Source organism: Corylus avellana, chromosome ca9 (assembly GCF_901000735.1).
Source record: "Corylus avellana chromosome ca9, CavTom2PMs-1.0".
Lineage (NCBI taxonomy): Eukaryota > Viridiplantae > Streptophyta > Magnoliopsida > Fagales > Betulaceae > Corylus > Corylus avellana.
This window is the reverse complement of record NC_081549.1, coordinates 15,574,377-15,634,765: the sequence shown is the minus strand read 5'-3', so window position 1 is coordinate 15,634,765 and position 60,389 is coordinate 15,574,377. Positions and strand designations below refer to the sequence as shown.

Here is a 60,389-nt window from a genome sequence, read left to right as displayed (position 1 = left end):
TAATATTTTATTCAATAAGTTACATTATCATATACACTGCTGTATATATAAGCAGAACATACACGTTAGATACAGAGAAGTCTTAGTTGTCAAATACAATATTACATGCTGAATTGTAGTAGAGTTTCCTTGTATATATATATTATGATATGCCTATCCCTGATTATACTCATGAGCTAGTTGCAATCCTTTCCATCTTGGTGTAGGATATTTCCCTTAATGGTTTAGGAGTATCAGTCGTGATGTTGCCTTCTTAATCTTCCTGAGCTGTGGAGGATTTTCTATTAAGTTAGTGGGAGTTATGTGTCTTGTGTATATCGTGAGTATTTTTTGTGTTGCCATATATATTGTTTTGTGTGAATTTGTGTTAACTATGGCATTGATATTGTGACACGGGACATCGTGTGAGAGTTTCAATGAGACATTGTGTATTAGTCTCAGTAGGCTTCATTTGAAAATATTGTGATCACTATTTGTGTTATTTGTGTCTTACACTTGCATTATATTTTCATTACTCATGTGATTGTAAGTACTTGTTATATGTCATGCATCCTATCGGTGTATTCTTAACTTATTACTTGCAAACACATTTTGATCAAATTGTGTGTTTAGAATACTTATTTGCGTTTATCTTGTGATTAAATGCAATATGATGTCCAAGTGGGAAATTAATGTATTAATTCCTTTTGGGTGGACTAGCAAAATCATTTGTTTAGTTTTAGTCCTATAAATGGGATGAGCCAATTTTTTGGACACATTATGAAGTTACTTACTCTCATTCTATATATAAACGAAGTTGACTGATTAAACTTCATTTAAGTCATTATGTGAAACAGCTGCTAGTGTTTTTTCGGTCAAAAGTGCTTATCACATACAGAAGGAAAAGGATCTAGCGACAAGAGCAGAGGGCTCCTCTCGGGCTAGCATCAGTTCTATATGGCGGGATTTATGGAAACTAAATATTCCTGCTGCGGAAAATTTTTTTTTGTGGAAAGCTTGTAAGAACATTCTCCCAACTCGGTACAATCTATGTCACAGACAAATCATTTCTAATCCCACGTGCCCTTTTTGTGAAACTGAGGCTGAAACCACATTCCACATTCTGTGGCAATGTGGCTCGGCAAGGGATGTCTGGAGTGCCGAAAATGTTATTTTTCAGAAGAGCAGCTATCATGAACCAGACTTTCTGTTCGTGGTTGACGATATGTTTCGGAAATGTTCTATGGTGGAATTTCAACAATTTGTAGGAGTGCTCAGAAGAATCTGGTTGAGGCGTAATGCATTTATTTACGAGGGACCTTTCTTGCACCCCAGTTTGGTCTTTCAGCAGGCAAAACAGGGGATAGAGGCGTTCCAACATGCTCAGAATGTACAATCTCAAGAGAGCTCTTCTGCGGGTCCCATTGTAGTGCCAAAGTGGGTGCACCCCCCCACCCCTCCCAAGAATGGTATAAGGTGAATTGTGATGCATGGATTGATAAGGAAAATGGAAGGGTGGGTCTAGGGGCAGTTATAAGGGATCATATGGGGAACATGCGTACAGGTAAGAGCAAATTGAGACCGGGAAGGGTTGATCCTACATCTGCGGTAGCCTGGGCAGCATTAATGGCTATTGAACTAAGCAAAGAACTGGGTTTATTCATAGTGGTGTTGGAGAGTGATGCGAAAGCTTTGGTGGACGCGGTAAATTCTACTGAACCAGATGATAACTGGAGAGGGCAGCTTGTGGAAGATATTCGGCAGTCCTTGAGTTCTTTCCCGAGCTGGCAAATGCGTTATGTTCCACGACAGGTTAATAGGGCTGTCATGTTTTAGCCCAACAGGCATTACACGATTGTATGGACAATGTATGGGGGTGTGATCCTCCGTATTGTATCCAATTGATAATTGAGGCAGAACGTTCTATTCTGGTTCCTCAGAGCTGATTCAATAAAATATGATGGCAGTTCTTTCCTAAAAAAAACAAAAAAAAAAAAGTCATTACCTAAAAATTAGGGTTGAGAGTAATAGTCTTTCTACACACACAAAACACAGTTTTCTTTTATATGTTTAGGTATTTACAGGAGATTCAAGAGGCAGATATTGAAAGCTTCTCTCATAATTAATAGAGACATATGATTCTCATCCTTGGTCTATACATGCTACGGAGAAAGAACGGGTTTATTATTAAATTATTCTAACATTGATTAGTCGGTCTGACTTACAATTTGACAGAAATCACAATTTTAGTCCGTACCATGCCATTATATGAACCTTATACTTTAAACCATTTGATTTGAGGGTAATGTTGATTAAGTTCGATTTTCCCTGTATAAATAAAATTATGTATATAAAAGTTGAAATGTTGTAATCTAATTTCCATATATATTACTTTAATCCATGTATTTGGATAATTATTTGGACTTAAAGATCTTTAAGGGAATATTACATGGAATAATGATTTGAAATAGTTTTGTCCTACAAAATCTTCTACATGCGATTACTTGAAGCATTTGATTTTAAAAAAAAAAAAATCTGAAAATCTTAATTTTAGTTAGTACCATGCCATTATTCGTGTGGTAAAATGTAGGGAAATGCTATTCATGGTGTTTTAGTATTTTTCTGGTTCTAGATGGATATTATTTTCTAAAAATTAGGTTAGAGAAATAAGAGATTGGTGGGGCCAGTTTTTTTTTAGAAAATAATATCTACTTACGAGTCAAAATGAGGGCAAAAAATAATGGCTCGTATCCGTTATCTGCATATGTGGATGCGGATAATATATATATATATATATATATATATATATATATACACTAAAACTTTGTTGCTAGATTTGTAACGTTGTTGGATTTCACTACTACAAAACTTTTTTGATTCGTTTTAATTTAATTGTCTTATATGTTATTCGTTTGTTATTATTATTGTTTTTTCTTGCCGCCCACTATATAGATAGATGATGCATGAAGCTAAATAATATATGAGATGAAAATTTTATATGATTAGCAAGTGTGAAATAAACAATAGTATTCAATTATAGATAATGTCATTTTATATTTACTAAAAGCAAAAATTACAACTTCAAAGCCCAAAACGATCGTTACATGATATGCAAATAACGAATAATAACTGCATTTGTTAATCACAGTAACACATGAATGCAGATAGTAATTCTATAATGCAGATATGAATACAAAAAACCATTATTCTCATTTTACTCATACAAATTCGAATATTGCTAGTAATTACATTCTCATTCGCATTTTTTACCCCTACACTCAACTCAATTGGTAGGAAACTTTTGTCCTTACATGGAAAGAGATAAGAGTGGGATGTATATGGCGAGCGGGGATCTTAATCAACCTTTTTATTGAAGCTTATACTTGTAAAGAGATGTACCTCATCTTATCTTTAAAAGAAGAAAAAAAAGGTAATTTTCAAATGAAATCACATCCAATCACTTTTCTATCAACTGGGTCCACACCATTACTAAAATTCCTCGCTCCAATTACTTGACACTGATAACTCAGAAGTCTAGTAGTATAATATAAAAACATTATCCTTTAAAAAACGTGGTTTGACTTAATCTCACCGTGATTGGATTGTCCCATGGCTGTTTCCAGTTTCTATCTAGCTAGATTTAGCTGGTCTCCCCCAAATAGTAATTTAATTAGTTGGAGATTATACGTAGCAAAAGTTTTAAGAGTATTAGTATATTTAATTTTTGGGTAAAGCTTACTTAACTTCCTTAAACTATCACTTCAATGACAATTTACTCTCTAAATTATCAATTACGATAATTTACCCTCCAAACTATTAAAACAATGACAATATACCCCTAATGCTAGCAAAATGACGAAATTATCCCAACAAAATTTTCAATAAGACAAAAATATCCTTAAAATTTTGAAGAAAAAAAATTAAATTTTAGTATTTTTGTTTTTATTTTAGTAAGAGTAATTTTGTCATTTTTTAAATATTTGAGGTACATTGTCATTGTTTTGGTAGTTTGAAAGGTAAATTGTCGCAATTGATAATTTGAAGGATAGATTGTCATTGTGATGGTAGTTTGAGGGGGTTAAGTGGACTTTACCCTTAATTTTTTTATGCGAATTCATTAATTATAAAACTTACTTTATCTAGTTTGGCTAATAAATTTTGAAAGGCAAAATACATAGATTATCTATTCTTTCTCTATATCATTTAAAATATTATTTTTTTTACTCTTTTTTTTATCTTTCTTTATTTTATTTTTTTTCTAAGGATTGTATTTTTTCGGCCGTATTTTTTTCGAACGGGTTTTTTCTTTTTTTTAGGGTCAATTTTTTTAAATTGTCATATATTTTTCTAACGCAACAAACTCTCAATACAAACTATGGAGGGATGTGTATCTGCACACAAGTATATTAATCAATGACAAAAATCATTGCTTGAAAGAAGGAGAGAGAGAGGCCGGAAAGGCAGAAATTGTTGGAGTGAAAGAAGAAAATATTAAAGAGATAGAGAGAGAGAAATAGTAAATAAATTATATGGATGTGTGAACAATGCAAGCTACATGTAGCATGACACCATACACAAATGCATCTAAAATACAAATGGCTAATTTGATGTAGAAGCACTTTTATTTATTTGCTTAGCCATTTTGTATAAAAATGTAATATGGCTAATCCAATGTGAATACTCTTAATTAGGTAAGACATGTCAACAAAATAAATAAATAAATTTTGCTCGATTCCTTTCAAAAATAAAAAATAATACAATTTTGTTTCACGTTAGTGGTGAAAAGTATATTTCCTTTATTTTTATCTCGCCCATTAATTGATCCGCCCTTCAAATACATCAAAGAGAAACAATTGGATATCCGCAACAACTCTTCATAACATCATTACTCTAAGAATCCTTATATATATAAGAATCCTTATATATATATATATATATATATGAAAGAAGTTACTTAATAAAAACAAAATTAAAATATGCAAAATTAAAATAAAATTTTATATTCTTAATCTCTCTAATAATCGACTGCTCATTCTTAGAACCTGTTTGGAATTGCGTTTGAGAAATATAGCTTTTAAGTCAAAAAAAAAGTTTTTTAACAAAACTTCATTTTTAAGCTTTCGCCAAAAGTGTTTTCTTTTTTTTTGACAATTTTTAGGCTTTTTGGACCTTTAAAAGTGGTTTTAATTTTTTTACCAAATAAGTATTTTTTTTCTTCAAAATGACTTTTTTAGTGTTAAAATTACTTTTAGACCCCTCAAACACAATTCCATGTTTGGAATTGCGTTTCAGGGCATAAAAATGCTTTTAACACTTAAAAAATTCGTTTGAAAAAAAAAATACTCGTTTGGTAAAAAAAAAAAAAGAAAAAAAGCTCTTTTAAGGGTCCAAAAATCTAAAAATGGCCAAAACGTACTTTTGGTAAAAGCTTAAAAATGAAATTTTTGCCCAAAAGCTATTTTTGACTTAAAAACTTTATATTTCAAACGCAATCTCAAACATATTCTTAATCTTTAAGGACTTTGAACTCTTATGACTGAGCAACACCTGTGAATTTTCGACTTGGCCGAAAGCTTTCAAGGTTGGTCGGCTCCCAACTCGTGTCGGCTTGGTGTCAATAGGATAACATTAATGTTTTTGGAATTCCAACTTCAGGGTATAATACAAAAAATAAATAAAACAAGTGATAAATGTAGATTTTTTTTTTTTTTTTTTTTTAAAGAAAATCCTACCTCTTTTTTCATTTCTCTAAAAAAAAAAAAAAAAAAAAAAAACTTTCCAACTCTCATTCTCTCACATTCCTCTTGCTGCCGCTTCTGCCGATTTGCAGCCTTCGAATATTGAATACGAGCAATTTTCAACAGGTAAATTCCTTAGATATGCCTCTTGTTCATGACCATTCTAACCTTTCCCCATCATAGGCATTGGACCAATCTTTTCTCTATCACCTTTGCTTCTCTTCTTCGTCTTCTTTTTCTTCTTCTAACTCTTCACGTTGTTGGACCAAGCCTGCTATAGGTTGTGCCTCGTCATCATTTTCCTCATGCACCTTCGGTCCCTCTTTTTCTCTCTCTTCTTCATTTTTTTTAACCCATTTTACGTTTTGGCATCTAATATTCAAAAAGTTATATTAAACCTCCCAAAAGTAAAAAAGTTGTGAAAAGTCAGACTTTTCAACTACTTTTTCTGTCATTTTTAACACAAAGTCAGTATAATGCGTCACATGTAACTTTTTAAGACAAACTTCGCAGATAATGTTTTGGTGGTAATTCGCCACCCCACGTGCTCGCCAAATGAAGGTGGCCGAGACACTTTCAAAACTTTTTGAGAGTGGTTTTGTGGTTACCACTATTTGATTATTGGAAGTTCCTCGACCATTCCTTCCCCCTCCCCCTTTTGTTTTGTTTATGTTTTTATTTTTAATGACACTTAATTCAGATGGTATTTTAAGAAGTTCAAGTTGTTAAAAGTCAAGTGCGACGTATATTACTGAAATTCCGTTCAAAAAGACGAAAAACTTGACTCTTATCAAAAACAAATTTGACTCGTCATTCATACTTTAGCCTTTTTAAATAAAAAAAATCATGGTTCCGTCCTTACTTAGAAAGATTATGAAACACCACAATCATTTTCTCAAATCTCAATTGAGAAACATTGGAGGTAACCGGCAATGAAGGAATTCCAAGAACCTATCTTTCATACTCATAAGCTGTTCAAGTAACTTAGAACATTTTTAAAAGAATAGTCAAATCTTTAATAATAGTCAAATCTGACTATTATGAGTGTTTCATCTCTAGTAGAATAGGCAACTAAACAGTAAAGAAGTTGATTAGCTTATTTACTATTCACACTATAAATTTTGTTTATTATTTTTCTTACTTTTTTTCTTTTACTCCCTCGCACCTCCTCTTCCTTTTGCATTTTCTCACACACAAAATAATATTTAGCAAAAATAAAGAGTAGAATAGAGAATAATTTGTTGGAGCGTGTAGGAAAAAATGAATAGTTAAAGTAAAAATTTATACTTTTTCAGTACCTATTTTGCCTACTTCAACTAGAGATGCTCTTAGTAGCAGCATGTCTACATTCACACAACCAAACCTACAATACATGGTAATGATAGAATTGGCTAAGAGGCATCAAAGTCAAGTCCCATGCAAAGAAACCAATCCAAAAGTGCCACAAGCCTCAAACAGCACAGTCAAGGTAGGATAATTGATCTTCACTATTCCTTCCCTTCTCAAACCTAAAAACAATTCAAACCCCCATCTTTGAAATTCTCCATCTTCATATACCCATTAATCATTGCCGTCCAAGTTACTACAACATCTCTCTCGGGCATTATATCAAACATATTTCTTGCATCAACTATCCTTTCCTCTTTGCAGTACCCATCAACCATAGAGCTCCAAGAAACCACCATATCCTCAAAATCCAACCCGCCTCTTCCAATTATTTTTCAACAAGACAAAAATATTCCTATAAACTAAAAAAAAAAAATTAAAATTGAAATTACAATGAAAAAATACATATATCCCTTCAAACTAACACCAAATTTGCAATGTCCTCATAAACTAAAGATTGCATCAATGTCGCTCTCAAACTACTAAAAATTTGCAATATGCTCCATTTATTTCACAAAAATACAAAAAATAACCCTAAATGTTTTTGGTAAAACAAAAATACCCTTATAAATTTGAAAAGAAAAAACTACAAATAAAATAAATAAATTCAAAATTAATAACTAAAAAAAAAAAAAAAAACTGAAAGAGGGGTGGCTAAGCCGCTCTTTGACCAAATGAGACGGCTTAGATGCCCTTTTAGTCAAATAAAAAGTGGCTAAACCATCCATAAAGTTATGGGAGTGGTCGAAACTATCCTCAAATGACTAGAGTTGGTTTGTCCACCTCTTTGGTCATATTTAGAGTGGCTGAACCATCTGAGGTCCTCAAGATCATTAAGGATGGTTCGTAAATTCTCTCAAATTTTTTAATTTCATTTTGGCCATTTTTTAGTTGTTTAAAGAGAAAAGATAATTAAGCCTAAAAAATATATACCATGCAAAAAATAATAAAATTGGGGCAACTGGGCATCAAGTAATATGGCCAACATCTTATCCAGTGATGCCCAAAGCTGCAGATGTTCATCACTGTCTAATCAATCACCTTTGTAGATTTTTGATTGCTTCTGCCATTCCCTTTCACTCATGTTTCTACAGTACTTGTAATGTAGATTTGTCGTGGCCCCCACTCCTCCTCTTACTATGCTTCATCCTCCGCCACGTGTACACAAAACCAAATCTACCGCTATTCTTTTAAAGGCTAATAATAATATAGCAATTATAGTACGTTTGTTAGCAGGGGTTGGGCTGTTTAAGAGATTATAACTAGTAATTATTGGCTATAATCACTAACTACAACCGCTTATTTTTTTAATATCCGCAATTGCAATTGCCTAAGAGCATTCCCAATGGAAGAGCTATATTTTTATGTAAAATGGCTTTTTAAAATTCACTTTTATCTAGTTTAGCTAAGCCATTTTTAAGTGTCTCTACATCCGATTAGTTATATTTCTAAAAAAATGTGGGAAAAGATTTGAAAAAAAGATAAAGCAGGAAAGAGAAACACTAAAAAATAAAATGGCTCCCTTAAAAAGTGCTGCTACATTTAACTTTTTTTTTAGCTCTTCTAATCAAATATCTATTTTACATATATTTTTGGCTCATCCAATGTGGGAGGTTTTTTGAACATTTGAAGAGCTAGTTTAGATAAAAGTAACATTTGGCTCTTCCATTGGAAATGCTCTAAGTAATTAGTGATTAGCGGTTATTCAATTCAATAACTGAGAGTTTTATAATCACTTTTTTTATATGGGCTTTTAGACTTTTTAAGTATTTTGAACATTTAATTGACCTATTTTTTAAGTTTATTTTAAAAAATTTTAGTCAAAATTTTCTTTCAAAACTACACCGTTTTGGTGTTTAACTTCAAAATTACATCATCTTGAATGTTATATATATATATATATATATATATATAAATAAAGGTAGACAATTAGTAATTATTAATCATTTTTTCTTATTCTTAAAACTAGTAACTGCAACTAGCATAAGTGATTAAGAATTAGCGCAAGTTGAAGTTAGCATGGCGGTTATAACCGCTCGGTTTCAACACCCCTGTACACCTCCTACGCAGAGGAACAAGCTCACGGCAAAAAGGGGAAAAATAAATTCAAGTGTTATTTAGGATAAAATAAACTGCTTATTATAAAAGCGTTTATAATGCAATCATTCCTTTCCATATTTTCCTGTTTTAAGCAAGCTCTCTCTCTCTCTCCTCACTCCCAATCCTTTGATCGCCGGGACCCACCCTTCCCGATCAATTCGCCGGCATTCCGACTCGGATGACTCGCCATTCTGATCCAGTGAAGGTCAAAATCAAAATCTACGCCACAATAAGTTGCTCAGATCCATTCCCTCTTCATTTCGCACACGAAGATTAGGCGGAAGAAGCCTCGCCAATTGATTGGAAAGCAGTACATGAGAGGGCAATGATTGTGTGTATGCTGATTCATCGTTTCGCTCAATTAACGTTCAATCACGGCCTCGCTTCGATTTGATCCCTGCAGCTCAACCACTGGTCTTAGGGTTAGGGTTTGTTGCATCGGGGAAGGAATGTTGAAGAAGATCATAAAGGGAGGGCACCGAAAGCCCTCCAAGTCCGACCTGAACGACGGGTCGTTATATGGTTACGGTCCGCCCGGGACCCGCAACTCCGGGTCGGTCTCCACCGTCAATGTGGTCGTCAACCACGCGTCCCGTGCCGGCCCGGGCGCATCGGGCCCCAATACGGGCGCTCCCGCCACGATTTCGGCGATGGCCCCGCCGTCCGGAACCGTCGATCCTTTGCCGTTGTTCCGCGAGGTGCCCGTCTCGGAACGCCAGGGCATGTTCATCCGGAAGCTTCAGATTTGCTGCTTCCAGTTCGACTTCACAGACACGCTGAAATCGGCCCGAGAGAAGGAAATCAAGCGGCAAACGCTCTTGGAATTGGTGGATTTCATACAGTCCGGGTCGGGGAAGATCACCGAGACGTGCCAGGAGGAGATGATACGAATGATATCGGCGAACATTTTCCGGTGCCTGCCTCCAGCTTCCCACGAGAATACCGGCCAGGAAACCACCGATCCCGAGGAGGAGGAACCGTATTTGGAGCCGTCGTGGCCGCATTTGCAGCTCGTGTATGAGCTCCTCCTGAGATACGTGGTGTCGTCCGATACCGATACGAAGGTCGCCAAGCGGTACATCGACCACTCGTTCGTGCTGAAACTTCTGGATTTGTTCGACTCGGAGGATCCTCGGGAGAGGGAGTACTTGAAGACGATTCTGCACCGCATATACGGGAAGTTCATGGTGCACCGCCCGTTCATCCGAAAGGCCATCAACAACATATTCTATCGATTTATATACGAGACGGACCGGCATAGCGGTATCGGCGAGCTGCTGGAGATTCTGGGGAGTATAATAAATGGGTTTGCGCTGCCGATGAAGGAGGAGCACAAGTTGTTTCTGGTTCGGGCGCTGATACCGCTGCATAAGCCGAAGCCAATCGCAATGTACCATCAGCAACTGTCGTACTGCATTACCCAGTTCGCGGAGAAGGATTACAAGCTGGCTGATACGGTGATAAGGGGGTTGTTGAAGTACTGGCCTGTCACCAATTGCCAGAAGGAAGTTCTCTTCCTTGGAGAGCTTGAGGAGGTGCTGGAGGCTACACAGTCCGCCGAGTTTCAGCGCTGCATGGTTCCTCTTTTCAGACAGATTGGTCGCTGCCTCAATAGCTATCATTTTCAGGTTTACGAAGCCATGCCATTTATCTCTAGCTTTTTCTTACTGCTCACTGAGTTTTTTTTTTCCCTTTCCGTTATTCTTTCATTCATATAGCAGTTTTGGTGTTTGAGGGAGGTGCTGGAAGCTGGAATGTGCTCTATTTTTTTTTTTATATCCTCCAATCGCTATTAAAATAAAGTCACTGACTCGGCAAGTATTTTATCCTGACACGAAACTGTTGACGAAATGAGCCACTTCAAGTAGGTTCATTGCTCCTAGAATACGGTTAATCTGGCATGGGCTTTATGAGCTCTCAGTAATTTACCGGATAAATGGGTTACTACTGCCTTTTTAGCAATCTCCCTTTTTAGGAACACTGTAATGACCACCGCACTGTATCGTGCCCTGCTTTATCTACAAAAGGGACTGCCTTGACTCTGCATTGAGTCAATTCTTACATTTTCTTTTACCATTTGCAATCTTCATTCTTTGCCTTCCTTTTCGCTTCTTTCTTGCTTCATTTTAGGGTTAAGAGAGACATCTGAGATGACCCTAGCATGCCAATGTGAATCAGATATATTCAGTGATTAGTAATTTACTTTTTCTTTTATAAGTAATTCATCTTATTAGAAAACACAGAGTGCAAGTCACCAAGTAAACATGAAGTATACAAGATGGAGACCCCCAATTCGAGAGAAGTAGAAGAACATGAATCCAAAAACTCTAAGAGACTAGAATAATGAGAACTATTGTTAGCCGTTACCCAAACATAAAGAAATTATAACAAATAGCTTTTAACTCTAACACCGATCTCACAATCTTTGAAATTCCAAGCATTACGCTCCCTTCAAATACACCACATTAAGCACAAAAGAGCCAACCTCTAGGCTTCTAAATTACGACGGCTTTCAAACTAACTTCTCCAACTAGCCAGCAACTTTACCACCGTGGCATGGCTATTCTAAACAAAAAAGATGGTAAATCAAAACCCACAAAGTTTTAGCCACTTCACATTGGAGCAAAAGATGATCTATGGTCTTCCCGCTCTTCTTGCACATGCAACATCAATCCATCAATATAATGTGCCTCTTTATGAAGTTATTCAAAATTAAGATCTTTCCTAACGCTGCCGTCCACACGAAGATTGCCATGCTCAAAGGAGCATTATTCTCCAAATACTCTTCTAAGAATATGAAGCTCTAGTGGAGGCAAAGATCTGACCTCGAGTGTTTGCCTTTTAGTAGGGATCCAATGGATTTTATCCCTGGTATTTCATCTCAACCTACGAGAGTACAAAAGACTAAAGAACAAAGTGACCTACTCCACCTCCCAATCATGCACTGGTTTAGTAAAAAAAGTATTCCACTGAAGAATATCCTCAAAAAACTGCACACAATCCACCATTGAAGCCTACTTGCATCAATCAAAACTAAACAACTTTGGAAAAGCTACCTTCAAAATACGACTTATCCAAAAAAAACTACCTTTAAAATTTGGTCCCCACCCTACAAATCATGCCAAAATATGATATTTATTGGAGGAATTTAGCCTTTTTGTGGGGATTTCTTGCGATGGGTTTGAGGGGAAGCTATCAGCTCTTTTCGCCGATATCATAGCCAGCAATGCCGATAAGGATGAGGGATGCGAACCTACCACGGGCAAAAAAGGTATGAGAGAATTGAATAATTTGTTTTGTTCCATTAATTATGATGTCCATAGCGGGAGTGCTTCCCGCAAGAGGATTACAGGGAGGGCTCACAGAGATCATTTATGAAGCCTAAATTGATTTCATGGAACGTAAGAGGGCTGAATGAGATTGACAAGAGGTCGAGGGTTAAGAATCTCCTTAGACAGCGGAAGGCGGATATTATTTGTTTGCAAGAAACCAAGTTGGAATCTATTTCCAGCAGCATGGTTAGGAGCTTATGGGGCTGCCTTCATGCTGATTGGTGCTATGTTCCATCCAATGGGACCTCAGGAGGTATCTTGTTGATGTGGGATAGGAGGGTTGTGGAGAAGATTGAAGTTTGCACGGGGGAGTTTGTGGCTGCCTGTTCTTTTGGAAGCATCGATGATGACTTTGTTTGGGCTGTCGCAGGGGTGTACAGCCCTAATCTTGATGTTGATAGAAGATTCCTTTGGGAGGAGTTGGCTGGTCTTATTAGTTGGTGGGACTTGCCTGGTGTTTCGGCGGCGACTTCAATGTCACCCGTTTCCCTAGTGAAAGATCTAGGAACGCTCGCCATAGTCCTTCAATGCTCAACTGTTTTATTGTGTCTCCATAATGGGAAGTCAAGTATCCCAATCTTCTTCAGAAGAGGCTTACTAGATTATGTTCCGATCACTTCCCTATTTTGCTTGATTGTGGTTGTATTCAAGATGGGAAAAAGATCGTTCAAATTCGAGAATATGTGGCTGAAGGTTGATGGCTTTGTGGACCTCGTAAGAAGTTGGTGGCTGCCCTATCATTTTATAGGCAACCCTAGCTACATATTGGGCAAAAAATTGAATTCTCTCAAGGTCGACATCAAAATATGGAACGAACAGGTCTTCGGCAATGTGGAATCTCTTAACAAAGCTAGAGTGGTTGAGCTGAATGCTTTTGACAAGTTGGAAGGAGTCAGAGCTCTAGACACTGAAGAAAAGGCGAGGAAGAGCCAAATTGTTAGTGAGCTAGAACTTTCTTTGTTGCAAGAGGAAATCAGTTGGAGACAAAAGTCTAGAGTCCTTTAGCTCGAAGAGGGTGATAAATGCACTAAGTTCTTCCATCGGGTTGCTAACTCGAATCGAAGAACTAATTCCATTGAGTCCTTGTCAGTCAATGGTTCCATTTCTTCTAACCAAACCGCTATCAAGAATCATGTTGTCCAATACTACGAGTCTTTGTTCTCAGAGCAACACCATTGGAGACCGAGATTGGATAACCTAGCTTTCGATTCTTTGGATGCTAACAAAGCTTCTCTTCTTGAGCTCCCGTTTGAAGAAAGGGAGGTTTTCGAGGTGGTTATAGGTATGCATAGAGATAAAGCCCTAGGCCCGGATGGGTTCTCTATGGCTTTCTTCCAAGATTGTTGGGATGTGCTTAAAGTTAACATTATGGGAGTTTTTTCAGATTTTCATGATCACGACAAGTTCAAGAAAAGCCTTAATGCCACCTTTATAACCCTGATTCCGAAGAAGCCTAGGGCTTCGGATCTCAAGGACTTTCACCCCATTAGTCTTGTGAGTGAGGTTTATAAGATCATCGCAAAAGTTCTTGCCAACAGGATGAGAAGGTCTATGGCGAAGATCATCTCTAAGCCTCAAAACACCTTTGTCAAAGGTAGGCAAATTTTGGATTCGGTTCTTATTGCTAATGAATGCTTGGATAGCCACATCAAGTTCGGTGACCCATGGGTGCTTTGTAAGTTGGATATTGAGAAAGCCTATGACCACATCAACTAGAAGTTTTTGCTTTGCTTAAAAGATGTGGGTTTGGGGAGAAATGGTGCTCTTGGATAGCTCATTGCATCTCGTCAGTGTGCTTTTTCGTATTGATTAACGGCTCTTCTTTCAAATTCTTTGGCAGCTTTTATGAGGTCAGACAGGGAGATCCTCTGTCCTCTTTTTTGTTCGTCATTGTTATGGAGGCTTTTAGTAGAATGATTTCTGCTACACACATCACGGTTTGCTCTCAGGTTTTGTTGTGGGGTCAAGACCTTCCAAGATAATTAACATTTCTTACTTTTTGTGGACGATACTTTGGTTTTTTGTGGGGCTAATGTTGACCATATGTTCTCCCTACGGGCATTGCTCATTTGCTTCAAAGTCATATCGGGTTTAAAGGTGAATATGACCAAGTCAGCTTTGGTTCCAGTGGGCAATGTGGATAATGCGGTTGAGCTGGCTAGAACTCTAGGATGTGTGACGTCCTCTCTTCCTTAGAAGTATCTTGGCCTTCCCCTTGGGGCTCATTTTAAGGCTAAGGCAACATGGGACGGCATTGTGGAAAAAGTCGAGCGTCGGTTGACTAGCTGGAAAAGAATGTATTTGTCTAAGGGTGGTAGGGTTACCCTTATCAAAAGCATTCTTTCTAACTTACGTACTTTTTGTCTCTTTTTCCCATTCCCGCCGCAGTGGCAAATCATATCGAGAAGCTTCAACGTGATTTCCTATGGGGTGGATTAGGTGAAGAATTTAAATTTCACTTGATTAAGTGGTCCAAAGTTTGCTCTCCTATCTCCGAGGGAGGCCTAGGGATTCGCAATTTGCATTCGTTAAACCAAGCCCTTCTTGGGAAATGGTTGTGGCGTTATGCGAATGAAAGCGAGGCTTGGTGGAAAGCCGTTGTGGATGCCAAATATGGATGCAGTTGGGGCGGGTGGTGTTCTATGGACCCCAGGGATGTATGGGGTGGGCCTCTGGAAGTGTATTAGAAGGGGCTGGAGATTCTTTTCGAGTCATACTAGATTTGATCGGGGAGACAGTTTGAAGATCAGATTTTGGGATGATGTGTGGTGCGGCGAGACTAGTCTCAAGGTAGCTTTTCCCGCTCTTTATAGCATTGCCTCTGTGAAGGATGCGATTGTGGCTACTAATATGGATCTTTCGAGTGGCACCCTTCAATGGAATAGTAGTTTTGTTCAGTTGATTCATGATTGGGAAGTGGATACGTTGGCCTCCTTCTATTCTTTGCTTTATTCCCTTAGAGTAAGAAGAGAAGGGGAGGATAAGTTTTGGTGGACCCCGTCTCGCAAAGGGACTTTTGATGTTAAATCTTTCTACAAGATCATCGCATACAAAGACAATCCCTCTTTCCCTTGAAAGAGTATCTGGCGGACTAAGGCTCCCCCAAAGTTGCCTTCTTTGTTTGGTTGGCGTCTTCGGGGAAGATTTTAACATTGGATAACCTTAGGAGAAGACAAGTCATCGTGGTTAATCAGTTCTGCCTTTGTAAATTGGATGGGGAATCCGTTGATCATCTTCTTGTCTACTACGAGGTGGCTCGAGCCTTATGGATCACAATATTGAGTCTATTTGGGCTTTCCTGGGTTATGCCTAACAATGTGGTGGATTTAATGGCTTGATGGTGGTTTGGGGGTAATTCAAGAAGTGCGGTTGCCTGGAAGATGGCGCCTCTTTGCCTTATGTGGTGCATATGGAGGGAAAGAAACAATAGGAATTTCGATAATCTTAAGAGGACCTTGGAGGAGCTCAAGTCCTATTTCTTTTTTTTCCCTCTTCACTTGGACATCTGCTTATTTAGTTCCTTTAGTTATTAGCTATTCAGATTTTCTTGCTCTATTTTCTCCCTTGTCTTAGGCGTTCTCTCGTATACTTCATGTGTACTAGGGTTGTGCCCCTCTGCGCTTTTTGATATATACAACATTACTTTTCATAAAAAAATAAAAAAAAGATATTGGAACCATTTCCCACCTCATATCTAGTAAACCTAGAGAAGCCTTTTTGCCCTCTCCTAATGTTTTTCCATACCCCAACCCTAAAAGAACCAACCTCTTTGGAGCGCCACCCACCTCGCATGTTGTCATATTTAACTTCTACCATTGATCTCTACAAGGCCTCCTTTTTTGTTGCAAAATGCCATAGCCATTTCCAAAGAGAGCTTAGTGAAAAATAATTAGGTTTCTAACCCCTAAATCACTTGTGGAATGCGGAGTACAAATCTTAGACCAACTGGCCAAATGTAATTTAAACTCATCACTGATTTCACCCCATAAAAGACCAACTGGCCAAATGTAATTTAAACTCATCATGATTTCACCCCATAAAAGCTCTCGCTGGAGTTTCTCAATATGGTTAGCAACACCAACGAGAATGGGAAAAAATGACAAATAATACGTGGGCAAGTTAGAAGAGTGGAAGCTTTTAGTCAATGTCAACCTACCACCCTTTGACAAGTAAAGCATCTTCCAACTAGCCAGATGGCGTTCCATTTTCTTGATAATACTACCCCATATCGATTTAGCCTTATACCAAGCATCATAAATCTAGATGGAATTTACTTGTATTCTATCAATTGTAAATGCATTTTTATAGTATTTTATTCTTTTGTATGTTTTGACTAGTCAAAATTTTTACTCCTGAACCATTGTGAGTATGCTACTGATCTCTGGCACTTGGATCTTAACATATTCGGGGTTTCTTGGATGATGTAGTAACATCCTAGAGCTACTTCATTGCTGGAAATTTCAAGGGTGGGGACACCCCAAAGAGGCAATATAGAAAGTTATCCCTGCTCTCTTAATGTGGAGCATTTAGGGAGAAAGGAATCGGCGCCTTTTTAAGGAAAGCGAGTCTAATGACCATTCTCGTAATCCTCGTTTCTAAGATCTCCTTTGGATTGGGTTATTTTACATGTTTCAAATTTTGACTCGGTGAATCTGGTGGATCTGATTTGTTTTGTAGATTGCAGTAGTCTTTAGGGTGTTTGGCTCTCTTGTATACTCTTCGTGTATAAGGGCTTTGCCCTTTTCATTCAATAATAATATTATTTGTCATAAAACAAAACTAGTGGAATTTTTTTGAATATGTAGTGGTTTATGGATCGACTTCATGTCAAAAAATGGCCAAGTTTTGTTCACTGAGTTGTTTCATGAACCCATCACAGTACCTTGGCAATCTAGGTCCAAGTTTATAGACTTGTTCTTACTTGATTCTTTCTTTTAAATGGCCATGTTGGAACACCTGTGAAGGTATTTGGGGAGTGCTTCATGGTTATTTATTTGGAGAGAATTTGATAGAGATAAGATGATGCAGCTGTGAAAAAAGATTAAGCTGCTGTGTTTAAAGCTAATTTTAGTTTTGGCAACTTGAAACTTTTTATGTGTGGGATTCATGTGTAACATTGAATTGAGATGAGTTTTACACGGTTTTGAATGTCAAGTATGCGAAGTCAAGGGTATACGTTCAAAATGATAGGTAAATGAAATACCAACCAACTGGAAGGAAATCTTACCTAGTTTGCCATGCTGATTGTTGAGTTGTCAATAAATAGCTGAACAGGTCTTAATTACTTCACATCATCCAACTTTTGAAACGTGTGTATATGTGTGCACAAGAGGGAGGTATCTTACATGGTGGTTGGTGAGTTGTGAGTTGTCAATCGATAGGTGAACAGGTCTTAATTACTTTATGTCATTTGATCTTGGGAACATGCGCACTAATGCTTGCTTGGTTGAAACTTTACTGGCAATATTTTCTTTTCTTATATCATGCTCTCATGGTAAGTTAATGGTCCAATTGATCGATGCAGTAAGATTGTTCGAAGTAGTTCAAAGTGTTTCAAATTATCCATCGCCGTGCTTTCTATCTCAACTCAAGTCAAGAATGGAGTCTGGGGCTCTCACCTCTAAGTTGAGGTTCTCCTTAGTGACTGTTCTCTGCTACTTATGGCCATTGCTTGATCTCAACTCATCTTGTTTTTGATTTAGTTCTACCTCTATTTTCTTTTTCCTTATTGGTGAAATATGTTGATTGATCATGAGCAATGAAAACTAATATTATAGCAACCTTAATTCATCAAATATTTTGTGGTTTCTCTTTATGTCACTATATAAAGGGTTGGTGAGAATATTGTTTTATAGCCTATTTCACTTAGATTTTCTGTAATTTTTCCACCATGAAACTCCTCAGTAATATATCTTGACCTAAGTGTCATAGTCTGCAAGTTTATATGGACTAAGTAGCAAACTCGTGGACCATGACAGATAGCCAACAGATTTAGTTATATCTCCAATGCCCTCTATATTCCACTCTCCATCATTAATCTTGGTAACAAAAGTAAGAGAAAGAAAATCTACCTTCATCACTATTGCAACTTGATACTATCCATTTAAAAGGGGCCTTTTTCGTACAGTAACTTATTCCTGGAATTCCTTTTTAGGCTCCATCGATGTCAGCTGTTAATAATAAATCCTGTGAAATTTTGATCTACAATAAGCTCGGGATCATTCAGCTTAGAACTTACATTTTTGTCTTTCAACATATTTTTCTTGAAACATCCTTTGCTCAAAAAAAAAGAGTGCTTTGTTGAAGTTGTGTCCATAATCTGGAAGTTACAGTCACATTGCAAAATGTTAGCCAGATGGAGTGTTGGAATTGCCCACAAGAAGCGGGGGGTGGGGTTGTGGAAGGGATGGGGGATAAGATCGCATATGGTCATGCTGTCAATGCATTATTGTGCAGATATGTGTGTTCTGCATGCTTGCTTGGTACTGCACTTATGTACAGTTAAAGAACAATTCTTTAGGAGAGACTTGATATGATCATCACGTGGAATTATTTAGTGGGTTTTTATAATGTATGGTGACCTTCGTCCTGAATGTTTGTTCTTGACAACAAAATATGTATTGATGTTATTGAGGTTGCTCTGTAAAGGTGGAAAGATTGTTTCTTTTGTCATAAGATTGCCCTCTTAACCCTTTTCATTTACCACCATTTTTGGATTGGCCTAGGAAGCATTTTAACACTGTTATACACTCTTTTCTTTTGAAGTTTTTGCTTAGGCGCATTTTTATTGCAGGTTGCAGAACGAGCCCTCTTTTTGTGGAATAATGAGCACATTGTGAGCTTAATCGCCCAGAATCGGAGTGTCATACTACCAATTATCTTTGAGGCATTGGAGAAGAATATCCAGAGTCACTGGAACCAGGCGGTTCACGGGCTGACGGTCAACGTTCGGAAAATGTTCTTGGAAATGGATGTGGAGTTGTTTGAAGAGTGCCAAAGGGAGTATGCAGAGAGAGAGGCTAGGGCCAGAGAGTTGGAAGAAAACCGGGAGTTAACATGGAAAAAACTGGCAGATGTAGCAGCGCAGAGAGGGGCAGAGGATATGGTTACAGTGTGATCAGGATGGAAGATAATCTGCTCCCTCCATTTTGGTGGTATTCTTTTTCAGATATTTTTTTTTCTTCTTATTTTTATTTTTTTGATCTCAATCCGATCGAAGAAGCAGCCATAAATGTAATTTAAATGTATGGAATTTGTTAGGCATATGATGTTGTTAAAGAATGTTTTGTGAAATATATTTGTATTCTTTTTCACCTTTTCTGGTTCCTCTCTATAAAGAGAAAGAAGTATGAATCTTTTTGTTTGTACTAGCATGTATAGGACTTAATTGTCTTTCAAATTAGTTTCGTGAAATTATTCAAATTCCCTCGGTTGTTTGTTAAATTCGGAAGATGCAGCCTTTTGGGGGAAAATATATATATATAAGAATTTTGGATGAAAAGCTTGATTTGCAAAAAAGCATCTTGCGCCCCGCCCCGCTTTCAAAATACGCTTCGAGGCATTTTTCTTTTTTAAAAAAAGGCCTTTTGCCCTCAGCTACCAAATGCCAAATGAATAACGTTAAAACATATTTTTTTTACCCATAGGTGACTTTAAAATTATAATTGAATTAAAATTTTTAAAAAAATTATTTTATATTCAATGGTGGTATTAAAAGTTATTTATGGGTGTTAAGGAGTGAGAGTAAGTGTAGTTTTATTCGATGCCAATTGATTACCATATCGGCTTTGAAGAAAAGATTTATTCTAAATTGGGTTGGAGAAACTTTTTTTAATCTAGTCTATAAAAATGACATGTATGATGTATCTCTTAGCATGATAGAAACAAGTAATATTAAGCTGCACATACATTTTAAATAAAGTTTATTCCAACTTTATCATTGCTATTAAAAAAACATGTATTTTTCATATGTTCAAGAGACACAATAGGGCCCATTATTCCCGTATCTCTTTATTCTCTATGCGGAGGCGCTGGCCTCTCGCCTTCACCATGTAGAAAGAACGGGTTTTTTAGCTACGATTCCAACCTCACCTTCACCATGTAGAAAGAACAGGTTTTTTAGCTGTTGTTCCAACCTCCAAAAAGGGCCTACAGATAAATCATTTACTTTTTGTTGATGATGATAGCTTATTTTTTTGCAAGGTAAAATGTCTTGAAATGGCACATGTTGATTGAGCTATTGGAACGCTATGAGAAAGCTTTGGGACAAAAATTACACAAAGAAAAAGCATTAATTTTCTTTAGCAGGAACACAATGACGAGTACATTAATATATATAATTGAACACAACTCTAACCAAAAAACCTAAGCTAATGAGCTAAGGTCCACTTAAGTATATTAACTACTATTTTCTTTTATATTTTCTCAATGTGGGACACAACACTCACAAGTGCACTCACAACAATCTCCCCCTCACTTGTAAGTCTCTTCACATTGACCCAACCGCATCTAGACACCCGTCCCAGGAAGGTAACCATGGCTCTAATACCATTTGTTGGGAGATAAAGCGGTTATGGAGTTTTTAACCAGAGTACATTAATATACATAATTGAGCACAACTCTAGCCCAAAAGCCTAAGCTAATGGGCTAAGGTCCACTTAAGTATATTAAGTACTATTTTCTTTTATATTTTCTCAATGTAGGACACAACACTCACAAGTGCACTCACAACAGTTAGGAGCCAAGGGACATTATTCTTCAGATGTCAAGGATTCCAACAATGCAAAGATATAATAGATATTTGGGTTTATCAGCGTTTGTTGGCAAATCGAGAATGAGGGAGTTCCAAAGTTTCAAAGACAAAGTGTGGAAGCGGCTAACTGACTGGAAAACAAAGTTTCTATTATGAGCTGGTAAGGAGATTTAATTGAAAATGGTGATCCAAGAAATCCCCACCTATAATATGAGCCTCTTCCTACAAACTGTGCAGAGAGAAATTCTATGATGTAAAAATTTTGGTGCGGTCACAAGGAGAAAGAATCCAAAAACCACGGGATGTGTCGGAAGAATAGGGTATTCTAAAACAAAAGGAGGCTCGAGGTTCAGAAATCTATTATGTTTTAATAAAGCTCTCATAGCAAAGTAGTGTTGGCGACTTCCACAGAACCCCCATGGTTTGGTAGCTAGAATTCTAAAGGCAAAATACTATCCAAGTGGGTTTGTGCTTAAGAAGTCTCTTTGTAGAAGACCGTCTTTTGCTTGGCGAAATATTTTATCGATCCATGATTTATTAAAAGAGAGACTTATATCGAGAATAGGATATGAGAAGGAAGTGAAAAGTTAAGATTGATAAATGGCTTCCAACTCTAAGGACTTATTTCGTCTAGTCACAGAGGAGAATGCTAGTGGAGGATGCAAAAGTCGTGGAACTCAAAGACCAAGACACAAAGTGGTGGGAAACGTCTCTAATAAAAGACCAAGCTTTTGTTGATTGATTATTTTCAATTGTTTGATGGGTTTATCCATTTTCTAGACTCTTGAAGGATGAATATGGATTGTCACCAAAGTGTTTTGGTGATTGGTTTAGGATTGTTTTAAGGTTGTGAAGCCTATGGTTTTATATGCTTAATGGTCTTGATTTCTTGATTTTAGAGTTGTGACCTTTTAGAGTCTTAGAGTCCCTAAAGGTCGGGGAGCACGGGGAGGGGAGGGGAGGGGAGTGGGGGGGTGGGGTGGGCTGGGTGGTGGGGTGGGAGTGTTCCGAGCAAACGGAGAGCAATGTAAATGTTGATCAATCACTACTCAATGATCAATCACCTATGGGTCCATAATGCTTCTTTTTTTTTTGGCTATTTTGAGGTCTAGGGTTGGTTTTTAGTTCGATATAACCTTCTAACGTTAAGGTTTTTCGTGGAGGACATTGTTGAAGAGTTTGAGGATGCTAATCAAGGAGATCCCTATGAACACGGTGAGTGAAATTCATGTGGAACTTTGTATCAATCTTTTGGAATACCTGTTTTATTTATCAAACATGCATGTTTTATACTCGCATTAAATATTTTGTAAAATAGTGTGAACTCTATTTTTGTGTAAATGAAGTGTTTGAAAAGGGAATGTTGCATCATATGAGTTTTATAAGTGCATGCATATAACAGATAATGATAATTGTATCATATGACATGGCTTCCATAGGAAAAATGGGTGAAGTATTTGGAGCGGAGCATGCGTATTCTAGTATATGGGCTTAACCCTATGGTCAATGTAATTTTATTTGCCTTGGATCCATTGGGCAGAGTGATTAGTGCAACCATACACAAATGGCGGGTCACACCTTGCGACAGCGCTAGTAGTGTAGATCACTCGGAATCAAATCCGGTCGAACCACTAGTGATGCCTAGTTATGTACCTCACCCCTAGATGCCTCAAGGACACGCGGACCTAATCGTAAGAGGGTTAAGGATATGGATAAACTGTAACACCCCACCCCAAATGACACACAATAATATCCGCTTTTGGCTTCCCCAAACCAGGCTTTCCAAGAGGTTACCTATCCCGGCACTACTCTCGCATAAGCTCGCTTAACTGCGTAGTTCTGATGGGATCATGACCATCACAACTTTAAAATGTGTTGTTATCATGAAGGGTGCCATTGTACATATAAGCACATTCCCATCCTCACTTAGGCAATATGGAACGTCACATAAACCATATGAAATAATAGCCGACTTATTCACATGTGATATCATTTATTATAGTTATAATATATCATCATTCTGACAAGAACTTTATTACTTAATGTTGTATGTGATTCATTATCCTTTTATGAAATACTGAGTTTACTGTATAATAACTTGTTTTCTCCCAAAGCTCTCATTAAGTTATTAACTTACACTTTGATATTTTTTACCTCTAAAACATTCTTGCTTTACAGTTGGTCAATGGGAAGTCTTGCAGGAAACGAAGGACTTTGGAGGACCTTACTATAATGATTTTTGAGGAGCTAGACCTTGATTTGAATTATATTTTTGTGGTGTGATCATGATCATCCTCTTCACGACTCGATCTTAGGATTTCTACGGGGATATTATCTGTTGTTTTATTGCCCCGAGTTCACTTGAAGATCGAGTACATATGATATTTGATAACTTCATAATTTTTTGAGACTTTTTTGTAATGTTTCTGGGAGATTTGATTTTTGGTGACTAGTCTTGGACCAAGATACTCCATGTTCTTTGATTTCATTAAGTTATGCTCTAATGATTTAGTATTTTGTGCTAATTAATTATTGTGTTGTGAATTAGTGGCATAGCTATCTTGTGTTGTAAGAGATGTTTACTTTTGTTGTTTAGCCTTCTAGTCAGGGGGTAGGAGTAATCCTTTCGACTTATTTTCCTGTTAAATAAGTTTGAGGAGACGCTCCGAGTTAATTACTAATTAATTAATTTCGAGAGCGTTACAACCTTCGTAGTAATTGTTCTCTTGTGATTTTGAGGCTCGTTTGCGTTTGTTTAGCTGCTTTCACCGTTCTACTAATTTTACATAAATGGGCGGTGGAAGTTTTCTAGCAACGCGTGGTGCTTATGAGTTACCATCGAACATTTGGAGGAGCTTCATCATGAGTTCACCATGCCCAAGTTTCTTGTGTTAGTAGTCATGGCAAAGGTGAAGGGACTATGGGTGTCGAGGGTGCCCACGTGGTATGCTTGTCCAAGGAACGCTTCAAGGCAAGCCTCTATCTGCCCATTTCTTGCATCGCTAGGAAGTTGTTTAGAGAATGCCTCTTGTCAAATTACGACTTATTTATTAAATACATTATGCGGGTTGGGTCAAATTAATCCAATACAACTTGTTATTAAAGAAGTTATGTGAATCGTTTTGTGTTACACATGTATTTAAATGGGTTGTGTGAGTTGACTCGATCCAAACCTAATATGCCAATTCGAATTGCCAACCCTATTCCATAGCCTTTCTCCCCCTCCGAACAATCTTAAAACCCTCATTATCTATATTTTCCTGCCATGCTTTGTTATATCTGCCACACACAAAAAAAAAATAAAAAAATTCCTTAAAAAGACAAGGGAAAAAAAAAAGAAAGGGGAAGAAGGGGGAGTTTATCGCTTTGTCATCCTCAAAGATAAGCAGTCCTTCGCAAGCCTCTTAAGCACAAAGCCCTATCTGTCCACAAAACCGCAATAACTTAATCCATCCCAGCCTGCTTCAACAATCTAATCTGCAAGCGCTTGTCACCTTCCCTCCTCCTCCTCTACACTCCCGTGCCTTCCTTCATACTCCAAAACACACCCATCACCTCCCTTAACATCTTATACTATCACTCTGTTTACTACAAGAACAAACCTCCCGCCACCACAATAAGAAATTAAGCCGTATAGTATGTCCAGAAAAGGAGGAGCAGCATCGTCTCTTCAAAAGGACGCCCCATGGAGAGCGGCATCCTCTGCAAAGCCCATCCCCAAAATTCACCACTCCCCTGTGCTGCGCGTCCCCCAATCTCCCGCTTCCAATTATGCCCTCTCCGTCATGAAGGTCAACTCTTTTCTCTCTCTCTCTCTCTCTCTCTCTCTCTCTCTCACTCTGTACACGCTCGCACACATGTTTGTTTTTGAATTTTGGGTGTTAGTTTTGGTGGGTTTATTTAGTTGGTAGTGTTTATTGCTGTAATGGGTTATATTATTCATTTCCGAGTTTCTGTGTTTGCCGTTGTGGGGGTTTTTTGCAGCATCCGAATCCGATAGGAAGTGGTTTAGCAATGGAAGCCATAGTGGAAGCGGCGGGACCAGAGTGCATTGTCCCAGGGCAGATGAAACCCATCAAATTAGTCGGCGTCAAGGTTCTTCTTTTTCATTAGAAAGATGGTTTTATTTAAATTTAGTTTATTTTTACACTTTGAATTTGCAAATTTGACGAATTAGTAAGTGGGTTCCTTTCTGATTCCATAATTCTTACATGATCGAACGCGATTGATTTTCATTGGTCAATTTGTGGTATCATAGATGTCTTGTGGAGAAGATTTCTTTTGGCACTTGTGAGTGTGAAATTGCTAAAACTAAGTTCAGCTTTACAATGTATCGAACGCTAGGTTTCAACTGAGGGCACTTGAGTGCTAAAAATGAATGGAAAATCCATTTGTTGTATCTTCAGTTGATAATTCATTGTTTGTTTCTTCCTATTAGCTTCCCTCAGCTGCGGCAGCTTTTCTTGTTAAGGCTCTGGGTTGTGGTGGAATTCATGGAATATCATTATACAACTTCAAAACTCAAGGTTTTGGTGAGGTGTTGGTCAGCTTTTAAATATGTTTTGGACATGTTCGAGATTTGGCCTAATTTTGCAGCTGCAAACAATAGTAAAACAATGTTGAATGATAACTGTACATACGTCTGCGTGCATGTGTGTGTGGTGTTTAACAGCTTCTTTAGAAAAATTACGTAAATCTGTCATAAGTCTGAACTGTTCTAGATAAATAAAGTATTCTTTTTTTATTAGTCTTGTAATGGGTATAATCAGGGGTGAACGGCTATATTGTCTTCAAGTGTTTGACACTAAAAATAAGGAACTTGTTCTACAGATCATATTCTTGGACATGAACTACACTTTGTTTTAAAGTGAAAGTATATGAGAAGTTATATTTACTAAACTGAGAGGCATGAGTCTCATGAGCATTCACCACTTACTCTTTTTTGGAATAAAATGTTCTGGTAATGTGATTGGATACATTAGCTGCCGACACAGGGCTTCACTAGGACATATGTAATTTCCTTTACCACCTTTGTCATGTTTTTCTCCTTCCTCAGGGTGGTTAATCGCTTTTAAAAGGGCAGCAGTTGTAGCTTCAAATTTCTTTTCCTAGGCTTTTATATCCGATGATAAAGGCGATTATGCACTGTTAAACACTTCCAAACCAGCTATCCTAAGACATCAGTGCACCCATATCATGTGTAATAGTAAACTGATGTGATATTTGCCCAGATTGTGTGCCATGTCCAGAATTTAGGACATGACGGGCTTAAGACAAGCATAGTGCAGCATGGGCGGATGTCTCCTACAAGATATATTAGGTTTCTGAATGATTTGAAAGTTTTGTTTGGTCATGGTAGACAGTATTAAAAATGGTTGAAGACCAAGATTGCAAGGACATTGTCTTTGTTAACTTGTACCATTATAGGAAACTTCTGCCATGATTCCATGTTATTTGTTGTTTCTGAGCTACTAAAGGCTGGTGGTGGTTACGGGTAGATTGTCTGTGGCAGATTTATAGTAATCCATCATCTTCATTGAAGATTTCTGTTCCCACTAGATCTCTCTCTCTCTCTCTCTCTCTCAAGAAAGTAGTGATTTATTTAATAATATCGTAACTAGATTACTTATGTTGATTTTGTGCAACATGGCAAGGATACTCTCTAAGAGAGAGCATTCAGACTCGTTAAATAATTAGTGTGTTGATTGGTTAAAGCTTTGTTTTGCTTTCTCTTGGAAGTTGTTTGTTCTGTCTGTTCTTTTTTCAGTTTTATTTAAGTCATCAATTTTAATTTTTAATATTGACTTTGTGACAATGAATGATGTCTAATTTAGGTTTATGCTGTGTTCCATGTTATCACATGGAAGGCTATAATTGCTTTTGATGCTCTCTGAGATAGTTTTGGAGGATCATTTTCTAAATGTTACTTTGGGTTTGAAACTTGGCAAGCTTTTTCAGTTCATTCGCATTATATTTTGCATATTGTGTTTTTTTATAACTAGTTTTGCTTCACATGCATATTCTTCTGTTGTTTTCTTGTTGATGATTTGTCTTTTGCATATTGACAGGTATGGCCTATAGATGTCAACCTGAAATTTTTGGAACCAGTTGGACGAGAACTCAAGTCGATTGGGAAGGTAAAACTTCCTGTTTCTAGATTTGTTTTCTTCTCTCCGTTAACTTTTTGACGATTAAATGAAAATAAAGTGTTCACAAATTAAGTTTATTCATGTATCTGATATTGGTGAAATAGTTTGGAGCCAAAACATGTATAATAATATCCGTATGGGTAGGCCAAAGAGATTCCTAGATTATATGTAACTCCTGTTCTGAATCCTCAAATCAGTTAAAGGACTGGTCATTTCCAATTTTCAGTCCCTTGAAGTTGTACTGGCAATTTACATTCTCTGATTTAGCTTTTGTGTGTGTGGGATTCTCAATAGTGAATTATAATGTTGACAAATTGTGCATGTATTCATTCATTGATTTGACAGTGGATACACAAGTGCAGCATATTCTTTATGACTGCTATCTGTTTTCTGTGGGTTTTTGTCATAAGTAGTTGATATTTTCATTTTATTTTTATTTCTAAGTAGTTAGCTGTCAGGATAGAAAAAGTGATGCAGCTTTCATTCATCAAACATGAAATTCAGCATTTGTGGCAGTATTTCATGATCAACTTGGTTACTCGATCATTTCTTTGATGCAGTTCATGGATGACGCGGTGAACCTCATGAACAAATCATTTATAGATCGCTAGTGGCATTTGGTTTTGAGAGAACAGTTGGCTGCGCATTTTGACTCGCAAGATTTTGTACTATTATTCCAATGAGCAGAAGCTGGCCAGGCAGTGTGACTGTAAATAACATCTCAAATAAGTTGTAGGTCAGAAGTGGGTGACTTTAAATTGGATGGGGAAATTCAAAGGGATTCAATCTCTCCAATGCTCTCTGGGCTCGATATTTTTCCCCCGGTTAGATACTGAGTAAGGGTGTTGGCATATTTGTCTTGAATTCATATTGATATGCTTGAGTCAGGTGTTTTGCTGTTTTTGAAAGTGTACTTGAAGATGTTTTGATTGATTTTCTTTTTCTATTTAATTTATGGAGTTCCTACAGCCTATAAAATGTCACCACATTCTGCAGAAAGCAATATTCTAATCATTTTGTGAAGAAAGCATTTCCCAGGATGATTTCATTGGTGTCTTCATTACAAACAAAATCTATCAGTTCATGAGCGGAAACGCTGGTGTTATCCTGTTTGGAGCTGTTCTATTCATCTTCATTAGGGTTCAGAAGGTAGCAGAAAATAAACACACCGAAGCTGAATGATTGAGAAAAATATGCAGGTACCAAAAGTTGATGCGCGCAGGGAAGAGGATTGAGATCTCTTTTTGATACGAGTCATATGACTCGTGAACCTAATATGAACATAATACAAAATTAATAAGTTAGGATCGAAGGGTTTGACATATTTAATTAAATGGATTTGGTTATGATTTATCTATATGGTCTTATTACTCATGCATCGACACAATTTGAATGTAACAAGCAACATTTAAACTTGACAATATTTCACACTATCTACACACCTAACACGAAATTAGTGAGCTAGAGTTGAGAGGTATGGCGTGTTTAATTAAATAAGCCAGATTATGGTTGAGTAATATAATCTTATACTGATCATATGTTAACATAATTTAAACTCGATATGCAAACACAAATTGTCACCTATGAGAAAATCTAAATTTGTTGTCTCCATTAACTATTAAACACCTGGAGTTTAATAGTGGGTGGAGACAAACACTATCTATGACAAGCACTATCTATGCCTTCCATTACTTGCTAGTAGAGCCAAAAAAAATGGGGATGCAAAAAGGGAGATAGAACTTCATGCATTCTTAAGGAATGAAATTATATTAAAATTCATGGCATGGCCTAATTTTTTTTTTTTTTTTTTCTAATATGGCATGGCCTAATTTAAACGTTATTAGCATGGATTATGGATATATTAGCCAATGGTGGAGTTCCCACAAACTAGTGTTGTCCACCTATCTTGCCATGTAATATTTTCTGGTCTCCCTCGCTTTTTCTCCTTTTTTTCCCAACTCTTTTGGCCACCATGTTCCTCGTATAAAAGGACCTGAAATCTCTGAGCTTGTAGCAAACGATAATGGCTTATCAAGCAGCCATGAAAGGAGAGAATTTGCGCAAAGGGCCTTGGCTCGAAGAGGAAGATGAGCGGCTTACGAGCTTTGTCTCCCTTATGGGGGAAAGGAGGTGGGATTCCTTGGGGAGAGCATCAGGAATGATTCATCACATGAATGGACAGATCAGTTCATTCATTGTTTGTTTCATGACATAATTAACTTAGCTTATAATGGAGAAGTTGTTTACATTTAGGTCTACAAAGGAGTGGTAAAAGCTGCAGATTGCGGTGGCTCAACTATCTTCGTCCCAATCTTAAGCATGGCAATATATGCATCGAAGAAGAGCGGATTATTCTTCAACTTCAAGAGCTATGGGGTAACAAGTAAGCTTCTTTCCTGTTTATCGGTTAAAAAATACTATTTAGTAGATTGTTATACCTATACGACTCTTATACAACTGGCCTGACATGACAGTGAAAATCAACCCTTAATTTTCATTTTATACAAGTTCTTGTTGATTCAAATATTACCGTCATCCCAGTTGTTTCAGAGTCATATATACAACAGTTTATTTCGGTTACAATAAGGTTACAAAATCCGAGTTGGGTACAGATTTTGTTTACCAATTGTTGTTTTTGTAGGTGGGCAAGGATTGCTAGAAGGTTGCCGGGAAGAACAGATAATGAAATCAAGAATTACTGGAGGACTCATTTAAGGAAGAAAGCACAGGCTCAACAAGGTGCATGCAACACGCGCATTTTGTTCTCCTTCCAAACATTATAATCATGAGAAATGTTACACACACTCACACTCGTATACTCCCTAACATAACTTTTAAAATTATTATTAAGTTTCTGATCGATCACTATTACATTTTAATTCAATGATAATTTTAAAAGCCACGTTTGCCATTGGAATCCTACTTAATACTAACAATTGGTTTCTCCACATGCAGGGAACTTTCATTGCAGACTAAACAATATTATTGCTGAACAAGAATATTTATTCTTTCAAAAAGGTGAAATGGGTGCCCTAAAATATAACTGTGGAAACATTCAGGGATCTGTAGAGGAGTTTTGCAGCACCAAAAACGAAAGCTTGGATGGTGTGGGGTTATCAAACCCTGGATTGACTAGTTCTCCATATGAGACAAGATTAATATCGGATTGGATCTGGGAGCTGTCAAATGATCATCAAAGTGAAACAAAACATCACGAGGGCTGTAATAACGTGGAGACATGTTTGTGTTCTCCGACATGGATTCCAGATGATATCATTAATGTATGGAACCATTCAAGTTCCCTGTGGGAGATGGATTAAGCTGACATTTACTGTCATGAGATGTGGATGGATGTATGGAACATTCAAATTGTAAAACATGAGTCATGTGTTGGATCATGCATTACCCATATCATATGATTGTGTGTGTATATATATATGGTTGTTCCAAGTGTCCAGCTATATTTCCCAAGTAAAGACCAAATTAGGTGACTTTGTAATTTACTCTCTCTCTCACTCAAAAGTAGTATGCTTTTGCTTTTTCTTTTTTCTTATGATCACTCCATGCATGAGTAGGGCAACAAAGTGTTGCAAAGGGATATTTAGAAGTAAATTAAATTGCATAGATAACTTTTCTAATTCTACGAAACCAAAGTCCATATATATAGAGAGAGAGAGAGAGAGATCTTAATTCCATTAATGATAAAATAGAATGTAAAGTAACAAATTGAAATTGATGTTGCACCAAGATTTTCAATTAGAATGTGACGTAAACAAATTGAGATATGAAGTGTCACCACCTAGGGCTAGGGCGGTAATCGACTAGCTAGTAGAGCCGAGCGTTGAATTCTCAAACCTAGCTAGTTCATTTAATTTTGTTTTCAACACGATTTGAGCTTGAGTTTGTCACTGAGGTAGATAATTTATTCAAACTTGATTTATTTCTTTTTGAATGAACACAAACTTATTCATTAACTACTCAATTAAGTCTTTCATTGTTTATATAAGAGTAAATATCGATGTTATTTATTTATATTATTTTTCAAAAATTCATACTAATTATTAGTTACTTAATTATTTGTTAAGATTTTATCACTCAAATTAAGTAGATAAGTTAGTTTTTATTTATAATATATAAAAATAACTCCATCAATCTTGTATTTGTAATAAATCATACATAACTTTTATGATAAAATAAACTATTTATACTATATCTCATAATAATATCTGAAATCTTAAACAATTGAATCTCAAATTTATGTAAGCATGTCTTACAATATACACACACACATTCATCATACATAAATATAAACAGACACGCACACGCGTAGTGTAAAATTGTAAATTGGGTATTTTGCACCCTCCCACAAAAAGTAGATACTTCAATTTAAAATACCAACAAATAATATAACCATTCACACCAAATAATTTTATTTCTCTTGACCAAATACATCATAGACAAAATATCCATTAATAAAACTATTTAATCCACCGTCCTAGTTGATTTTGGAAACTCCAATGTTGAGGGCTCGTAGCTAGGTGGGGGTTCGGTGGTAGGTGGTGGGCGTTGGGTTAGTAGAATAAATGGAAAAGTTAATGGGATTGATTTAACTTAAAGATACAGCATTTTTTATCTTCATCGTATTTGATGTTTTTACCTTATGTGTCAAACTTCAATTGAAAACTGTACAATGAAGTTTTACACTACATCCTGATAATATGGACTCTCTTAAAATTCATAATCACAAGGATTCAAGTTATATGTGTCCTATTAGAAAGAAAATTCACTTTTATCTTTTTTAAATATTTAAGATGCAGGTTCTCGTTACAAGTTAAAAAATAATATTGTAGATGATAATACAAATGAAGTGATATAAGTTGAACTAAGTTTATAAGAGTTTACTTTGAAAAAAAAAAAAAAAAAAAAAAAAAAAAAAAAAAAAAAAAAGGTTTATAGGAGATTAACTTATTTAACAAATGAGTATATATAAATTTTTTTTCAAGTTCAATTTATTTATAGATAAACTAAACCCGAATTGAGTTCATTTATACTCATCGACTTGGACCTATTTATGAAAAGATGGGTTCAATTGGAGTGTAGTGTGTTAGCTTTTTCATAATTCACAAGTTGAGCAGTCTGCAATATAATAAACTGATTGTAATCAGAACGGGCCATATGGGTTGGTCAATCGCAATAAAGAAGCAGAAGATAATATTATCCATTTGGCAAAAGATCATGATGAGAGGCAGATAAGCCAATTTAAACTCAACAATATAACTAAAGCCTAAGTAGACATCACAAACTTTTAAGGAAAAAATATCTTCTAGATCTTTATATGTCTTGAGAACCTGAATTTGGTATTAAAACCAAACAGGAATACATTATCTCCTATCCAACCTTAGACTGAATAGATATAAAGTTAAAAGCCCACTACACTCTTTAACATCGAGAGAGAGAGAGAGAGAGAGAGAGAGAGGTCTTTTATTAATTAATTTAAATTAGTCAAGAACTCCATGGGAAGAAGTACATTATATATAGTTTATCCATATCCAATAACTTGTTTTTTTTTATTATTATTTAATTCTTAAATTAAATAAAAGGGATACCATAAGTTAGGAACTCAAACAAGTTGTTCGGTTCATAGAAAAATGAAAAGTTGTCCTTTCTATAGTGGAGGACAAAAGTTCTATCTCTGCCATACTTAGCATCTATGGATTGATTGTCTTAATGTAATACATTGTTGTGCTTAGTAAACAATACTTCTTTCAAAGTATAACATTACATTCTTCTTTCTTTACAAGTGGAGAATATTTGATGTAGAAATTGACAGAGTCAAGTTTATCACCTAGCAATCGGGTTAGAGTAATAGTAGGAGGATTAAACTTTTCTTTGCATCATCCCAAACATGATATGGTTTCTAAAATCATTATTGAATTTGAGATAATTGCTAATAAATTTTGATCTATTGATAATTTTAAAAGGCAAATCACATTTATGAGGAGAACTCTAGTCCTCGTTCTACAATTACTCATTGGAGTTAATTACCAGCATTCTATCTACAGTCCAAGGAATCATTAGCATGCCATTTCAGAAATTCTATCAACAAGAAGTCACGGTAGTGTTTGAGTATATCAAAAATTCTTGAAGTATTCGATTTCAAGTGTTTTGAGTTTAAACACAACTTTTGAAGGGTATCAATGCATTCAACGGTGTTTTTTTTTTTTTTAGACATATCTACACAAAGAGAGAGAAAATGAGGAATGAGATTTAAACTAGTGACATCTGCTTCATGAGGTGTGGTCCTTAACCGATTAAGCTACCTCTTGAAAACGTATGATTGTGTTCGATTATTAGTATTCAATAAGTTGGTAGATTATATATGCTCATGTAATAAGCTTATTATGATTATTCAAAGCTCTAGATAGGGTTGTAAATAAATCAATCCGTTCGACAACTCGCTTGATATATGTTCGTTTAAACTCAATCTGAACTCGATTTCAATGGATAAAACTCGATTAAGGTTCACAAGCCTAGAGCCTAGCCTGTATATAGCTCAATTTGAATTACTCGCTCGACTTGATTAAAGCTCGTATATACACTTATATGTTTATATATTTGTATAAACATATATTAACTTAGTATTAACTAACATATTAAGTTATTAACTAATTGGTTAATATATAATTACTTAATATTATCAAGCAACTAACTATCTATGTAAGTTAAGTAGTTAACTATAGTCTATATAGGCACTTTGATTTTTTCAAAAAAACAAAAACAAAAACAAAACAAAAACAAAACAAAAAAACAAAAAAAAACAAAAAATGTATATACTAAGTAAATACAGAATTACATATTAATTATAATACTTTGATGACAGTCTTACATATACTATAATACTATAATTTCTACTCACTAGTTATATATAATAAAATATTGTTAATTTGTTACCAATAGACTGTAGGTATATACTATATTGTATAATATGTCTTATATATTTATTCATGTCACAAACTTGGGCTTGAACTATGTTCGAATCTCACATTAAAAATTAAATAGCCCAACTAGAGCTTGAGTTGAGCCAAGTTTGTTTTGGTATTCAGCTCGACTCGACTGGCATTCTCAACAAGCCCAAGCCTCCAACGAGTCGAGCTTGAAGGCATGCTTAGAAACGAGCCAATCTTACAACCTTAAAACTCAGTGCGGATCAATTACAGCTCTAGCCCTAGCTATTAAGAAGATATTTCTCTTTTTGAGGTATCACTCATCTTTCATTCTGTGGTAAGACTTTACTAAATTCTATTGTTAGCTAGTGAGACTCTATTTCAACTGGATTAAGACCACTATGAAGTGAGACTCTAAATTACGGTAAGATTTTATCTTTATTTTGTTCCGTTGTTCTTTTTTTCTGCGTCCTAATTAATAAAAAAGATTGATTTTCTTTTGAATTCGTTAAGAATTTTTGTTGTTTCTTTCTGAACCACGAGTGGATACTTTTTCAGGTTTTTGGCGTTTGGAGAGCTCTTTATTTTTTTTTAAATAATAAAAAGTGAGGGAAAAAAAATCGGAACTTAATTTCTCATTATATATCATAACATAGATGTCATGAGTTTTTTATAAAATAACAAGCATGAGAACGCAATGAGTAGGGATAAGAGAGTGGAGGTTAAAGGCGACAATGGCACGCTGCTCCCCGACATATCATCCGTGTAGTCTGGGCCGGATCCTAAACCCGTTGCACCACCATTGGGTCCTGTGCTCCACATTCCCAGGTTGTTGTCCCTGCTTGTTTTTCCATAAATTAGATTCCACAATATTGTATGCATTTTTTTTTTTTTTGTCAATCCTAGTCCATGAGTAGAAAAATGTGCCAAAGCTGTGTCCATATTCTTATAAGCAAATATTTCAGCAATTTTGCTGTCTAAATTGTTAGTAATTTAAGTAGTATGAGCGTTTGACATTGCAATTTAGTGCGATTTTAAACGAAATCGCAGAAAATTTATTGTTTGAGATTGCGTTTTTAAAAATTTACGATTTAAAAAAATAAAAAATCTGTGTTTTCAAATTGCAAGTAAGGAGGTGCTTTTTTGAAAACGCGTAATTTTAAAATGCTAAACTGAAATTTTTTCAAAGGCTTAACTACATTTTTAAAAAACACGTTTTCAAATCATTCATTTGAAAATCGCACTTTTTGAATCGCAAACCCAAACAGAGTCTAAATATAAAATATTCAACTCTTATATAATTTATGTACAACTTGACTGGTGTGGAGTGCTCATAAATCATTTGATTTATAAGTTTTTTTTAATAAAAGTTGATCCAATAGTTTATGAGCAATCTGCATTAGCCTAATTGTACCAAAGTTGTATAAGAGTTAAGTTTATAACATTACTCCGTTCTAATATTTTCTATCCGAATTGCCAACAATTCTAACATAAAATTACTGGAATCTGAATCTTATTTTATCACTATGGTAGGAACACCGAATTATTAGCAATTAAAACAGAAAATTACTGGATCCAAATCCTATTCTTAGGAACTAAGGGCTAGCCTAAACTCAAGTTTCTCTTTGAAATTAGCTCACCTAAAATAGGATTAGCTTTTGAGCCTGAATAATGGGTGAGTTTGGATCAATTCGTCCAATTTACATGTAAATTCCAAAATCTAAGGGGCCAGGGACAATTGAAATAGTCAAGGGAGTGGAGAATAAATGAGCAAAAGTGAAAGGGAATAAAGAGAGCAAAAGTGAAAGTGAGAAAAAAACAGAGAAAGTGATGAGAAACGAAATTACAAACCTGCCACCAACTCCGAGCACACCAGCGTGCATGACGATCTGGTCGATGAGCACAGCGGATTTGGGCTCCACGCTATAAGCCTTCTCGTACTTAACCTCTACCCCCTCGCCGGACGCCACAAAGAATGCTCCGTTCACCATTATATCCCCCTCCGATCTCCAATTCCACCCCCTCCACTCCCCTTCTGCTGTTTCCACTCTCTTCGTCACCTGCCACAGAGACAAAATCAAGATCAGGAGGGGCAAATTAAGCTTAGATTTCTAGGTATATATATGTTCCTGCCTGCCACCCTCTCCCACCCATGCACGCCCATGATAAACATATAGGGATGACAATTTTTTATATGATTTTTGTAAATTTGGTACGTAATTAGCCCTATATGATTAAGAGGCCTAACCCGAGCTATATAAGAACCAACAAATTTTGACACGACATGAACTCAACACAAAAATAATAAATTAGAGCTGAAGAATCTGACCCATTTAATTAAATAGATTAAGTTATAATTAACTTTTATACCCATAACTCGAATCGGACATGTGACATAAGAATTAACACGATCTATAAACTCGACACAAATTTAATACAAAATTAGTCGATTATAGTTAAAGAATATGACTCAGTTTAATTAAATGTCTTATATTGAGCTTTACCTCTATAATTTTATATCCATATTTTAACACGTTAAAACCCGACACACCAAACACAAATTTCGACCCGTATTAGAGAAATCACCAATGCACCCAAAAGCGTACGTATATATGTATGTATATATACCTCCTTGGCATTGCGATCGATAGGGGCGGTGTAGCGGTTCCCTTGGCTGTTAATGGTAGGGTTACCGCTACCGCCGATAGCATACATCTCCCACTGAGTGAAATCGTTGTTGACGACGTGGATATAGCCGCGTCTGCACCTGGGCATCCTCTGCACCAGCTTCTCGCCGAAGTGGTTGAAGGCGATGGTCACCTGCATCCCGGAGTCCGGCAAGTACTCATCGCTGTGACCCAGCAGCATCACCTCATCGTGATGGGAGAAAAAGTTGTTGGATATCGTGATCCCGGTGGACCCCATCACCGCGTCTATCAGGCCGTCATTGCAGTGCGAAAGGGAACAATGGTCTACCCATATGTCATGAGACCCGAAGATGGAGATCCCATCACCGTCCGATTTCGTGCGATACCCGTAGTGGGTTGGGCTCGACCGCACATTAGTGTCTCCTGCACATGCTTCCCACTTTAATTTTTACTTTATAAAAGAATATCAAATCAAATTCATGCATTTTGTTCTTTTCTTTACCACTTTGTTCATAAAGCAAGAATTCAATTTGAAGATTTTACCAGTCTTTTTGTTTAATAAAATCCAACTTGGTAGATCCAATCTACCATAAAATCGATTCTTTAAAATTCTCTTTAAATTCATAAATTTAAGTTATTATTTTATCTATAAACGTCTAAAATAAGATATGTACATGTTTTATTTTAGGCACGTGACTTACTTTAAACGCTTAGATGAGATGAACAAGTAAAATTTATGAATTTAAGAGTTTTAAATTTAAAGAGAATTATAAGAGATCTCAATCAATTTTAGAAAATATATCCAACGATATATTTTTTATGATTTAGTTTAAAGATTTTAAAGAAATGACAAGGAAAGAATGTGCTGCTTTAACTGCATCATGATCTGCTCATGCAAAGCAATCAATACAGAAACTGACAGGAGGATTTTCTTACCAGACTGATGACAATGGTGGATATGAATGTTGTGAATAATGACGTTGGATATAAATTGCAGAGTAATGCAGCCGCCACCGACAATGTGGACGTTAGCCCCACGCCCATCGAGAGTCTTGTAGCTATTAAAGATGAGCTCCTGAGAGAGCTTGATGAGCATGTTGCTGGGGAAAACAATCCAGAGAGGTTCGGTCTGAATCACGGCATATCTTAGTGTGCCGGGCCTAGGATTCACGGCGTCGTCGTCTGAGGAGTCGGTGACGATGTAGAATTCGCCGTTCTTGCCGCCGAGAGCGTACTGGCCGAACCCAATGGCGCAATCTGCAAGTCTCTGCCGGCTGTTGGCCCAGTCCGGGTCACATTTCCAGCAGTCGTCAATGGGGTTTCCGGTCTGGCATGGAACCTGGTCTTTCCGGGAGAGTTGTAGCATTTCCCTTCTTGCTATAGAGGCATTTACCTTCCTGCAAGAAAACGAAAAAATGTCCCGGATCCAGGGGAAGAAAAACAGAGTAAGCGAAAAACAGAGCACCGAAAAAGAGGAAAACAGAGCCAAAGGTTTCAGAACAGAGATATATATATACCTGTGAACTTCTTGGACAACAGCTTCGGGGTTGGGATGCTGGCCGGGAAGAGTGAGGTTGAGCATGGCTCTACCAAGTGGAGAAAATGAGAAGAGAAGAGAGATTAAGACAATGCAGGTCCTTTGGAGCATTGTTTGATGAAGAACAAGGCTTGCGTTGGTTCACTCTCAGAAATTTTCCAATTCTTATGTTCATAAAGTCAGCATTTAGTGAGATGAAAAATCAGTGATTAGCTCTAATGAAATCTAGTAATTAGTAATTAAAATGTACATTATTCGAGTGAGAAAGACAATCACTTCGTATCCTCTCTCTCTCTCACCACTTCTCTGTATCAGAGTATCAATTATATTCCAAATTTTGTCTTCTTTTATAATCATTGCTGCACACTTTTTATCAATGCGGTTAAAAGGGCGAGAAAGAGAAGAGAAGAGAGAGAGAGAGGAATCCACTGTTCTCGAGGAAATGGCGTCAAATTTCTCTGTTCGGCGCGGAGAGCGATTTTATAGTTATCGAGTTTATTTTGTTACGTTTAAAGTGATTATATGATATTACGTATATATATTTACGACCTTACAATAAAATAAAATTCTAACTATAATTTTGTTTGGATTAAAAAGAAGAAAATCTTGTCGTTGGCGGGGAAATTTTCACGTTATGCCTAACTAGTCCTACTGGCAGGTGGCGGCAGACATCTTGCAGGTTGATTGGGCCGTTCGAGATCATGGTCACGCGACACTGGTTTTCTTGAAGGATGTGCCGTGCTTTTTTGACTTTTGGACCATAATGTGTTAAAATTAAACATCGGTTTGTGTTTGTGTAAATCGATTTTTAGAAAATGTTTTTGTATTTTAACGTGTTTGGTGCTTGTTACAAAAAAAAAAAAAACGTGTTTGGTGCTAGAAAAAATAATAGTTAATATAAAATGTTTTTCAGTTTGACTAAAAAAGTCTTTGGAGTTTTCAAAATATGGTTTTTAAAAATAAAATTCATAAACCATTTTTCGAGTGGTCTTTGTTGGGACATAGTCGAGACACCATCGGAACCTGACCAAGACACCGTTAGGACCCCATCATGACCTGGTCGGGACTTGTCGGGACATGGTCAGGACACCATGGCCGAACGAGACTCGTTGGGCCACCATCCGGACTTCGTTGAGATCTGGGCGGGACTTTGCTAGCTACACACACTTTCATATTTTTATATTTATTTTTACATTTTCTTAAGTTACTTTTAAAATTATCATTGAATTTGTGATAAATATTTATTAAATTTTAAATAATATTGAGATAAGAAAAAAGACAAGTTAATATGGCATTTAAAAGAGAAGAAATTCTAAAAAAAAAATTATTTTGTTTGGCTGTATTTAAGAGTACTTTAGCATTAATAGTATCTAAAATACCTAGTGGAAAATTACAAATTTTTATTTTATTTATTGTTTTTTTCATATACACCAACATATTTTTTATTATATTCTCTATTTTATTTAAGAAAAAAGTACACATACCATCTTCAAACTTCCTCTCAAACTAACACCACATTGTTAATGTCTCAGCCAAACTATTAATTGCATCAATGTTCCCCTTAAATTATTGATGCAACGTAACTTAGTGTGCTGCAGCAAAGAACAATAATAAAAAATGGACAGGTATTTATAGATTTTGATTCTATCAAAGGATCTATGAAATATTCTCTAAAACGTTAGATACTCTCTAGGTTTTGAAAGGAAAAAAAAAAAAGAACGCTCAACTCTAAGGTTTTTTATTGAACAAGACTCAATCATAAACAACTACTTTCTAGAGTCTATAAAACAAGTATTTATAGGCACCCAAACCCTAAACCTAATAATAATACGAAATATAGTTGGTTTTAGCAAAACTGTGCGGCGCGTTTGTAGTCTCGTTCGGACAGGGTTGCGGACGAGCCTCTTTGTGACTCCCACTGATCCCCTCGTCTGCAACCTTGTCCCGAAGGGGTTGCAGACGAGCTTCTTTGTTGCTCCTCGGCTGCAATCTCGTCCGTATGAGATTGCACACGAACAAGTTTGCCCATCTTTCTAGTCTTCTATTTATGACCCGTTTTGACCTAGTAAACATTAGAATTAGCTGAACCTTGTGAAACATTACTTTGTAGATATTTGAATTAGATCTCCAACGCTACCAAGCTTGCTCCAATCTGAGGTCTGAGACTCTAGAAATAGTCTTTTTAGTAGGACTCGTCAAGTGCGAATCATCGCTCTTTTTTATGAAATCCTTAGCTTTCCAGCTTACATCAATTACCAAAAATTGTCAATGTCCTTCAATGCCAGCAAAAAGATGAAAATAATCTTTAAAAAATTTTAATAAGATAAAAATATCCTTGTAAATTTAAAAAAATATTATAGGGGGAGTCAAACCAACCTAATAAATATTATATGGAAAAATTTTATCATTTAATTTGAACACAATAATTAAGATTTGAAGAAATTTACTACATAAAATATCATTTAATATTTATCTATTTGACTTGATGTCAGTCCTAGACCGCAACATTTGATGATGATATTTAAGTTATGTTATGCTATATTATGATGTTTTCAATAAACTCTAGATATCTTTCATTTATGGAAATAGATAATTGGCTATCTCTTTGTTAAAGTGAACAAGTCTTTTGTTGTAAGCTCTTTGATGAGAGTTTTAGATCTTCTGATGTTATGCTTTGAGGGAAATAGATAGGGAGGCATACAGCGGGTTAATTACCATTTAATTAATTTTTTGAGGTTACAGTTTGTATCATAGTATTATGTTATGCGACTTTTGAATTTAGTAAAGAATCTAGAGAGCAGAAGACGGCGGAACTGGGTGTAAATTGAGACTTTTTCATGAGCTTTTCAACCCTCTCACAATTCTGATTGGTAGCCACAATTTAACCATGGTGGTTTATAAGTAACCACGGTGGTCTAAGCCTGAGCCCTAAAGGTAAAGGGCCTACATTTATAAAGAATATGATGGCGCCCAGCTCCCAAAAGAGCATGGCATGGACGCTCACCCTGAATATCCGGCAGCAGATTGTGCGCGCCCGCCACCTACTCTTCCTTCTCTTTAGGTGGACATTGGACCCCAGTGAGAGAAATAGATTTCTTGTACGAAATTATAGAATATTGAAAAAACACATTAACAACGGTTACTTTTTCATTCAATTACCCCACCCTATTCACACCCATAATAAGTACCTTTATATCCTTTTTCTTTTTCGACCTGGAATTTCTGCATTGCCTGTGTGGTTTCAAATCCAGAGCCCTGCTTTAACGATTCTAGGCTCTAACTTTTCTTTATCACTTTTTTTTTTTTGGGCAAATGGGGTATTTGGTAGATCCTTGAGCATTTATAGTAGACGGTTATGGCCCATGAGTAAGAAGTTTGATCAGAATAATTAGGTCGAATTATAATTAACTTATATTATAATGTACTCATACCTTGACTTGATCCACTTGATATGCGACATTTGACCTATTAACTTTTGATGACTTGTGAACATCATATGAATTAAACATGAAATTAACGGGATAAGATTGTTGAAGATCAAGTTTATGTAATGCACAAGTCTACGTCAAAGGAAACTCCAAAGTCTACACCGACTCCAACTCTAATATAGAAGTTAGATGCAATAAGGAGTTAGATAATTAGTTGAATAAGGTTTCTTATGTTGTATCATAATATATGTCAAACTAAGATATTTAATTCCATAAATACATGTGAAGCCCTTGAATATTAGTAAGGAAGAAATATTATTTGGTAAAATCTAGGGAGGATTGAAGGGTGTAATCTGCTTATCTAGTCTTATACTTTCATTTTGACATAATCCAAATTCGACACGCAAACACAATTACCATCCATATCATTCAGGTTGTTGACTCATGTCATGAGCAACAAATAATTATCTTTAAATTATAATTTTAAGGGTCAAACTGCAATTTTCATAGCAAAACTCAAATTTAACGTTCTTAACAATACTCGACCCAAGTAGGAAAGTGATTTGTTTGGTGTGTGACGTAACCAAAAACCATAGATAAGGTTGTCTGATGTTCAGATTTCGTAGGAAAAGAGATGCATTCATATTCCTTTCCTCTCCAACATGTAAAGACTACCTCTTTACTGATGGGCCCATTTAGTTAAAGAAATTCAAAAAAGCACCCATTCCGATTTCCGAGCATCTTTCATAGGTTTTATACGCAGACATGAATATAATTTCTTTTCAAATTAACAATGATTGAGAATATTCTACTCAAAACAAAAACCCATTGTAATCTTATCGGTTGTATCGGTTGGCTACCAAAAGGGAAGTGATTTCACACTCGGTTCCTTTATAAATTTATCCAGAAAAAGAATCTAATTCTCTTAGCCAACTCGATCGACATATTTTTTATGATTATTTTGTCTTTGTTTTTTTTCAAGAAAAAACAAAAAGCATTTCTACCTTATAATGTTGTTAAAATTTATAGTGAGATAAAATAAAATAAAGAGATAAATGTAAAATTGGTTATTGTGGTTGACCTAAATTACAAATCATTGTATATGCATGGTATAAAAAATAATTTATAGATCCATGTAGTTGACATAAATTACAAATCACTCTACGTGGTATAAAAAATAATTTATATGTCCTCAAAGTATGCCAAAATAACAGTTTACTCCATGAAATCAATTTTCGTTAAGTAACTTAATAAAATCTGTTACTTTGCCATGTCATACTCAATAGAAATGCGACACGTGTTATTATTAATTTCTGACTTTCAAAAATAATAATTAGAATTTTTCACATCATTTTATGACGCTAGCTAAGATTACACATTAGCTCTCACTCCACGTGATACGACTACAATAAATTAACCTAATATCTTATATCCCCAAAATTTTACTCCGTCTATAACCCTCCCTTATCTTAATCTTCGTCGGACGTTTCACAAAATGCGATTGTCAAATTCTCGCAAAATGCTTCTAAATCGTGGTGATAAAGATGAAAATGAGGTAAGGTTACGCACGGAGTAAAATTTTGGGGATAAAATAGATTAGGTTAATTTACTATAGCAGCATGACATGACAAAGTAATTGATTCTGTTAAGTTAATTAATGGAAATTGATTTTAAAGAGTAAATTGTTATTTGGCCTACCCTGAGGGCCTCTAAATTATTTTTTATAATACAGGGAGTGATTTATAATTTATGCCAACTATAGGGACATATAAATTATTTGTTATACCATAAAGAGTGATTTATAATTTAGGCCAACCACATAGACCAATATTGCATTTATCCCTAAAATAAAATAATGTAGTGGTCCTTGTGGTTTGAGGGAGTGGCAATTTGTTGTATGTGTTGAGTTCGGATAGTATTGCGATCGAGTTTGCCGATTATATCAAAAATTATTAGCCCTAAATACCTTATGTTAGATTCAGGTTGTGTTGAGGCATATGTAGAAGACTATATAGGTCAACCCTAACTTAACCCATTTAATTAAACGGGTCAAATCTTTCAACCTTAACCCAATAATTTCGTATCGACTTCATGTCGTGTTTGTGGTTCGTATTAAAAATTATATGTCATAAGTTTAACCTTCTATTAAATCACTCTCAAGTGTTTAAAATGCATCATATCACTTCTTGAGGTATGCATTGTTATCAAATCATTTACTTTATTAATTTTTTTAACAGTGAGCAATGACACTGAACAATGACACGGAGGGTGATGGCCACATTATATATAATAAAAGTTTAATGAATTACGTACCACCAATAACATTATCACATCTAAAAAATAAAACAAAAGAAAAATCAAGAAGAAAAAAAAAAAAAAAATCGAACCACCAGAGTGACGACTCTCCCACCCTGGCCAAAAGGGGTGGTTACCGTGGTTTGGTCAATCCCAGAGACCAAGTCCTTGGCTACTACCAACCGGCTATTTTAATATATTTCTTTTTTTTTTTTTTTCTTTTTTTTTTCTTTTTCTCTTGGTTTTTTTTTTTTTTTTTTTTTTTTTTTTTTTTTTTTTACGTGACAATTAATTGTTGTAACTCATCAACATGTACATGTGTTAAAATTTTATTTGATGTAATGTGGCCATGAGCCTACATATTATTAGTCATCATTAAAACATTTAAAGGAAGAAATAATTTGATTACAATGCATACCTTTAGAAATGATTTGATGCCTTTGTAAATTTACAGTGTAATTTAATCAAAAGTCAAACAAGAGGAAAATGCAATTACATGGCTTCTGTAAAAAAATTTAAATAATGCAACTCAGCATTATCAAGCGTTCATCTCTTAATATTCATTTTGTTTTTTCACTTTTTGTTTTATTTTTTATTTTTTATTTTTAAAGCAAGTGAATGTGAATGTACTACATGGACAAAAAAAAAAATTGACACTTTTGATAATGCAAAATAATATTTTTCAAAATTCTGACCGTGGAACCTATTTTATAACAATGCAAATCACATAGATCACTCAGATTAATTTGAAACTAGAGGGGTTGATTTGAAAAAAGTAGCATAAAACAAGGGCTGATTTATAATTTTTTATAAATGTTTTTGGGCTAAGTGAGAATTATGAAATTATAAGCTTTATTTGGTCAATTATTTTGTGGGCTGCTTAAAAGAAGATTGGACGGGGGTGTATTATAGGCTTAGCAAGAAAATGATAATGGATAGGAGGCCCACCAGAAGGGCAACTTTTTGACTCTTCATCCCTTGGTAGGCCCCACCTCTTTGACGGTATTATGGGCTTAGGTTGGTGGCTTCCACAAGATACATTTTTCTCTATAAAATGTACATTCAAAAGTCAAGGCATTACTGACATGATTCAGCAATTTCTGAGACTTATCCATAAGGTGTTTGACAATATTCCTATGTTATACAGCCACATTTTCTACTCAATCATGCCCCTATAATCTAGATATATAGTAGGCTCTTATGGCATCTTGAACAAGTGCTATGGGGCAAGTAAACTTTACTCAACTTTTTTTCATTTTTTTCTTTTTGGTTGATTTGACATCACTAACACTCAATTCAACTCAAAATTTTTCAATTTTATTTAAAAATTTTCAACAAAACTAATAAAAAATATTAAATAAATTTTCAAATCAATAATATATATATATATATATATATATATATATATATAGTGGTGGTGGCCGGACCACCCCTAAGAGTCTCGGGTTGGCTGATCCACCCTCATTACTTTTAAGGGTGACCAATCCACCCTCTAGGGTAGATTGGCCACCCCCGAAACCAATTGGGTGTGGCTTGGTCAAACTCTCGAAACCAGTTAGGGGTGGTTCGACCACCCCTAACTAGCAGTTGGGGGAGCCACCCCCCATTAGTTTTGGGGGTAGATCGGCCACCTCAAGCACTTTTTAGGGGTGGTAAGGTGGTTTTTCGGGGGGTGGTGAGCCGCCCCCGCCTGTTTCCGAGGTGGTTGAGCCACCCCAAAATCGCTATTGGGGGTGGCCCGGCCACCCCTCGAGGTGGTTCAAAACTACCCCAATTTTTCTTTTTTGTTTTTGTTTTTTTGTAATATATATATATATATATATAAAATTAGATTTTTTATTATAATATTTTATATTCTTCAAACAACTTAAATATAATCTCAACTCTTTTTTATCTTCGATATTTGTATTTTTGAATTAAGTTAAGTAGAATAGAAAAAAATTGCGCACACAAACAAGCCAAACCATCAGAAAATTCTCTCGATTATCTTTCAACTACAATTCAAAGTTAATTCATAGAATTTGTTAAAAAAAAAAAAATGGTGAAAAATGGTTGACATAATGATATATTAAAGGCCTTTTAAAACGTTCATACTTTGTATATTTAATTAGAGACTTGCTATTCTTTCATTTATGTTTATTTTTCATACATTTTTTTTCCTAAAGAGAAATGATATTTAGCATTGTCCAAACTTTCTCTAAGCATTCTTAGTTAAGTTGCCATGCTCTATCCACCATCAATTTTTTATTTTTTATTTTTAATGTTATTTAAGATTAGATGGAGTATGCTAACTCAGCTCATGAGAATGCTGTAACAACGCTAAATAGCATTTATCTTTTTCAAATCCGCCATTAGTTGGAGTCGGACCCACAAATAAGCCCTACATATCCAATAGTTTATTTGAAAAAAAATATAAATGAGAGATGCAAAAATAACAGCTTGTCTTCATTTTATCCAAGACATATTTTACTTTTTGATTATGGTTACTTTAGACAAATACTATACCTCATGTATTCCTTCTTTAATAATTTCTCTATTTTCTTTCTCTCTCTTTTTTTTTTTTTTTTTTTTTTTTTTTTATGGTTTAAGAAAAGAATAAAACAAATACCTAAATAATATTAAAAAAAAAGAATTTAATAAAAAAATTTATTAGAATTTGTATTGAAAAAGTAGTAGGTAAAATCAAAAAAAAAGAAAAAAAGAAGTACTTTTTGATTAAATAAAATACATAACAATTGCTGAAGATGCTCTTAGTCTTAGATTCAAAAGAGCCCCATGGTTTGGTAAAGAGAGCCATACTCTTGAGATTACATCCTCACATTAATCAAGCTTAATTTACTTGTTTAGAAAAAGGATAAAAACCAGCATTTTGTTTTTTACTTGTTTAGTTTATAGTGAAAGGTTATTTATTCTATACAACTGAGTGTCGTATTCCTATTAATAACATGATCCCCACTACTGTTGGGAGAAACGTTTGAGAGACGCTCGATTGTGTAGCTTATAGACTGCATGGTCTCCAATGCCACCGAGAAAAAGAACAATTATATTAAACACTTAACTAGAACTCTTAGTTAAAAATCGGCTTATAGTGTCCCTAAGAAGTAGCTCAATCGGTTAGGACCACGCCTAATGAAGCGGATGTCACTAATTTGAATCTCCCTCCCCCCTCTTGTGTAGACATGTCAAAAAAAAAAAAAAAAATCGGCTTATAGTGAAATGGTATTTAAGAATTTATTTACATTGGATTAAGATTATACTTAATTAATATGGAATACTTAACATCGTAATATTTTATCACGCTTTCAAATTTGACATCAACGACTATTCACTCTATTGACACTAATCTGGTCGTAATCTATTTCCTTTTAAGAGTTTTATTTATTTATTAACATTCAATGACTTAATATTATGCACATACGTAACATTAAAACATATTAGTTCAACTCATAAATTGCCCCTCCATTATGGGTTCATCGAACCCATAATGTGATGCTTGCTCTTACGTAATAAACTTTAGGTATATCCCACAGTTGAAAATGGACTTACAAGAAGAAGTGGTTTCTTAAGGATATAATAAGGAATTAATGAGTGGGAAGTATTGCGATGAGTGTTAGATAGACTAATATTCGTTTGGAGTGGGGACTTACTTTAATTTCAAAATAACAATCATAAACAAAATCAGTTTAGATCATTCTTTCCCGTCTCACCAAAATATTAAGGTAATTTAATAAAAGTGACTAAAATCTTCCATTTTTAACTTTACTATTTTAACCCAAAATAAATGGTGAGTAAATAGTATTCACTATCTAGTGAATACTATTTACTCATTAAATGAATAAGAAATAATATAACTTTTCTCTCTTCATTCATATTTGTTGAAAGAGTAAAAAAAAAATATAAAGAAATATTTAAAAAAATATATTTAAATTAAATAGTAAAAGATGATAGTTAAATAGTAAAGCTAAAAAAACAAATCATAAAAATATCAAAATAATTAAGGCAACTTTACCGAATATTGGGTCCACGAAGAATTTTCTTTAACCTTTTTTAACCTTTTCAAGGAATCGTGTTTGGTTAAAGTCAATCAGAGAGAGATTAAAAATGCTTTATGGTTCAGTAAATGCTTGAGAGCGCGACATTTCTGGCTTTTTGTTACTGTAGACTAGTCTTTCTTTGCTGAGGAAGGCCGTTTTATGGGTCTATCTATCTTAGGAAGATGCGCCTGGCCAGAAAAACCTCTTTTCATGCTGTTTGTGTTTGTAGACAGTGGAGTGGGGACGCCTCAGGCATGTGAACAGCAATAATTACTTGCTTCGAGTCTTTTTAGTTAATTTCCCCTCTTTTTTTTTTTAGGATGTATAGTATAGGAAGTTTGCTTTCCTTCAAAACAAGAACTCCTGTATGGGTTGAATTGTTTGTTGTGGGGAGCGAAACACTTTTGGGAGTTTCAATGTAAGATCTTGATAAAATATGTATATGTGTGTGTGAAATGTACTTTACCTCGAATACTTAAACTATAGGTTTTTTTTTTTTTTTTTTTCAAATTGAATTGAGAAAAGAGTTAATGGATAACAATCACTGTTCATCAGAAGAACATCGGTCATACTGATGCTTTTGTCGTCAGCAACGACGAAAGTTCTCATCGATGCTTAAAAAGTCATCGTCAATGAGCATCAGAATCGTTGCGGTTATTGCGTCAAGAATAGTCATCAGTAATAACCTAAGGAGTCGTCACTGATAATGTAATGCCCCCCAAATTTGGTTTTGACAGTTTGATAGAGTTATTGGCAATTACCTCAATTTAACGAACTGGTAATTGAATGAGAAACCGCCCTTCTAAGCATCATTAGAGTTTATGCATAGGAATGTTAAATAAATCAGAGAAGTCTATTAATTATTAAAGGAACAAGTATTGTAACATCCCCATCCCGTTAGGGTTAGGTTTGTTAATGATTTTCTTACTTGCAAAGATCCATAAGGTTTATCAACTAAACAATACTAGTATAACAATGAATGCATGAAAGTCTAGAATATCATGTCTAAAAATAATAACCAAACTGAAATATTCTTGTTTAACAGAAATATGTCTCACAACGAGATAGATATCCTTATTAAAATAAATCTATCAATTTCTGAAAGAAAACTGTGCCAACGCACTTATTAACTTGACTAATATGAAATCCTAAGAAATCCTAAATACGCCCGCCCCCATTCCGGCCTCCTAGTGCAGCCTGGTCACCACCTGAAACAAGAAATAAAAACTGATGAGCCCAAAGGGGGCCCAGTAAGTGAAATCCACAGCCATGAGCAGTTTTACTCCTTGTCCCGTTTCAAAAAATGGAACTCATAACTACATATGTTCCCAGTATATTTTTAAAGAAAACAGAAAGCAATTAAAATATATTTTCATCAATAAAATTTATGAGTTTTTATCTCATACTAGGGCCCATGTATACTGTTACCCCCATATACTAGGGTTGCGCGGTCCTTGCGACCTGGGATGAGATACTGTGGCCGCAGCCCCGTCCCCTGGCCAGCCGATTAACTCTAGGTGTACTCAGCATGGCAAAAATAAAACTATGATGGAACCACCTTCTGGCAGAGCCTCCTTCAGCGGTTGCGCCTCCATCCTTAGCATCGGTACCGAGCTTTTCTCTTGTTTCTCTTGGGCCAAAAATACACTCCTCCCTACATGTGCACTCATTTTATAACATTCTTTTCTCATTGCTTGTACTTCTCTAGGGCAACATGTAGGAGGGTTTATGATCATTGTCTCAAAATTCTCTTTATAAACATCACTATTTTCACAATATTTCCTTTTCTCAAACTTGTCATGCATGTAGCAAAATTCCATAATATAAACAAAATAATCATTTGCAATTGAAAACAAAATTGCATAAATAGCATGACATGATAATTTTTATGGAAGGGATAATAAATTCACTTACCTCTTGACTGCAGTAAAATTTTCCTCTGACTGCTAACTAATCTCCTGAAGGAAATACAGACACATTACTACCTTCATACACGTCACCACAAAATATTCTACTACTATTATGAGTTGGCTTGCTAATCAATTGAGAATGAACTTACTTAGGTATTTAGGTATATTTTCTCATAAATTTTCAGAATTTATTTTATTTAGTAGTACTCCTTTATGTATATATACTTTAAGTTCTTCCATACTATATATATATATACACTACCCACTACCCCATCTATATATATAGGTGAACAACTTGAATACCATATATAGGGCTGTAAATGAGCCGACACACTCGACAGCTCGCTCGCTACCCGCTCGACTAAGCTCGACCCGAACTCGAGCTCGACACTGTGCAAACTCGCTCGTTACTGTTAAAACTCGCTCGATTAGCTAATGACACAAACCCGGCTCGCTCGATAAAACTCGATGGGGGCTCGTGAGATCGACTCGTTTAACTCGGGATCGGCAGGCTCGCCCGAGCTCGTATAAGGATCGTGAGCTCGACTCGGTTAACTCGATAATCACCCGAGCTCGCTAAGGGATCGTGAGATCGGCTCGTTTAACTCGATAATCGCCCGACTCGTTTAGAGCTCGTGAGCTCAACTCGTGTTATCGTCCGACCCGACCCGTCCCACACGACAATGTAACTAAAAAAAATAATAACATGTTATTAATCAATAATAATCATAGCTTCAATATGTATACAATTAACTAATTAAGATATAAGGCTATAGTATAAGCATGACTAACATTATATGGACTATGTTATTATTTATAGGTTTAATGTCCAATGTCAAATTAATTAGTTAATAATAATAATAATAATCATATTCATAGCCTCATAGGTTCAATGTGTGTACAATTAATTAATTAATATTTAAGGGTATAGTATAAGTGTATAACTAACATTGTATATAGTATAGACTATGTTATTATTTATAGGTTTAATGTCCAATGTCCAATGTCCAATTAATTAGTTAATAATAATAATAATAATAATCATAGGTTCAATGTGTGTACAATTAACTAATTAAGATATAAGGGTATAGTATAAGTGTATAACTAACATTGTATAGAGTATAGACTATGTTATTATTTATAGGTTTAAATTGTTTAATGTCCAATGTCCAATGTCCAATTAGTTAGTAATAATAATAATCATAATAATAATCATAGGTTCAAAGTGTGTACAATTAAGTAATTTAGATCTAAGGGTATAGTATTGGTGTATAACTAACATTGTATTATTGTATATACTACATTATTGTTTATAAGTTTTTTAATTTTTAATGTCCAATGTCCAACTCAATAATAATAATAATAATAATCATAATAATCATAGATTCAATGTGTCATGTGTCATGTGTGTACAATTAAGTAATTAAGATCTAAGGGTATAATATAGGTGTATAACTAACATTGTATTATTGTATATACTACATTATTGTTTATAGGTTTTTTAATTTTTAATGTCCAATGTCCAATTCAATAATAATAATAATAATAATCATCATAATAAATTAATAATAATCATAACAATCATAGGTTCAATGTGTCATGTGTGTACAATTAAGTAATTAAGATCTAAGGGTATAATATAGGTGTATACTTATAGGTTTAATGTCTATTGCCCAATTAATAAGTTATTTAAAAACATTAAATTATATGGTACTATTTTTTTTAAAAAAATAAAAATAAAAAATTGTATTAAGTAGTATTTAAGTTGTTAACTTTTAAGTATTATTTAAATTTGTTAACTAATGTCTAATGGTATTGTAAAATAAAAGTCTAGAACCATTGTAAAATAATGATATCCCGTAAAATAATAAAAGTCTAGAACCATTAACTAATAACTAATGTCTAATTTTCAAATCTATTAATTAATTCCTAACAAATTCTCAACAATGCTATTAATTTCTAACAAATTTGTCTTCATAGTTCTAATTCTAAAACAATGGTATTGGCGTATTGGTCCAGACTCCAAAGTCCAAAGTCCAAACACACGTTTTCAAGAAAAAAAAAACCAAACGGTCCAAACACACGTTTAGAGTTTTTTTTAGGGTACTTTTAACTAACAACTTGTTAAGTTAAATAAACGGTTGTGGTTGAACTGATTGAATTTTATTAAATATCAACGGTTTAGATCATTTATGGGAAAACAAAGAAGCGAGCTCATCTATAATCGCGCACACAGTATAATAATTTTTTTTTGAATTTTGAAAAAATCGAACGTTTATCTAGATTGATTGTAGCCGTCGGATTAATTTGCATTAATCCGTAGCCGTTCGATCGTGGAAGTGGACAACAGCTGTAAACCACCCCACAAAGATATTTATCCAGTACTCCGCACTACACCAGAGGGGTATTAATTGCACGGTCTTAACTTGAATAAAACTAATAGATCAGAATAAACGGTCAAAAACAGTTCACGTGCAGAAAGGAAACCGGGTTCAGTCACTCATGCCGCGGAGAATCATTTTCGGCTTCACGGTTTTGCACGCCACGCACGCGAACCGAGACTGACGCGTCTCGATAGCTTCCAGCCGTCCGTTTTTTTTAGATTTAACTGCAGCCGTTGGATTTGGAAAATGGAAAACAGCTGTAGAGCAATCCCCGCGTGATTATTATCTAGTGTTCCAAAATAAACATGAGCTCACTAATCCGAAATAAATTTTAAAATCAATCTGAGAATCTACGGTCAAGATGAAATATTGAGTATTGATGGCACCGGTTTCACCAACTCACGCACGCGGTGGATCAATCTGAGAATCTCGTTTCTTCACGCAAGCACGACAAACGAGACTGACACGTCTGACTTCGATTTCAGCCGTTCCATTTTTGGCGATTAAACTTCAGCCGTTAGATCAAGATAATGGACGACAGCTGTAACCCACACCCAAACCTGAGAATAATCTAGTGTTCCGCAGACCATAGTAAGCTTGCTACAATTAACTGATCGAACGATTAAAATAAAATCAATAAATTAATCTATCTAATCGACGGTATAACTGAAAGAATTACACCAGACTTTATTAGACACGGCCGTATTGGATTAAAAACTTATTAACTCATAAGTGGGACACGCGGCACGCTAGGAAAAATTTACAAAAATGAGATCAAATCCAACCGTTCATTACTCAAATGAAATCAGATCCAACGGCTGGGGCTCATTTCAGAGAAAACTAAACTAAAAAAGTAAAAATCATTCAACTCGCCTCTCTCGCTCACGACGCTCAGTCCCTAGCTTTCTTCTGTGACTTCTCTCCTACTCTCCAGTTCACTTAGAACCCTAAGTTCCTACCAGTAACCACTAACCAGCCAGTAACTAAGCTAACCAGAGATTCAATTGCCAGAAACGATTCAAACGAAGGGACTAGAGAGGGGGCATTCAATGCATATCCCATCGTGGATTCGTGGTTTGTTGAATGGATTGAATGCTCGCATTAAATCCTTCTCAGCCCCCTACCTACACCCCGTTCGTTTCAGATCGTCAATCGAGCCGTTGATGGATCATCTGATATCCATCCAATGGCTTACAAGTTTTGTGAGACAAACTGTCTTGATCAATCGCGTGAATCGCTGCATTTGCGAACCAGAAAAGTTCTCATAGCCCGTCCAATCTCGCCGCCTAATCCTAATTTTCTTATGTTATTTTACTTATTTACATTGTTTTTATTTTCATATTTGTGTTTTTTCAAGTTTTCAACTGTTCTTTTGATCTCTGACTTTTTTGGTTGTGGTGTGGAAGAGACAGAGATGATTGCCCTTGATCTGACTGTTAGGGCTATGGAAATCGAGTACTGGGCTATCAAGTACTCGATTACCATTTTTTTATTCATTCCCAAACCCCCCCACGATCCATCCCCCATATATACTCGAATGTATGAACCTGATGCATCATGTATGCAAGACTTGCTTGCACATTACTCGAGTTGTTTGAATTTGTTTGCTCTTGCTTGCTGCTTGCTAAGGAGTTTCAAATCAGAAAACATTCTGACTTTTGAAGAGTGAAGAGCCTCTTCTGCCTTTAGCTTTAAGTTAAGTTTTTTTTTTTTCCTGAACCCTAATCTGAACTTGTTATATTTATAGGTGTATTATTAATTTATTATTCCATTATGGTTTACTATTTTCGTTGTTAAAAAATGCACTAACTAGTAACTAATGTTGCTAATTTCATCATTTCAGGGAGTTTGGTAGCACTGAATTTGCAACTTGCAAGCTACAACAGTTTCATTTGCTGGAAGTTTCAGGTGTTTTTTTTAAAGAAACTTGTTCCGTCTGTTTTCATTAATTGCTATGTTAATAGTAATTGCTATGTTATAACTTATAAATCTGTTAACATGAATTGCTATGTTATAAATTGCTATGTTAATAGTAATTGCTACATTATAACTTATAATCTGTTTACATGAATTGCTATGTTATAAATTGCTATGTTAATAGTAATTGCTACATTATAACTTATAATCTGTTTACATGAATTGCTATGTTATAAATTGCTATGTTAATAGTAATTGCTACATTATAACTTATAATCTGTTTACATGAATTGCTATGTTATAAATTGCTATGTTAATAGTAATTGCTACATTATAACTTATAATCTGTTTACATGAATTGCTATGTTATAAATTGCTATGTTAATAGTAATTATACTATAACTTATAATCTGTTTACATGATTACTATGTTAGGACTATGATTCTGTTATGTTAAAAAACTGTTGGGACTTATTTTGTTATTTTATTTATCAAGCTTTTAAATTTTAAAAATTATTAACAGTTATGGAGAATACATTTCAATTCAATGCATTCAATGATGTTGATTTGGGTGATGATTCACTTACTGCCGACCCTACTTCTAGATCTGGTGTGTCTACTAGTACTGAATGCACACCAGATGAACATGTTAATTTGCTTTCTCCTGTTGTTGTTGAATCTGGGGATGGGGCTGGAGATGGGGATGGGGATGGGGCTGGGGCTAGGGCTGCGGGTGAAGGTGTGTCAGTTGCCTTCCAAAGGAAGGAAAGGCAAAAGACTTCCAAAGTCTGGAATGACTTTTCTTCTATTGAAATAAATGGTGTAAAAAAATTCCAGTGTAATTGGTGTAAGAGGTTGTTTTCTGTAGGGAAATCTAGCACTACCTCCACCCTTAGTAGGCATTTAACTGCTTGTGTGAAGTTTGTGGAGTTGAATAGCCTTAAGAAGCAAAAGACTTTGTCATTTGAACCTAGTGATGGCAGTGATGGTTTAGGGACCTTGACAAACTTTAGTTTCAATGAGAAGAAAGTTAGAGAACTTGCTGCCCATATGGTACTTCTACATGAATATCCCTTTAATATGATGGAGCATGAACTTTTTAACAAGTTCATGAGGGCTTGCACACCATACTGGAAAAAAATTAGCCGTGCCACTGTAAAAAGTGATTGCATTGCCACTTATAACATTGAAAAGAAAAAGTTGAAAACTCTTCTAAGTAGGATTGATAGGGTAAACATAACTACTGATATGTGGACCTCCTCCCAAAGGGTTTCATATATGGTGGTTACTTGTCATTTTGTGGATTCTAATTGGGTACTCCAAAAGAGGATTTTAAATTTTTGTAATGTACCTCCTCCACATTCAGGTGTTGTTATTGCTGAAGCCTTAAGAAACAGTTTTATTGAATGGGGCATTTTGGATAAAGTACTTACAATAACTGTTGATAATGCTAGTGCTAATTCTGCTGCCATTGACATTTTGAGAGATGATTTTGAGTTGAGGGGTAGTTTGCCTATTGGGGGCCTTATGTTTCATGTTAGGTGTTGTGCTCATATTACCAATTTGTTGGTGCAAGCAGGGCTTTCAGAAATAGGGGAGATAATAGATTCTGTTAGGCAGGGGATTAAATATATAACGGCTTCTGAGAGGCGGTTGATTGCATTTAGTGATATAGCAAAGCGTTTGGACTTGGGTTCTAATAAACTTGTTTTAGATGTTCCTACCCGATGGAATAGCACCTACTTGATGTTGAAGACTGCAATTAGGTTCAAGGAAGTGTTTCCTAGATACCATAGAGTAGAGCAAGCTTTTCTGTGGGTGGTAACTCCTGAACAGTGGGAAAAGGTTGAGAATGTGAACCAAGTTTTAGCTGTTTTCAATGATGTGACCAATGTTGTCTTTGGAAGTGACTACCCTACATCCAATCTGTTTCTACCTGAGGTGTGGAGAATGAAAGAAATTGTGGATATTAAGGCTGGGGATAGGAATGAATATATGAGATTAATGTCAGCTAAGATGAGTGATAAATTTGATAAGTATTGGGGTGAATCTAATATGGTGATGGCCTTAGCTGCTGTGTTGGATCCTAGATACAAAATGAAGTTGATTAGGTTCTGTTTTCCTATCATTTATCCACTTGATACGAATGGTGATAGTATAAAGGCTGTGTTGAGTACTTTGAAAGAGTTGTTTGAGGTTTATGTTGCTGCCCATAATGCATCTATCATTCAACAACAAGCAGCTGCTGAAGTCAGTGCTGCTACTACTTTAATTGCCTCTGTTACAGAGGAAGTTTCTGGTGGCAGATCACGTTTTAGGCAACATGTTAGAAGCAATGACATCATCCGGCCCATAAAAACAGATTTGGATGTATATCTTGAAGAAGATGTATTCATTTCTGATAGTGAGAATGGGGAAGACAGTGATGCAAACTTTGATGCTTTGGGATGGTGGAAATCCAATGCCTTAAAGTACCGCATCTTATCTAAGATGGCACGGGATGTATTGGCTGTTCCAATCAGTACTGTTGCTTCAGAATCATCTTTCAGTGCGGGTGGTAGAGTTATTGAACCCCATAGAGCATCATTATCAATTGATACTGTTGAGATGCTCCTATGTGGTGCAGATTGGGTTAGAGCACTTCATGGCATTAAGAAAAAATGTAGAATACCTGTAAGTTTTATGATTCTGTTATTTTATTTATTTCAATTTTCAACCTCTTTGTTACTTATAATTTCACTTTATTAACTTTGTGTTTGTGTTTGTAAAAAATGGTGGAAGTGGAATTGCCAAATGTGCCGTGAATGCTGTTTTCTCATTTTCTGTGAGGGATTCTCTGAAAAAATTGAATTTGTTTACTGTTTTCCTATGCTTAGTAAATATGTAATTTGAATGTCACATTTTATTTTGATGTTATGTTCTGTATTAATTATTATACTTTGCTGCCTTTGTTGGAACTTGGAATGTTGGACATTTGGATTTCCTGTTGTTCTGTATTAATTGTTAAACTTTGTTGGCTTGGTTGGAACTTGGAATGTTGGACATTTGGATTACCTGTTGTTTTGTATTAATTGTTATACTTTGCTGGATTTATTATAAATTATAACTTATAACTTATAACTGCATGGAGATTCGGAATTTAGGTAATTTACTTTGTTAACTTTTCCAGTTTCATTTGGTTGTTTTTAAGTTTATCTATATTGCATATACTGGTTTTTCTTATCTGTAAATTTGTAATCTTTATAATAGGTTCATTTTGAGTTTGCTTGTAATCTTTTAGCCTATATCATGCATCAATTTGTGTTCATTCTGCCCTCCCATTGTTTTTGCAGATCTGGTTTTTGAACAATCATTAAAATGTCCATTTGCAATTTTGCTTAATCTTAAGTGATAATTCTCCCTTGACATGTTGCAAGGGAGTTAAATACTTCTAACAATTTTTTTTCCATTGAATGCAGTGACTGTCTTTGTGGGTTTATGGCAACTAGGGCTGTGTAATTTAGGTGCATATTTCTCATTGGTCTAATCTTGTATCTTTGTATGAATTTGATTATATTAAGTTGTTCATGTAAATAGTTTTAAATCATTGAATGCAAGTTCTTTATGATTCTGTTATTTGATTTATTTCCATTTTCTAAGCTGTTTTTTACTAGTAATTTCACCTGTTTTAATTGTGTAATGTCACTGTAATCTTTATTAGAGGTTTATTTTGAGTTTGCTTGTAACCTATTATTAGCCTATATCATGCAAGTTCTTTATGATTCTGTTATTTGATTTATTTCCATTTTCTAAGCTGTTTTTTACTAGTAATTTCACCTGTTTTAATTGTGTAATGTCACTGTAATCTTTATTAGAGGTTTATTTTGAGTTTGCTTGTAACCTATTATTAGCCTATATCATGCATCAACCTGTGTTCATACTTGCCTCCCATTGTTTTTTGCATTTTTCATATCTGGTTTTTGAAGATTCATTAAAATGTCCATTTGCATAATCTTAAGTGATAATTCTCCCTTGACAAAATGCAAGGGAGTTAAAAACATTTAACCATTTTTTTTTCTTTGAATGCAGTGACTGTGTGGGCCGTGGCAACTAAGGCTGTGTAATTTAGTTGTATTTTTCTTATTGGTCTATAATCTTCTCTTTTTCTGAATTTGTAACTAATTTTAAATCATTGAATGCAGAGAGTCATAGAGCCAGTTTGTGGCAACTGCAAGTCTGCAATTGGGAACCAAAAGTGATGTATTTTGTTTTAAGTAATCTTGCTGTTTATGTTCATTTTGAGTTTACTTGTAATCTCTATTATAGGTGTATTTTTATTTCCTTGTAATCTTTATTATAGGTTCATTTTGAGTTTGCTTGTATTCTCTATTTTAGGTTCATTTTGAGTTTCCTTGTAATATCTATTATAAGTTCATTTTGATTTCCTTGTAATATCTATTTTAGGTTCATTTTGAGTTTGCTTGTATTCTCTATTAGGTTCATTTTGAGTTTCCTTGTAATCTCTATTTTAGGTCCATTTTGAGTTTGCTTGTAATCTCTATTATAGGTTCATTTTGTGTTAGATTGTAATCCCTGTTTTTGGTTTATTTCGAATTTGCTTGTAATCTATGTTATAGGTTCATTTTCATTTAGCATGTAATCTCTATTAAAGGTTCATTTAGAATTTGCTTTGTAATTTCTATTATGTTTATTTCCAATTTGCTTGTATTTTGTCATATGGCTGTTTGCTGATGTAGGTACACTTATACAATTATATTGAATTTCTATGATACAATGATATTGAATTTCTATGATGAATTGTGTTTTTGTCCATTGAATTTGAATTTTTACTTCTTTTTTATCCATTAACGAGCCTTAAATGGGCTGGGCCACACACTTGAGGCTTGTTTGACCCATTTAATCGGGCTCAAGCTCGGGCTCGGGCTCGACAAATGGACCATTAAATGAGCCATAAACAGGCCGAGCCACACATTTAAGGCTCGGCAGGCCCGTTAACCGGGCTCGGGCTTGGGCTCGGGCTCGATACACTTAAAATAAATTAACCCATCATTTCCGAGCTCGGGCCGAGTCGAGCCACTCGAGTACTCGCCTCGGCCCGAATTCCTCATTCTAGTGAGCCCAAGCTCGATCCTGAGCCATTGTTGTTTTCAATGAGCCGAGTTCGGGCATTGGTATTGTAGCTCGGCTCGAGCTCGAGACCGGCTCGATTATTTCGCATCTGTAATGAGCCGATCTAGTATTGGCAAAGCTCGGCTCGGACCGGCTCATTTACAGCCCTAACCATATATATATATATACACGTCGGTTAACATGCTATGTATATATATATATATATATATATATATATATAACTTTACCAAATATATTGAACAATCAGATGTATATATATTTGAAATCCTTCAACTCATTATATATATATATATATATATACACTTTAAAGTATTCATGTATATATATCTATAATTCCTTCAAATCACTCTATATATATATATATGTAGCTGCACGTGAGGTGTAAACAAGAAGACAATCTCTTTCCCATTACAAGGCTACACGACAACCAGGGTAAAATGCTGAAATTTGACTCACAATTGTGCTATTAATGAGTATATATATATATCAGATGAAGAAAAGCAAATCTGTGAGGCCATACCTAACACACACAGGGAGAGCAACGTGACGAGGGAAAAGTGAGCGGCAGGAAAATCCCTTCTTTTTTTTTTCTTCTTTCTTTCTTTCTCTCTTGGTGTGCGGCAAGCTTGTTTCACTCCCTTAAATAGGCTGAGTAGAAGATCAAAGGAAATAGGTTTTCAAGGAGCTTAGGGTTTTTTTTTTTCTTTTTTTCTTTTGGTAGTCGGCG

General features: G+C 35.4%; 4 protein-coding genes across 5 annotated transcripts; 3 read left to right on the top strand and 1 right to left on the bottom strand.

Annotated features, from left to right (window-relative positions):
* Positions 1-9,180: 9,180 nt before the first annotated feature.
* LOC132191331 (serine/threonine protein phosphatase 2A 57 kDa regulatory subunit B' beta isoform) lies at positions 9,181-19,890 on the top strand. Of its 2 annotated transcripts, none has more exons than XM_059606286.1 (2): positions 9,181-10,831; positions 19,336-19,462. In XM_059606286.1, exons 1-2 carry the CDS (start codon positions 9,653-9,655, stop codon positions 19,372-19,374), a joined length of 1,218 nt encoding a protein of 405 aa, XP_059462269.1. In that variant the 5' UTR covers positions 9,181-9,652; the 3' UTR covers positions 19,375-19,462. The 2 variants fall into 2 exon arrangements, with proteins under 2 accessions (XP_059462269.1, XP_059462268.1); XM_059606285.1 differs by having other exon boundaries at positions 9,187-10,831; positions 19,329-19,890.
* Positions 19,891-24,651: 4,761 nt separating this feature from the next.
* LOC132192166 (uncharacterized) lies at positions 24,652-28,395 on the top strand. Its single transcript, XM_059607418.1, has 4 exons — positions 24,652-25,078; positions 25,272-25,382; positions 27,356-27,424; positions 27,997-28,395. Exons 1-4 carry the CDS (start codon positions 24,926-24,928, stop codon positions 28,045-28,047), a joined length of 384 nt encoding a protein of 127 aa, XP_059463401.1. The 5' UTR covers positions 24,652-24,925; the 3' UTR covers positions 28,048-28,395.
* A 927-nt stretch (positions 28,396-29,322) lies between these two features.
* Positions 29,323-30,846, top strand: LOC132162556 (transcription factor MYB27-like). Its single transcript, XM_059572802.1, has 4 exons — positions 29,323-29,566; positions 29,690-29,819; positions 30,078-30,175; positions 30,392-30,846. The coding sequence occupies exons 1-4, from the start codon at positions 29,524-29,526 to the stop codon at positions 30,754-30,756; spliced, it is 636 nt and encodes a 211-aa protein (XP_059428785.1). The 5' UTR covers positions 29,323-29,523; the 3' UTR covers positions 30,757-30,846.
* A 4,157-nt stretch (positions 30,847-35,003) lies between these two features.
* On the bottom strand, positions 35,004-38,881 carry LOC132192121 (probable pectate lyase 12). Its single transcript, XM_059607347.1, has 5 exons — positions 38,546-38,881; positions 37,965-38,425; positions 37,009-37,451; positions 36,232-36,440; positions 35,004-35,218 (listed from the first exon to the last, which is right to left on the bottom strand). Exons 1-5 carry the CDS (start codon positions 38,674-38,676, stop codon positions 35,026-35,028), a joined length of 1,437 nt encoding a protein of 478 aa, XP_059463330.1. The 5' UTR covers positions 38,677-38,881; the 3' UTR covers positions 35,004-35,025.
* Positions 38,882-60,389: the final 21,508 nt, after the last annotated feature.

Bases quoted from the DNA above. Each gene is read 5' to 3' on its own strand.
- LOC132191331 (XM_059606285.1), top strand. From the start codon at position 9,653: ATGTTGAAGAAGATCATAAAGGGAGGGCACCGAAAGCCCTCCAAGTCC. The intron at 10,832-19,328 runs GTTTACGAAGCC...TTTTTATTGCAG, and splicing joins TCAATAGCTATCATTTTCAG to GTTGCAGAACGAGCCCTCTT.
- LOC132192166 (XM_059607418.1), top strand. From the start codon at position 24,926: ATGTCCAGAAAAGGAGGAGCAGCATCGTCTCTTCAAAAGGACGCCCCA. The intron at 25,383-27,355 runs GTTCTTCTTTTT...GCATATTGACAG, and splicing joins TCAAATTAGTCGGCGTCAAG to GTATGGCCTATAGATGTCAA. The intron at 27,425-27,996 runs GTAAAACTTCCT...TCTTTGATGCAG, and splicing joins AACTCAAGTCGATTGGGAAG to TTCATGGATGACGCGGTGAA.
- LOC132162556 (XM_059572802.1), top strand. From the start codon at position 29,524: ATGAGCGGCTTACGAGCTTTGTCTCCCTTATGGGGGAAAGGAG. The intron at 29,567-29,689 runs GTGGGATTCCTT...GTTTACATTTAG, and splicing joins TCCCTTATGGGGGAAAGGAG to GTCTACAAAGGAGTGGTAAA. The intron at 29,820-30,077 runs GTAAGCTTCTTT...TTGTTTTTGTAG, and splicing joins CAAGAGCTATGGGGTAACAA to GTGGGCAAGGATTGCTAGAA.
- LOC132192121 (XM_059607347.1), bottom strand. From the start codon at position 38,676: ATGCTCCAAAGGACCTGCATTGTCTTAATCTCTCTTCTCTTCTCATTT. The intron at 38,426-38,545 runs GTATATATATAT...GTTTTCTTGCAG, and splicing joins GTTGTCCAAGAAGTTCACAG to GAAGGTAAATGCCTCTATAG. The intron at 37,452-37,964 runs GTAAGAAAATCC...AAGCATGTGCAG, and splicing joins CCACCATTGTCATCAGTCTG to GAGACACTAATGTGCGGTCG.